At 47.8% G+C, this 71706-nt stretch overlaps 2 protein-coding genes and 1 long non-coding RNA gene across 7 annotated transcripts; 2 read left to right on the top strand and 1 right to left on the bottom strand.

The window, feature by feature from the left end:
- Positions 1-17651: 17651 nt before the first annotated feature.
- Positions 17652-24022, bottom strand: LOC147963428 (uncharacterized). 5 transcript variants are annotated; one of them, XM_087528347.1, is made up of 5 exons: positions 24006-24022; positions 23128-23236; positions 22480-22573; positions 22142-22323; positions 17652-20942 (listed from the first exon to the last, which is right to left on the bottom strand). In XM_087528347.1, exon 5 carries the CDS (start codon positions 20926-20928, stop codon positions 17842-17844), a length of 3087 nt encoding a protein of 1028 aa, XP_087384473.1. In that variant the 5' UTR covers positions 20929-20942; positions 22142-22323; positions 22480-22573; positions 23128-23236; positions 24006-24022; the 3' UTR covers positions 17652-17841. The 5 variants fall into 5 exon arrangements, with proteins under 5 accessions (XP_087384473.1, XP_087384471.1, XP_087384472.1 ...); XM_087528345.1 differs by lacking the exon at positions 24006-24022 and adding an exon at positions 23422-23567 and having other exon boundaries at positions 22480-22586; XM_087528346.1 differs by lacking the exon at positions 24006-24022 and adding an exon at positions 23422-23567 and having other exon boundaries at positions 22484-22586.
- A 5675-nt stretch (positions 24023-29697) lies between these two features.
- Positions 29698-30457, top strand: LOC147963427 (uncharacterized). The gene is made up of 2 exons (XM_087529567.1): positions 29698-29815; positions 29958-30457. Exons 1-2 carry the CDS (start codon positions 29698-29700, stop codon positions 30455-30457), a joined length of 618 nt encoding a protein of 205 aa, XP_087385693.1.
- A 28110-nt stretch (positions 30458-58567) lies between these two features.
- On the top strand, positions 58568-59119 carry LOC147963426 (uncharacterized). Its single transcript, XR_015608520.1, has 3 exons — positions 58568-58699; positions 58809-58866; positions 58953-59119. It is a non-coding gene; the product is annotated as an uncharacterized LOC147963426 (long non-coding RNA).
- Positions 59120-71706: the final 12587 nt, after the last annotated feature.

Here is a 71706-nt window from a genome sequence, read left to right as displayed (position 1 = left end):
GTGGGCCTTAGTGGAAAAGAGAAGGGGCTGCCCTAGATGGGCTGCGCGCCTCCCCCTTCCCCTAGTCCTATTAGGACTAGGAGAGGTGGCCGGCCCCCTCCTCCTCTTTTCCCCCTCCGCGAATCCTATTCCGACTAGGATTGGGGGGGGGGGGAATCCTACTCCCAGAGGGAGTAGGACTCTCCTGCGCCCTCCTCCTTGGCCGGCCAGCCTCCCCCCTCTACTCCTTTATATACGGAGGCAGGAGGCACCTCTAGACACACAAGTTGATCCACGTGATCTATTCCTTAGCCGTGTGCGGTGCCCCCTGCCACCATATTCCTCGATAATACTGTAGCGGAGTTTAGGCGAAGCCCTGCTGCTGTAGTACATCAAGATCGTCACCACGCCGTCGTGCTGACGGAACTCTTCCCCGACACTTTGCTGGATCAGAGTCCGGGGATCGTCATCGAGCTGAACGTGTGCTCGAACTCGGAGGTGTCGTAGTTTCGGTGCTTGATCGGTTGGATCATGAAGACGTACGACTACTTCCTCTACGTCGTGTCATCGCTTCCGCAGTCGGTCTGCGTTGGGTACGTAGACAACACTCTCCCCCTCGTTGCTATGCATCACATGATCTTGCGTGTGCGTAGGAAATTTTTTGAAATTACTACGAAACCCAACAGTGGCATCCGAGCCTAGGTTATTTATGTTGATGTTATATGCACGAGTAGAACACAAGTGAGTTGTGGACGATACAAGTCATACTGCCTACCAGCATGTCATACTTTGGTTCGGCGGTATTGTTGGACGAGACGACCCGGACCAACCTTACGCGTACGCTTACGCGAGACCGGTTCCCTCGACGTGCTTTGCACATAGATGGCTTGCGGGCGACTGTCTCTCCAACTTTAGTTGAACCAAGTATGGCTACGCCCGGTCCTTGCGAAGGTTAAAACGGAGTCTATTTGACAAACTATCGTTGTGGTTTTGATGCGTAGGTGAGATTGGTTCTTACTTAAGCCCGTAGCAGCCACGTAAAACATGCAACAACAAAGTAGAGGACGTCTAACTTGTTTTTGCAGGGCATGTTGTGATGTGATATGGTCAAGGCATGATGCTGAATTCTATTGTATGAGATGATCATGTTTTGTAACCGAGTTATCGGCAACTGGCAGGAGCCATATGGTTGTCGCTTTATTGTATGCAATGCAATCGCGATGTAATGCTTTACTTTATTACTAAACGGTAGTGATAGTCGTGGAAGCATAAGATTGGCGAGACGACAACGATGCTACGATGGAGATCAAGGTGTCGCGCCGGTGACGATGGTGATCATGACGGTGCTTCGGAGATGGAGATCACAAGCACAAGATGATGATGGCCATATCATATCACTTATATTGATTGCATGTGATGTTTATCTTTTTATGCATCTTATCTTGCTTTGATTGACGGTAGCATTATAAGATGATCTCTCACTAAATTATCAAGAAGTGTTCTCCCTGAGTATGCACCGTTGCCAAAGTTCGTCGTGCCCAGACACCACGTGATGATCGGGTGTGATAAGCTCTACGTCCATCTACAATGGGTGCAAGCCAGTTTTGCACACGCAGAATACTCAGGTTAAACTTGACGAGCCTAGCATATGCAGATATGGCCTCGGAACACGGAGACCGAAAGGTCGAGCGTGAATCATATAGTAGATATGATCAACATAAACGATGTTCACCATTGAAAACTACTCCATCTCACGTGATGATCGGTTATGGTTTAGTTGATTTGGATCACGTAATCACTTAGAAGATTAGAGGGATGTCTATCTAAGTGGGAGTTCTTAAGTAATATGATTAATTGAACTTAAATTTATCATGAACTTAGTACCTGATAGTATCTTGCTTGTTTATGTTGATTGTAGATAGATGGCTCGTGCTGTTGTTCCGTTGAATTTTAATGCGTTCCTTGAGAAAGCAAAGTTGAAAGATGATGGTAGCAATTACACGGACTGGGTCCGTAACTTGAGGATTATCCTCATTGCTGCACAGAAGAATTACGTCCTGGAAGCACCGCTGGGTGCCAGGCCTGCTGCTGGAGCAACACCAGATGTTATGAACGTCTGGCAGAGCAAAGCTGATGACTACTCGATAGTTCAGTGTGCCATGCTTTACGGCTTAGAATCGGGACTTCAACGACGTTTTGAACGTCATGGAGCATATGAGATGTTCCAGGAGTTGAAGTTAATATTTCAAGCAAATGCCCGAATTGAGAGATATGAAGTCTCCAATAAGTTCTATAGCTGCAAGATGGAGGAGAACAGTTATGTTAGTGAGCATATACTCAAAATGTCTGGGTATAATAATCACTTGATTCAATTGGGAGTTAATCTTCTGGATGATTGCGTCATTGACAGAATTCTCCAATCACTGCCACCGAGCTACAAGAGCTTCGTGATGAACTATAATATGCAAGGGATGAACAAGACTATTCCCGAGCTCTTCGCAATGCTGAAAGCTGCGGAGGTAGAAATCAAGAAGGAGCATCAAGTGTTGATGGTTAACAAGACCACTAGTTTCAAGAAAAAGGGCAAAGGGAAGAAGAAGGGGAACTTCAAAAAGAACGGCAAGCAAGTTGCTACTCAAGAGAAGAAACCCAAGTCTGGACCTAAGCCTGAAACTGAGTGCTTCTACTACAAGCAGACTGGTCACTGGAAGCGGAACTGCCCCAAGTATTTGGTGGATAAGAAGGATGGCAAGGTGAACAAAGGTATATGTGATATACATGTTATTGATGTGTACCTTACTAGAGCTCGCAGTAGCACCTGGGTATTTGATACTGGTTTTGTTGCTAATATTTGCAACTCGAAACAGGGACTACGGAATAAGCGGGCACTGGCAAAGGACGAGGTGACGATGCGCGTGGGAAACGGTTCCAAAGTCGATTTGATCGCGGTCGGCACGCTACCTCTACATCTACCTTCGGGATTAATATTAGACCTAAATAATTGTTATTTGGTGCCAGCGTTGAGCATGAACATTATATCTGGATCTTGTTTAATGCGAGACGGTTATTCATTTAAATCAGAGAATAATGGTTGTTCTATTTATATGAGTAATATCTTTTATGGTCATGCACCCTTGAAGAGTGGTCTATTCTTATTGAATCTCGATAGTAGTAATACACATATTCATAATGTTGAAGCCAAAAGATGCAGAGTTGATAATGAAAGTGCAACTTATTTGTGGCACTATCGTTTAGGTCATATCGGTATAAAGCGCATGAAGAAACTCCATACTGATGGACTTTTGGAACCACTTGATTATGAATCACTTGGTACTTGCGAACCGTGCCTCATGGGCAAGATGACTAAAACACCGTTCTCCGATACTATGGAGAGAGCAACAGATTTTTTGGAAATCATACATACCGATGTATGTGGTCCGATGAATATTGAGGCTCATGGCGGATATCGTTATTTTCTCACCTTCACAGATGATTTAAGCAGATATGGGTATATCTACTTAACGAAACATAAATCTGAAACATTTGAAAAGTTCAAAGAATTTCAGAGTGAAGTTGAAAATCATCGTAACAAGAAAATAAAGTTTCTACGATCTGATCGTGGAGGAGAATGTTTGAGTTACGAGTTTGGTGTACATTTGAAAAACTGTGGAATAGTTTCGCAACTCACGCCACCCGGAACACCACAGCGTAATGGTGTGTCCGAACGTCGTAATCGTACTTTACTAGATATGGTGCGATCTATGATGTCTCTTACTGATTTACCGCTATCATTTTGGGGTTATGCTTTAGAGACGGCCGCATTCACGTTAAATAGGGCACCATCAAAATCCGTTGAGACGACGCCTTATGAACTGTGGTTTGGCAAGAAACCAAAGTTGTCGTTTCTTAAAGTTTGGGGCTGCGATGCTTATGTGAAAAAGCTTCAACCTGATAAGCTCGAACCCAAATCGGAGAAATGTGTCTTCATAGGATACCCAAAGGAGACTGTTGGGTACACCTTCTATCACAGATCCGAAGGCAAGACATTCGTTGCTAAGAATGGATCCTTTCTAGAGAAGGAGTTTCTCTCGAAAGAAGTGAGTGGGAGGAAAGTAGAACTTGATGAGGTAATTGTACCTGCTCCCTTACTGGAAAGTAGTACATCACAGAAAACTGTTTCAGTGACACCTACACCAGTTAGTGAGGAAGCCAATGATAATGATCATGAAACTTCAGATCAAGATACTACTGAACCTCGTAGATCAACTAGAGTAAGATCCGCACCAGAGTGGTACGGTAATCCTGTTCTGCAAGTCATGCTACTAGATCATGATGAACCTACGAACTATGAAGAAGCGATGGTGAGCCCAGATTCCGCAAAGTGGCTTGAAGCCATGAAATCTGAGATGGGATCCATGTATGAGAACAAAGTATGGACTTTGGTTGACTTGCCCGATGATCGGCAAGCAATTGAAAATAAATGGATCTTTAAGAAGAAGACTGACGCTGATGGTAATGTTACTGTCTACAAAGCTCGACTTGTCGCAAAAGGTTTTCGGCAAGTTCAAGGGATTGACTACGATGAGACCTTCTCACCCGTAGCGATGCTTAAGTCCGTCCGAATCATGTTAGCGATTGCCGCATTTTATGATTATGAAATTTGGCATATGGATGTCAAAACTGCATTCCTGAATGGATTTCTGGAAGAAGAGTTGTATATGATGCAACCGGAAGGTTTTGTCGATCCAAAGGGAGCTAACAAAGTGTGCAAGCTCCAGCGATCCATTTATGGACTGGTGCAAGCCTCTCGGAGTTGGAATAAACGTTTTGATAGTGTGATCAAAGCATTTGGTTTTATACAGACTTTCGGAGAAGCCTGTATTTACAAGAAAGTGAGTGGGAGCTCTGTAGCATTTCTGATATTATATGTGGATGACATATTGCTGATTGGAAATGATATAGAATTTCTGGATAGCATAAAGGGATACTTGAATAAAAGTTTTTCAATGAAAGACCTCGGTGAAGCTGCTTACATATTAGGCATTAAGATCTATAGAGATAGATCAAGACGCTTAATTGGACTTTCACAAAGCACATACCTTGACAAAATTTTGAAGAAGTTCAAAATGGATCAAGCAAAGAAAGGGTTCTTGCCTGTGTTACAAGGTGTGAAGTTGAGTAAGACTCAATGCCCGACCACTGCAGAAGGTAGAGAGAATATGAAAGATGTTCCCTATGCATCAGCCATAGGATCTATCATGTATGCAATGCTGTGTACCAGACCTGATGTGTGCCTTGCTATAAGTTTAGCAGGGAGGTACCAAAGTAATCCAGGAGTGGATCACTGGACAACGGTTAAGAACATCCTGAAATACCTGAAAAGGACTAAGGATATGTTTCTCGTATATGGAGGTGACAAGGAGCTCACCGTAAAAGGTTATGTTGATGCAAGCTTTGACACTGATCCGCACGATTCTAAATTGCAAACCGGATACGTGTTTACATTAAACGGTGGAGCTGTCAGTTGGTGCAGTTCTAAACAAAGCGTCGTAGCGGGATCTACATGTGAAGCGGAGTACATAGCTGCTTCGGAAGCAGCGAACGAAGGAGTCTGGATGAAGGAGTTCATATCCGATCTAGGTGTTATACCTAATGCATCGGGTCCAATGAAAATCTTTTGTGACAATACTGGTGCAATTGCCTTGGCAAAGGAATTCAGATTTCACAAAAGGACCAAACACATCAAGAGACGCTTCAACTCCATCCGGGATCTAGTCCAGGTGGGAGACATAGAGATTTGCAAGATACATACGGATCTGAATGTTGCAGACCCGTTGACTAAGCCTCTTCCACGAGCAAAACATGATCAGCACCAAGGCTCCATGGGTGTTAGATTCATTACAGTGTAATCTAGATTATTGACTCTAGTGCAAGTGGGAGACTGAAGGAAATATGCCCTAGAGGCAATAATAAAGTTATTATTTATTTCCTTATAATCATGATAAATGTTTATTATTCATGCTAGAATTGTATTAACCGGAAACATAATACATGTGTGAATACATAGACAAACAAAGTGTCACTAGTATGCCTCTACTTGACTAGCTCGTTAATCAAAGATGGTTATGTTTCTGACCATGAACAATGAGTTGTTATTTGATTAACGAGGTCACATCATTAGTTGAATGATCTGATTGACATGACCCATTCCATTAGCTTAGCACCCGATCGTTTAGTATGTTGCTATTGCTTTCTTCATGACTTATACATGTTCCTATGACTATGAGATTATGCAACTCCCGTTTACCGGAGGAACACTTTGGGTGCTACCAAACATCAGAATGTAACTGGGTGATTATAAAGGAGCATTACAGGTGTCTCCAAAGGTAGATGTTGGGTTGGCGTATTTTGAGATTAGGATTTGTCACTCCGATTGTCGGAGAGGTATCTCTGGGCCCTCTCGGTAATGCACATCACATAAGCCTTGCAAGCATTACAACTAATGAGTTAGTTGCGAGATGATGTATTACGGAACGAGTAAAGAGACTTGCCGGTAACGAGATTGAACTAGGTATTGGATACCGACGATCGAATCTCGGGCAAGTAACATACCGATGACAAAGGGAACAACGTATGTTGTTATGCGGTCTGACTGATAAAGATCTTCATAGAATATGTAGGAGCCAATATGGGCATCCAGGTCCCGCTATTGGTTATTGACCGGAGACGTGTCTCGGTCATGTCTACATTGTTCTCGAACCCGTAGGGTTCGCACGCTTAAGGTTACGATGACAGTTATATTATGAGTTTATGCATTTTGATGTACCGAATGTTGTTCGGAGTCCCGGATGTGATCATGGACATGACGAGGAGTCTCGAAATGGTCGAGACATAAAGATTGATATATTGGAAGCCTATGTTTGGACATCGGAAGTGTTCCGGGTGAAATCGGGATTTTACCGGAATACCGGGAGGGTTACCGGAACCCCTCGGGAGCTATATGGGCCATAGTGGGCCTTAGTGGAAAAGAGAAGGGGCTGCCCTAGATGGGCTGCGCGCCTCGCCCTTCCCCCAGTCCTATTAGGACTAGGAGAGGTGGCCGGCCCCCTCCTCCTCTTTTCCCCCCTCCGCGAATCCTATTCCGACTAGGATTGGGGGGGAATCCTACTCCCAGAGGGAGTAGGACTCTCCTGCGCCCTCCTCCTTGGCCGGCCAGCCTCCCCCCTCTACTCCTTTATATACGGAGGCAGGGGGCACCTCTAGACACACAAGTTGATCCACGTGATCTATTCCTTAGCCGTGTGCGGTGCCCCCTGCCACCATATTCCTCGATAATACTGTAGCGGAGTTTAGGCGAAGCCCTGCTGCTGTAGTACATCAAGATCGTCACCACGCCGTCGTGCTGACGGAACTCTTCCCCGACACTTTGCTGGATCGGAGTCCGGGGATCGTCATCGAACTGAACGTGTGCTCGAACTCGGAGGTGCCGTAGTTTCGGTGCTTGATCGGTTGGATCGTGAAGACGTACGACTACTTCCTCTACGTCGTGTCATCGCTTCCGCAGTCGGTTTGCGTTGGGTACGTAGACAACACTCTCCCCCTCGTTGCTATGCATCACATGATCTTGCGTGTGCGTAGGAAATTTTTTGAAATTACTACGAAACCCAACAAGTATATGGCACCTTTGGTGCCGAATCTCCTCCGTGGTGCTCACGTGAAGGCTTCCTGGGCCTGGCCCAACAAAGGTTGGTCGCTCAGGACACTATTCACTCACGATCCTGTCGCTTGGGACGCAATACTCCAATTTTAGCTCAACCGTTTGCTTTGCCCTTTTCTTTAAAAATGAATCTGAAAAATTCAGAAAAGTATAAATAATTTGTAAAAAATCGTGGATTTGAAAGAAGTTCATGGATTTTGCAAAAAAAATCACATATTTGAAAAAGTTCATCCATTTTTTAAAAATCATTGACTATGAAAAAAGTTCATCGATTTTCAAAAACAAAATCATCAATTTCAAGAAAAGTTACATTTGAAAAAAGATCATCAAATTTGAAAACATTTCACCAAATTTTGAAAATTTCATCAAATTTAAAATAAATCAAATCCAAAAAAGTCCGTCGAATTTTATAAAGTTCACAATTTTTAAAAAAGTTCATCGAATTTGAAAAAATGGTTCACAAATTTTGTAAAAAATTAGTCAAATTTAAAAAAACGTTCATCAAGCTATAAAAAAGTTCACAATTTTGAAAATAGTTCATTGGATTTGAAAAGTTTCATTGAATTTGATAAAATAATCAGCAATTTTGGAAAAATTCATCAAATTTGGAAAAAAGTTCAAAGACTTTTCGAGAAATATTTGTAAATATTTATCAAATTTGAAAGAAGTTTCTATTTACAAATAGTAACATATAAAAAAAGCAAAAGATGACAGAAAAGAAAATAAAAGAAAAAAATAAAATACCCACTACCCAAAAAGGAAGAAAGAAGTAAATGCGCATAGCCGATGACGTGTCCTAGTGGTTATAGCGGTTCGAACTGAACAGAAAAGTTAGGTTCCACTGATAGCGCTCGTAATCTTTTTGATCTTTAGCAGGAAAGAGACAAAAAGTTTAAATGGGCCGGCCCATCATGCATGGGGTGTGCACTGGTTGGCAAATTAGCCTATAACCGGCGCTGAGGGCGCCAAATAGGAAATAAGTTGGGAAGGCTAGGTCCGGTCCAGAAAGGTATTAATGATAGAGCAACTAGGCAGCGTACCAGCGCACAACACCAACCAACCAAACAAACAAACAAAGAGTTGCCTGACAGTTTTAAGGAGAGATACATGGCACCCAGGCCAGCACACGGCGCGCAGGCCGGAAAAGACTGAAAGCGACTTAGCCAGCAACTAGCCGATGCACCGCAAAACATCTAAGCAACATGCTCTTGTCTGGATAGAGAAGACGGAGAGGACCGAACTTTAGAAATCAGGAGATCAAGAGCATCCCGGTCCTCCATCTTAGTCAATGATATGCACTGCAGCAAGAACACACACGATTTAAATAAACAGTCAGCAGGCTTAGCAGGAAAAACATGCTCGATGGTAAACTTATTCCTAATCATCCACAAAGGCCAACAAATCGCTCCAAGTCCAACCCAGAAAACTCTTTTAGTAACTCCAACCAGATGATTAGCAAGGGCCCGGAGCTCAGAAAAGGACGAGGGGTCCCAGGGAACCTGGAGCCACGATCTAACACAACTCCAGACCAGCTTGGCCAAAACACACTGAAAAAAAATATGATTTGTGTTCTCGAGAGCACCACAGAGGGCACAGAACTTCGATCCTGGGCCATTCCTTTTACGGATTTGGTCCGCCGCTGGCAGACGTCCTTCTTCTTCATTCAGAAAATTGATTGACGCCGAATTTGAATCAACTGACTGATGTGCAGCTAAACTGTTTGAATTCTCGATTCATATATGTGTATCTTCATCCTTATGTAGTACAGTAGTACTACTTCCATGAATAGCTGTGCTTATTGGCCTTCTTAAAACTAGTAAGCTTGCACGTGCAACGTACGTTAAATGTTGACCACAAATATATAAATTTGATTAATACACAATGTTGTTATGTCACTCGAGTAGTTTTTCCATAAATGAGACATCCCCAGGTTTGATAGGTTGCAAAAGAAAAAGAAATCTAGTTATGATTGAAAAGCAACCTTGCATTGTGTTCAGTACGTGGAGATGCAACTCTACAATTGGTCTAAATTCATTGTGTAAGCAATGGATAACTAAAACCTGGGGAAAAAGATAAAGAGATAGTTAAGTCTACAGATACTATATAATATGAGGTTGCTAACCAAATGCTTATATAAACCTGCAAATGGCCTTGGTAAGGTATTGTGAAATTTCCTGTAGTCAATTACGTGTTACAGATAAACATAGCTCACACTTGAATGACTACTAAAATATAAAAAAAATATCTCACATAAAAAATTAATGGTATTGAACCAATATTCTAAAGTAAAATCTTAACACGAAACAATCCACTTTTGACAATCAAATGAGCTAGCTCTATTCTGAAGGTATAGCATTACAATTTACGACATAGTCTCCGGTCACTAACCTGCAGGGCAGGTTTGTACACAGGTGTGTTAAAAATTAACCTCTCTAAAAAGAAAAGACAGAGTAAAAGAACAAAAAGCTTGGCTCAACTCAATTTCTGACAGGAAGCCGATAATCTCCATCTATTATGTTTTCTTGAGTTCCACATCTCCACCAGTACCTGACAATCGGATTCAAAGGAAACATCAGGCCATTCTTCCTTGTTTTAATAGCAATTTAGTAATATAACAGATGCAACAGAGATATCAGACAAAAAACAAACTCAAACTCTAAATAGATTATGCATGTTTGGTCTTTAAATGGGGAATGTTTCCCTGATTCTAAGGGAGATGTAGTTGGATGATGATTCTCCATATATGACAGGCTAAAACCATGGCGAAGTAATGAAATCAGTAGAACAATGTCCATACTGAGAAGCTATTGAATGTTTTTATTCCAGCTTGACATCTACATTGATCTAGAATGCAGACTTTCCCTCACACATTGATAAGATCGACCAGACTAAACCAGCCTTGAAAGGTTCCATCCCAACAGTTAACCTAGATGGGACACTATATATAGAAAAGGCATAGGGATCAGGCAAACAGAAGTTCTACAGATTGGTTTTCTGTCATAGGTCACACCAAGTAACCTGAATGATAAGCCTTGCTTTCACTACAAGTCCTACAGATTGCTTTGCTTTAAAAGGTCTCAAGTATGATTGTTTACATAAACTCAACAAACATAACTATTCGGTCTGATGCACTAGTAGAAAAAGGGCCTTCAGTCCCGGTTCATAAGGGCCTTTAGTCCCGGTTCTGGAACCGGGACTAAAATGTCGGTACTAATGCCTCTCCCTTTAGTCCCGGTTCAATCCAGAACCGGGACTAAAGGGCGCGGCCACGTGAAGCTCCACCTTTAGTCCCGGTTGGTAACACCAACCGGGACTAAAGGAAATTTTATGATTTTTTTTAAAAAAAATTGAATTTTTTTTTAAAAAATTTGATTTTCAAATTTCTGAATTATTTTAACCTCTAGTCTGTAATCACCACCCCTCATCACTTCTCAATTTATCCTCTAAGTCACCCATCCTCCCACTCCCCCAGTCTGAGCACGCTTAACTTCCGGGTTCTATTCTCCCTCGCTCCAAGTCTGCACTTGTTGTTTTCCTGACAATACTAAGATGTCAATCCTATTAACCTTCAGGAATTTTGCTTGAGCATGAAGTGACACATTTCATAGTTTTATTTTGAAACTATTGTTTTAAAAAACAATAATTATTTAGTAACACTAATATTTCTTGATAATTAGTTTGACCATTGTTTGACCATAGTTTGACCACAGTTTGACCAGATTTGACCAAAATTGAAATAACTGAAATAATTATTTAGTAACACTAATATTCTAGAATAATTAGTTTGACCATTGTTTGACCACAGTTTGCCCATTGTTTGAATTTTTTTCGATTTTTTTCACTCTAGATCTTAAAAGCCCCGTAACTTTTTTCTATTAGGTTTTTGAGAATTTTGAAAATGTTTAACGGGGTACCCCCGGTTAAATTCGGATGTAACTTTTCGAGTAGATGATTTTTCATATAAAAAACTTTTTCATCCGAGTTAGTATGCAAAAGTTATGCCCATTTTTACAAATTTCAGAGAGATTTTGCAAATAAAGTCAAAATTCACATTTGCAAATTTTCCCAACAACTAGACCACATATCACATGGGAAACTTATTTTCTTTTATTTTTTTGACATTTCCATCATTTTCTTTTATTTTTTTTAAACTGAAAAGGCGATCCATGGGGGGGGATAGAGTTTGAAAATGGGACCTTTAGTACCGGTTCGTGGCACGAACCGGGACTAAAGGTCTCATCCCCATTAGTCCCGGTTCGTGCCTCAAACCGGGACTAAAGGTCTAAACCTTTAGTCCCGGTTTGAGGCACGAACCAGGACCAATGGTTGTGGGCCAGGAGCGAGGCCCATTGGTCCCGGTTCATCCCACCAACCGGACCAATGGCCCACGTGGCCCGACCGGCCCCCTGGGCTCACGAACCGGGACCAATGCCCCCATTGGTCCCGGTTCTGGACTGAACCGGGACTAATGGGGTTACCCGGCCTGGACCAAAGCCCCCTTTTCTACTAGTGATGGTTAAGAAAGAAAATAGAAGATAAGTTGTTGGAGCTTAGTTGATTGTCCTCATAATCCTACTGTAAATTGACTTGTGCATCAACCTAAATACTTATGCATGTCTATCTAGCTGTGTACAATTAAGCATGCGAAAAAACAACACATTTTAGGCATCAGCGCCAACTGATCCCTCAAATATGATATTAATTCTACAAATGGAAATGATAAGGTTTGTTTTTCTCAAGCGGAGGGTATAAGATGCAAGAATAAACAAATAATGTTAGTCTCTGTTCGTCATCCGAGAAGTAGGTAATATAGCTATACTAAATCCAACTGAAAAGGCCAACAATAATAAATAGGTAAGCTGCTCACTGCTCACGGCTTCATGCATATATTCCGCATGGCTGCCATGGTCTAATTGCACTTGAATCAAACAAAGCAACTTCACATGAGTCACCAATGACATCATTGAACACATCATACATAAGTCAAAAGGATGCAACATACATGGACAGAACAATATGCATAGAAAAATGGCAGGTGCATATCCCATACTTAACCACTACCAAAATACCAAATAACGTTGATCCGATCTAATCAAACCCTACTCCTTCCAGCAACAAGCTACATTTGAACTGAATTGCACAAGCAACTAACCTTCTAACCTTCTTGGAAACCTGGATCACCTCCCTGAACCTTGGGTGTACATTAGGGCTTCTCTCCATGGGCCTGTTCAAAATCATGTGAACACAGTTAGAGCATCTACTTTAGTTCAGCTAAATGTTGGAAATATGCCCTAGAGGCAATAATAAATTGATTATTATTATATTTCCTTGTTCATGATAATCGTTTATTATCCATGCTAGAATTGTATTGATAGGAAACTCAGATACATGTGTGGATACATAGACAACACCATGTCCCTAGTAAGCCTCTAGTTGACTAGCTCGTTGATCAATAGATGGTTACGGTTTCCTGACCATGGACATTGGATGTCGTTGATAACGGGATCACATCATTAGGAGAATGATGTGATGGACAAGACCCAATCCTAAGCATAGCACTAGATCGTGTAGTTCGTATGCTAAAGCTTTTCCAATGTCAAGTATCATTTCCTTAGACCATGAGATTGTGCAACTCCCGGATACCGTAGGAGTGCTTTGGGTGTGCCAAACATCACAACGTAACTGGGTGGCTATAAAGGTACACTACAGGTATCTCCGAAAGTGTCTGTTGGGTTGGCACGAATCGAGACTGGGATTTGTCACTCCGTGTAAACGGAGAGGTATCTCTGGGCCCACTCGGTAGAACATCATCATAATGTGCACAATGTGATCAAGGAGTTGATCACGGGATGATGTGTTACGGAACGAGTAAAGAGACTTGCCGGTAACGAGATTGAACAAGGTATCGGGATACCGACGATCGAATCTCGGGCAAGTACAATACCGCTAGACAAAGGGAATTGTATACGGGATTGATTAAGTCCTTGACATCGTGGTTCATCCGATGAGATCATCGTGGAACATGTGGGAGCCGACATGGGTATCCAGATCCCGCTGTTGGTTATTGACCGGAGAATGTCTCGGTCATGTCTGCATGTCTCCCGAACCCGTAGGGTCTACACACTTAAGGTTCGATGACGCTAGGGTTATAAAGGAAGTTTGTATGTGGTTACCGAATGTTATTCGGAGTCCCGGATGAGATCCCGGATGTCACGAGGAGTTCCGGAATGGTCCGGAGGTAAAGATTTATATATGGGAAGTCCTGTTTTGGTCACCAGAAAAGTTTCGGGGTTTATCGGTAACGTACCGGGACCACCGGGAGGGTCCCGGGGGTCCACCAAGTGGGGCCACCAACCCCGGAGGCTTGTGTGGGCTAAGTGTGGGAGGGGACCAGCCCCAGGTGGGCTGGTGCGCCCCCCCACGAGGGCCCAAGGCGCCTAAGAGGTGGAAAGGGGGCAAACCCTAAAGGGGTATGGGCCTTAGGGCCCATCCTGGTGCGCCTCCCTCTCCCCTCCCCTCTTGGCCGCCTCCCCTTTCCCATCTAGGGCTGCCGCCCCCCCTAGGGGTGGGAACCCTAGAGGGGGCGCACCCTCCTTCCTCTCCCCTATATATAGTGAGGCCTAGGGCGGCCCATAACACGCGATCTGATCTCTGCCTGTTGGTGCAGCCCTCCCTCTCCTTCTCCTCATATCTCGCGGTGCTTGGCGAAGCCCTGCAGGATTGCCACGCTCCTCCATCACCACCACGCCGTTGTGCTGCTGCTGGATGGAGTCTTCCTCAACCTCTCCCTCTCTCCTTGCTGGATCAAGGCATGGGAGACGTCACCGGGCTGTACGTGTGTTGAACGCGGAGGTGTCGTCCGTTCGGCACTAGGATCATCGGTGATTTGGATCACGACGAGTACGACTCCATCAACCCCGTTCTCTTGAACGCTTCCGCATAGCGATCTACAAGGGTATGTAGATGCACTCTCCTTCCCCTCGTTGCTGGATTACTCCATAGATTGATCTTGGTGATGCGTAGAAAATTTTGAATTTCTGCTATGTTCCCCAACACTAAATATGGTACAACCAAGTATATATATCCTATATAGAATTCTGAACTTCTAACTGCCTTGTCATTGTTTTTATTCCAATGTACTGAGCTTGATCTGGTTTGAGGGCTTCTAGATCATGTTTAGAAATGTTATCTTGTAAACATTTTTAAGCAAGAACCAGGGAACTTAGTGTAGTTACAAAGACACCATGTCTGACCAAGCACCAATGCCAGCTCTAAATGCAGTCACCATTTTTCAGTAGGAACTTAGTTCATGTACAATCCAAAAACATGCATTTAAGTTCCCTTCCATCCTGCAATCCAAACAACATGCACGTAAGTTCCCTTCCATATGCAATCTAAGAACATGTACTTAAGCAGGCTAGTCTAAAAATCTGCACTTAAGCAGCTCTAATCCATCTCTGCTCCAGCTCTTTCCTTAATCCACCACCTGCTCCAGCTCCTTGCTCAATTTGCCTCGAATCCCTTGTACCGCATATCCTGAAACAAATCATCATCAACAAACTTTAGTATCTTGGATGGAGAATTATGGAGGTATACTCTACCGCAAAGTACCGACCTGAAGTTGAGTAGTGGCCTTAGAGACATAGATCTAAAACTGGTAGGCTCAATAGTTGGTGAGAAACACTTATATAATTAGAGAAAAGGTATGCAAACTTTTTAAGTTAGCAAGTGCTATCAGCTAGCACCATGGTGTTCGTCGAACATGCTACAATATAGTACAAAATAAATAATTTTGATGAATACAAAGTAATAATGAGTGAGCAGAAGTATTAAGCTTAATCAATAAAAATCCTAAAGCCCTCCAGCCGAGCCTAGACTTGTCAATGTAAATGTATCATATTCTGCCTACACATTGTGCATACCAATCTCTTCGTCGTCTCGACCTACACCGCTAACTTATTAAAATTCTATCCATCAAAATTTATCTCATGACAATATCTAGCACTTGGTCTTACCTGGCTATGTTTACCGGTCTGGCCGTCACATGGCCCTCCTCCAGAGAAGCACGCGTCAGCGCCGTTCAGGCCGTCCATGGTGCAAGACCAGAAATAAGGAGGTGCGAGACCAGAAATTCATCCGGCAACAACTACCATTCTTCACAGTTGGAATAAGTTAACAACCGCCACATCGAATCTGTGCTAAAATAGATGACCCACCTTCAGTTGCCTGGCTAACTATGGACACGTGAAATGAGTAAGAGAAGATTGATAATTGCATAACCATGAAATTACACAAAGAATAATTCAGGAGAGGGAAGCTACTGAACCCCGTTACATAGGAACAAATTCAGCTTGTCATTTGATTCTTGGCATGGAATGGGATGCCAAATTTAAAAATAATTTATACAACCAAAATTGGACAGATTTATGAAAATCAAATTAACTTTCAGTGTATTCGTATTCTGGAAATCGTCATGTAAAACTATGACTACTCATGAGAACATATATATAGAGAGAGAGACAAATCAAACAACATGACAGGTGATAGACTGGGTGTCATGACTAATTTACAATTATTGGTAGAGGAACAAATCATAATTTCTTTGCTAAATGGGAAAAAACAACTATTTCATCAGTGATGTATGACAGTGACTTACTATTACCAGTTAACTAATGTCATCATGCAGACATAGAAATACGAATTAAAAAAACTTGTCTCATGGATGCCTCCTTATGCCTATGCTCCTCCGACAGGTGCTTGGATCCAACAGCATGTACTCTTCCTGTAAGGAATCAGTACAGATACACATGTGTGTGAGAGAAAGTAGACCCAAAAGGAAGAACACAGAGGGGTGTTGTCCTACGTACCTCTTCCACAATCTACAGTGTGCGTCTTCGCTGTGCTCTCTCTCTCTCTCAACCGCTTATGTAGATCCAGACCGAGCATGGGGCAGATTTCGCACAGTGCGACGGAAAAGAAGAAAATCGGGCAGAGAGGGGCGGCGTGCTCTAGTGTGGGCCGTGCGTGTGTCAGGTGCCGCTGCAAGGCAAGGCGTTGCGGGCGGGCGAGACGGAGGCACTGAGGAGTAGGAGGACGACGGGGTGGGCGTTCTTGGGGAAGGCAGTGTCGCGCGGGGAGGAGCCGAGGAGCGACATTGTCGCGTGGGTAGGAGGGGCAGGCGGCGGGGAGCGGCGATGCTTTCAGCTAGTTGGTGTCGCGAGGACGGCTGCGGCCGCCGGGAAGCACCCCCATCCAACCCCGTGCACCAGGCGGCCGTCGGAGCCCGCTCGCCGGCGAGCACCTCCTCAGCCGCCGCCAGGACTCTCCTTCTCTTCCCCTCTCCTGTCTCGAAGATGCGCTGCCGCCCGAGTTGGCTTGACCCGCATACATCGGCTAGCATCCCAGGCGACCTGTCGCACGACGAACCTGCCACCGCTCGCCAGCCCAACCGCCCGCCCGCATCTCTAGCGAACGGCATATGGCGCGGGTGGCGTATGGCGGGAGGGTGGCTAGCGAATGACGGGAGGATGGGGGGAGGCCAAGCTGAGAGGAGGATGATGCGGGTGGCGAACGGCAGGAGGCGGCGGGAGGATGGGCAGCCCGCCTGTTGCTGTGGGGAACGGCTGGTGTGCGGGCATGGATGAGGAGGAGCGGACGGAAGTCCTTTTTTTCTTTTGGCGGGACGAGCGGGCGGAAGTCGTGCGGGCGTGGTGCGCAACGGTTTCTTTTTGCGAACAGCGGGGTGGGTTAGCGATTGATGGAGTAGTTGATTAACCCGTGGCTTGCAGCGTTAAATATCGAAGGATTACGAGCCATTAGATCTTGTAGATGGATGGATCTGATTGTTTGGATCTGCCCCTTTTTTTTTATATAGTAAATGGTATGGTGGGTAATTAAAGCGTAAAACACGTTTAGTATGCTGGAGGGATGTAGATCATCAGATTGCAGGTTTCGATGGATAGGATGATCTGGTTCTCGGCCCTCTCTTTCTTTTATAGTGGCAGTAGATTAATTTACATGGTTTATCTATTTGTCTAATTAATCCTTACATCAAATGGTTGCTTACAAAGTTACAATCTCAAAATTAATTAATTAATCAAGGGAAAAAAAGTCTACATACAAGGGTGGAAAAAAAGAATCATCCATCAGACGGAGTCCGGCGTGGTGCTGAAAACCGGCTTGTCCTTGTCAACGACGGGCGCGGCCACGGCGACGGCGGCGACATTGCCGGCGGCAGCGGAGCTCCCGCTCTTGCGCCGGGGCTTGGCCTCCCCGAGCATGGTGAGCACGTCGCGCATGGACGGCCTGTCCCTGGGCAGCTTGGCGGTGCAGAGCACGGCGATGCGGAGCACGAGCAGCATCTCCTCCCGGACGTGCGCGCAGCCGCCGCCGACGAGCGGGTCCAGGTGCTCCTCCACCGTGTTGCTCCGAATCTTCTCCCTGACCCAGCCGACGATGTCCTGCCCCTCCCCGAACGCCGCCGTCTCCACGGGCCTCCTCCCGGTGATGAGCTCCATGAGCACCACCCCGTAGCTGTAGATGTCGCTCTTCTGGTCCACCTTGAGCGTGTACCCGTACTCGGGCGCGATGTAGCCGTAGGAGCCGGCGACGACGGAGACGGACTCGCCGGAGCGGCCGAGCGCGCGGGCGAGCCCGAAGTCGGCGACGCGGGCCTGCATGTCGGCGTCGAGCAGGATGTTGTTGGACTTGATGTCGCGGTGGAGGACGGGAGGGTGGCAGTCGTGGTGGAGGTACGCGAGCCCCTGCGCCACGCCGGCGGCCACGTCGTACCGGGACACCCAGTCCGTCAGCATCGTCCTCGACTCCGGCGCCCCGCCGTGCAGCGCCTCCCACAGGCTGCCGTTGGGCATGAACTCGTACAGCATCATGGCGTCCGCGTCGTTGTGCATGTACCCGAGCAGCCGGACGATGTTCCGGTGCCGGAGCCGGCCGAGGAGGCCCACTTCCTTGAGCACGTCGTCGGTGAGGTTGCGGACCGCGTCGCCGTCCGTCGCCGCTGGGCGCCAGAGCTTCTTGACCGCGATCACGGTGCGGGCGCGCGGGAGCTCGGCCTTGTACACGACCCCGGTGGCGCCCATGCCCACCACGTTCGCCTCCTTGACGCACGCGAGCACGTCGGCGCAGGTGAACCCCAGCCGCTGGAACGCCGTCAGCCGCCACGGCCACGCCCCGGACTCGTACTCCCCGGCGCCGCCAACGACGTACCACCGGCGGTAGGCGTGCCAGCCGCCGAACAGGGCCGTGAACGCGGCGATCACGACGACCATCCCCACGAGCCACCCCACCGCGACGTGCTTGAGGCGCGCGCCGCTGCCCCCGCGCGCGCGGGACAGACCGGCAACGTGGCTCCCGGAGCACGGCGGGAGCACGCCACCGCACAGCCCGGCGTTTCCGGCCAGCTCGTCGGGGTTGATCGTGCGCAGGACGCCGTTCCCCGGCACGGGACCAGTGAGGTTGTTGTACGCCAGGTTGAGCGTCTCGAGCGCCGGGGAGCCCCCGAAGTTATCCGGTATGCCGCCGGTCAAGAAGTTGCTCGACAGATCAAGAATAGCGAGCGCCGGCATCTTCGCCAGCGCCGGCGGTATCTCGCCGGTGAGCCCGTTGTGCCGGAGGTTCAGGTTGACCAGCCTTGCGCACGAGGCGAGGCTCGACGGGATCTTGCCGAGGAGCCGGTTTCCCGACAAGTCCAGGGCGCCCAGCGCGAGGCAGTCCTGGAACTGGTCGGGGAGCTCGCCGGAGATCATGTTGCCCGCCGCCATGAAGCTCTGCAAGCCCGGGATGGCGAAGAGGCTCGACGGAAGGGATCCCTGGAGGCGGTTGCGCGACACGTCGATGAACGACAGCGACGCCGAGGACGCCAGGGCGCCGGGGATCTCGCCGGAGAGCTCGTTGCCCGCGAGCTCGAGCCGCTGAAGCAGCGGCAGCTTCCCGAACCCGGCTGGAATCGTGCCGTTGAGACGGTTGCCCTGCGCGCGCAGGCGCACCAGTGACGCACACGACGCGAGGCCGGCGGGGATCTCGCCGGAGAAGCCGTTGCTGAACATGATCAGCTTGGCCAGCGCCTTGCCGTCGCAGATCCCGGCGGGTATCTCACCGGTCAAGGCGTTCGACGAGACGTCCACCCACTGCAGCGGCGAGCTCCGGCCGAGCGACGCCGGGAGGGTGCCCGTCAAGGAGTTGTTCCACAGCTCGAGCACCTCGAGTTTCTTCATCTCGCCGATGGCCGCGGGCACGGCGCCGTCGAGGTGGTTGCACATGAGGTTAAGCAGCTGTAGGTTGCTCAGCCGCGCCACCTCGGCGGGGATCGGGCCGGTGAGCAGGTTGTCGGAGAGGTCGAGGAAGACGAGCGACGAGGCGTTGCCGAGCTCCGGCGGTATCCTGCCCTCGAGACTGTTCTTGTAAAGGAAAAGCGAGGTGAGCGCCGGGAGCCTCCCGATCTCCGGCGGGATCGGGCCGTCGAGGTTGCCGATGGCGAGGTCGAGGTCCTGGAGGTTTGCCAGGTTGCCGAGCTCCGGCGGGATGGGCCCCTCGAGCTCATTGTACCCGATGATGAGGCTCTCGAGGGACTCGAGCTCGCCGAGCTCCGGCGGGATCTTGCCGCCTATGTTGTTGCCGGAGAGGCCGAGGAACCTGAGCTTGGTGAGGCTCCGGTACGCCGCGGGGATGCCGCCGCTGAAGAAGTCCCCGCGCATGTCGATGCTCTCCAGCGCCGTGGCGTTCGCGAGGTCCGCCGGGAGGGCGCCGACGAAGTTGTTGCCGGAGCCGTTGACGGCGACGAGGCCCGCGCACGAGCCGAGGCCCGCGGGGAAGGCGCCCTCGAAGGAGTTCTGGCTGACGTCGAACACCTGGAGGCTCGACAGCGGCGCGAGCGACCTGGGCAGCGCGGCGGCGAAGGCGTTGGAGGAGAGGTTGAGCACCGCCAGCGCCGGCAGCCGGAGCAGGTCCGCGGAGACCTTGCCGCTCAGGTTCCTCCCGGCGAGGTCGAGCCCGTCGACGAGGCCGGCCGCGTTGCACCGGACGCCAGTCCACTTGCAATGCAGCGAGCCGGCGGCCTTCCAGTCAGCAAGCACACCCAATGGATCCACGAAGCCCGCCTTGAGCGCCAGCAGCGCCCCCCGCTCGCCGCCGCCGCCGGCCGCGCCGACATTGCCGCCGCTGGACAAGACGACAGCCAGTGCGGCCACCACCAGAACCGCCACTCTCGCCGCCATTGCCACTGCAGAATCTACCACAGGAAAAACAACTTCCCCTTAAATAATTCACTCCTGCTAGCTCAGCTCAGCTCAGCTCTCTACTGCTTCTAGTGCTCTGCCATTGTCAGTGCAGTGTCTCCTCTGCCCTGCTCTGCTCTCCTCCTCTTAGTTTATTCCACCTGCTTGCATCCGCAGGAGGAGGAAGAAGAAGGCGACGACGAGGAGGAGCAGAGTCTGCAGCTAGCCAAGATATCACCAGAAACTTTATACGAAGGCGAGGTGAGGAGAATATTGCATGGTTTGTTGCTCTAAGCAGGAGGAGGATCACAGCATATTATATAACACACCACTAAACTAAACCCCTTGGCATTTTTCAACATGGGCAATTTGCACAACACCTCACCCAGTGAGCAGATGTGAGGTGTCCGGAGGAGGAAGAGGGTGGGACATGAGAACATGGAACATGGAACATGGAGGGAATGTGTTGCTCCTCAAAGCCATGGCCTTTCTCTCCAGGCCCTGCTTTTGGCCATCTAATCTGATCTGCCTCTGCTTGATTAACTATTGTTTTTCACTTTGTGCCAGCACCATTAGATTAGTTGGTAAAGTACATCTTTCATCCTAGTACATTCCCTGCCTGTGTGTGCAGGCATTTGCAGGCAGCTGACAGTGGATTGGCTTTCAGGCCCTCACTAATTAACTACATTGCTAATCAGAGACCCTGCTGCTGTTTACTGGGAGGTGGCAGTACTACTGTGCTAGTGTACTAGTACTGGTTTATTCTTTGGAACCTTCTGCTTATGAATCTCCCTCCAGTAAAGATTTACAACTAGTAGTAGTACATTCCTGTGTAGGTGCACAAGTCCAGCAGCACTAAAACTGAACTGATTGGTCTATACATGTGTAGGAGGAGCAGAAGGATTACCAGCACTACTAACCTTATGCTGTGTAGGTGCTTACATAAGCTAATTATTAGGATCTTACCTGAGAAGATCTGCCTCCAGCACTGAGCAGAAGTAGTGCCAGTAGCAGTACCTGTACTACTAATCATATACTATGACTTTTTGACAGTGAGTAAAACAGGGCACCTGCTTTGCAGGGGAAAAAGGATTAATTAAGTTGATCTCTCCCAAGGAGAGACAAGAGAGAGCATGTTCTTTTCTGGTGTCCTGATGCAGGCAAGCACCCTACACATGTGCACAGGGATTAAACAAAAAGTGCAGTTAGTTACCTCTCTGCAGAGCAGCAGGTGCATGTGTTGGGCTGCCTAAGTTGACATTGTTAGAATAGAACCTCTGCTAATCATTCCTTTGACAGTGGAAGTACAGTGGTGCCTCCTGCTGCTGTTACTGCTGCGTGCTGACACAGCAGGGGGATCCCTGCCACATGCCCCCAGTAGAATGTTCACCACTGCTGCATTAGATTAATCAGGGGCAGCAGAGGTGCTGTTAGTACTGGTTGTGTAATTAAATGGGGGTTAGCATTTGGCAAGCAGGGTTGTTGGGTTGATACAGTCATAAGGCTGCAGGAATATTCAGACAAAAAGAACTGCAGGTGATTAGTACGTACGTACTGATTAGTAAATTTGGGCTGCCGGATTTTGCCTTGTGCAGTCTTCCGTGTTTGCTCAGGTAGCAACAACACTAGCTTCGGTATCTAGGTTCTACAGGTAGGAACTGACATCATGAACCAATTAAGATAAATATTCCCCTAAAAAAAATTAAGATAAATACGAGTAATTTATGGCGCAGAAACCACACTGAAACTAAGTTTGAGGGGCATATATTGAAAATACTACATTTTCTAGAAGGAATAGTGGGAAGATCACAAGAAAGTGAATGGCTAATTCCTGAACTCTTTTGTTACGTCGATTTTGCATCTTCTTGTTTTCAAAATCAGGGGTGTTCGACTCTATGAACAAAACAAAGCAAAACAAAAACTGTGCGCTATTAGTCATTTCGAACTTCAAAGAAATAAACCCAAGGAAGAGGGTACAACCAGAGCTGATTTTTTTTCCAGTTGACATATAAATTAGACCAACTATCACTGAACAATAACCTGGAAAATTTAACCAAATATGCAGAAAAAAGGCTGTTCAGAAAGTGAGAAAAACAATAATAATCAAGAGAGAACAAATGGTACATACTAGTTTTTGGAACCTGTCCTAATGAAAAGTGCAGTAGTTACATAATTGCACTGCACTGGACTCTCCATTACCTGCACATAACTTCCACATTTGTATATATATTGACTTTGCAGTTTCCACCATGGATCATCCGAACCAAAGCATCTGATTTTGCGCCATGCATGCTGAAAATGAGCATAACTGAAAGTTGCACCAACGGATCGATCAAATGATGTTCAATCATATAGATGCATAGATGCTTGTAGTTCAATTTGATGCATCTGGCACAAATTCAGAACTTAAAATCTCCGAATGTGCCAGCACACACCAAATTGGACAACAAACACGTCTCGATACGATCGAAACCAAGTGATGAATGAATGAACCTCAACAAACACGTCTCGATACGATCGAAACCAAGTGATGAATGAATGAACCTCTGCACTTGGAAGCTTCGCAGGAACTCAAAGAGACGTTGGCGTGCGGTGCTACTTAAGCAACTGTTGGCACCAACCAACCAACCAACCGAACTTAATCATTCGGCCATAACAGAGTTCGGTGTAGGAGAAGAAATGAAATTTTAAACAAGCTCAAAGCTAACATATGCTAGCCTGTGACATTCTCTAGCTTTTCTCTGCTTCCAGATATGCAGATGCAATCATCTCGTACCAGCTACGTACAGCTCGCTCTGGAATCAAACCGTTAATTACCGTTACTTTACTCTTTCTTAGTCACAAACCTGCATGTAGAATCGTCTCGATTTGCTTACATGATGAGAGTAGCAGATAATTAAGCTGAACAAATTATTCAGGCAAGCTTAGCTTCCAGCTAGCTGTACCACAAGTGCTAATGCAACAACAACTGCAGTCATAAAGTTTCTATAGTGCCCTGTTATGGAAAGCTACACTACAAACCAAATGAAAAAGAATCAGCAGCATACACTTGAACTTGGTTTGATTTGCTTAATTACCTGACAGCATGCCGATAAACAAACTCTTAACACCGAGACGTCACCGCCTTAATTTAACCCAACTTGAGGAGACCTCTGCATTAGCACTACAATGTAAGCTACCATGCCAGCATGACCTATGTCCCTGGATCTAAAGAAAAGGGTGTGAAACCATGTACAAGTAGAAGAAGCATCTCTATCTCATCTTGTTTTACATCTCTCTCTCCCAATCATGGCCAGATCGAAAGCATCAAACTTTAGCGGGAATCAGTAAACAAACGGCGATGAATTATTGACGCGTTACGTTGGCTCTAGAGGTGCGAATGGGTCGCTTAATCTTCTGAGAATCTTTGCCATGTTAGGTTTGTTGCTTCTCCATGTAGCAGGAAGAGAGGATGTATGCAGCATAACATCTCATCTTTGGTGTCTGTCTACTTTATTAGGTTGAAGTTGGGGCATATGATGGTGACTAAACAAAACATATATAGGTATCATATAGGAGTGTTGGTTGAAAATGCAGTTTATAGTGCAGATTTCAGCAGAAGTCTAAAGTTCGCATGTCAGGTAATGAAAATCTGATGGGTTTAGCATTTCTTACTCAAATCTTGAAATTTATAGTAATAGTTCTCAAAGCATCTTTGAGAATCATTTTGGGTTAAATGCATCAAATCGGTTAGTTAGAGACTTTCTCCCGAATGATTAACCTATATCCGCAGCGTACTATTCCGTAAGTTGTACCGTAACAGAGGAGGAAGAATCATTTAACATGCAGAGAAACTAATCATGGAGAAACATGCAGATTAATCATGGCCCAGGGAACATGTTTAGTAGGCTTAACAGCCTAGCGAGCTACCTGGCTAATTGGCTATAGGTAGCCACATGCGCTCACATGCAGGTGAAACCCTCTATGGCTGGCCATGTGAAACCCTCTCACTAAGCAGCTTCCAAAGTACTATATCTATATTGTTAATCACTTTTTTTTATGTATCCCGCCACCCACCACTCCAGCACACCTGTTAACACACGGTAAAGATGGCATCCGCTTCCATGTGGGACCGACCGCGCGGTCGGGCCCGGGGTCAGTGACGGTTAGGCGCGTGCCGTGAGGTCGGCATATGCCCCTCTCGCCATTATTGGGTGAGATGAAGGATTAATCATGCAAGCAAACGATCCTTTGCTAATATACATTCTCCCCGCCTCTCTCCGGCCGGTGAATCCAATCTGATCTGAACATGTAATCTTGATTATCCTGTCGACTTTTCTGGCGATGCGTTTGGTGAGAGGCATGTGGGTGAGGGAGTGCCGTTTAGCTAGCAAGCTAGGGTTCGTGCCTTTTAGGAGGTGAGATCGAGTTGGATGGAACCCAATCAATCATGGATGAGTGAGTGGGTTTTTGGGGTGGCGGTTAACGTAACATGCGAACACGCAACTGGGTCTGGAACGTACGGTGGATCGGACAGGCGTGTGGTGGTGTGATCTGTCCAAGTGGCCAAGCCAAACAGCCGTTTGTAATGAAATTCAAATTCAAATCTTGGCTTGAATCTCTGTCAAAATGTGTCCTTTTTGTCCATCCATGCTAGGGTTTTGGTTTATATTAGCTTATTCACATAAACTGAACAAGAAAAGAGCCTGGTTTTTTCTTATATAAACTAAAGTTGTCATATCCAGCCAATTAATTTTCCGAACTAAAGCATGCCAAAAGATTAATATACCCATTTGGTTAAAAATAAGTTCAAATATATGAATGATGAATCATATATCTATAGATCGACACTGTTTCTGTGGCACCCTTGTCGTGGTTCTAACTCTGACAGTGATGTAGGGGGGGGGGGTGTATGGAGAGGCTAGATCTTAGCTATTGGGAAGTTGTAAGCACACGAGGATTACGAGTTCAGACCCTTCTCGGAGGAAGTAACAGCCCTACGTCTCGGTGCCCGGAGGCGGTCGATTGGATTATGCGTGTGTGAATAACAGGGGTGCGAACCCTTCATACTGAGGAGGGGGGTGGCTTATATAGAGTTCGCCGGCCCTCTCCTGCCCTCAGTAATGCAGGGTTTAAGGTACATTTAAGGGTGGGCGTTACTGGTAACGCCCCTAATAAAGTGCTATAATGACCATAAAGACTACTTAATAGCCGACCGTTTGCCTGCGGAGTGACTTTAGGTCTTCTGGCAGTCGAGTGGTTGGCTTCATGGTCGAGTGATAGCTTCTTGGTCGAGTGTCTTGAACCCGTCGAGTGGGACACCTTCAAGTCGATTGAAAGGTGACTTCTTCTAGGGATGTCCTTGGGTAGGGCTCTTTGGACAGGTCCGTGCTCCTACCCCAGGTACATAGCTTCATCATTAGCCCCCGAATGGATCGAGGTCAGAGTGGGGAGAGTTGGAGATCTTTCCGACTGGTTCTTTGGGCTACATGAGTGCCTCGTTTTGGGTCAATCGTCACGGATGACGTCGTCAACCTCTTTCAGTCGCCTCGATCCATTCCAGGTCTTTCGTCGAGTGAATTTCTTTGCTTGTGACATGCCGAGTGTCGGTGCGAGCGGGGTCTTCTGTTTTGACAAGTTGTTCTGCAGCCCGTGGATGTCGCGGGATTTGGATTTCGGGAAGCGCACGGGATGGGAACGGCCGCAGTAATCGGAAGCGATAAAGCGGAAGCTCCTCGATCCCCGCGTCGCCTTTTTCGCCACGTACTGCACGCGCGTCTGCTGCGGGATTTGACTGGATAGCCTGGGCCTACTAGTCAGCCACTCGGGAGCGGCCCCTTATAAGTCGCCGGCTCGGGGTTTCCAAACAGTGCGCTTTCTTCTCCTTTCTTCTTCCTCTCTCCCTTCGCGAGTTCTTCCGCCACCTCCGCTCTCACCCTAGCGCCGCAGGCCTGTGCGAGATTTGCCGGCGACGATGGTGAAGGACAAGACATCCGCTCTGGAGCGCGCGAAGAAGGCGGTGGCGCAGGGGAAAGGGAAGAGGTCTGCTCAGGGCGGATCCTCCTCAAGGTCTGCTCTGCCCCGGGGCTGGATCCAGGGCGATTGGATGCCATCGGTGATCCGGCAAGAGGATCTCGACGACATGGTCGAGGGGGGGGGTCATTCCCCACGAAGCTGCGCGTCTCCCGGGGAGAGAGATCGAACCTCAACCCTGCGACGGTGAGTGCGTGCTCTTAGCCACCCACATCGACTGAGGGTTTTCTCTGCCGCCCCATCCTTTTTTCCGGAGCTTCCTGAACTTCTTCGGAGCGCAGCTCCACCACTTCACTCCCAACTCTATCGTATACCTTGCTGCTTTCATTTCCATGTGTGAGGCTTTCTTGGGTTGCCGCCCCCATTGGGGACTTTTCAAGCACATCTTTACCTGCTGTTCTCAATCGGTCAAGAAGGCCAAGTCGAGTGACGAAAGGACGCAGGTGATCTAGTTGTGCGGGGGCTTGGCGATCCAGACGAGGGGAAAGAGCTGTTTTCCATCTATTACTTTCCCGGAGTCGGTCCGTGGTTGGCAGGCGACTTGGTTCTACTGTCAGGACCAGGCTACCCCAGGACAGTCGACTGGCCTTCCCCCTTTCTCTCTCGACCGAGCTGAAAAACCTGCTTCTCTAAAAGTGACGCCGGAAGAAAGGTCCCAAGTCAAAGTGCTGGCTGGTCGAGTGGTTGAGCTTGTCCGCGAGGGCGTGACTGGTATGGACCTGCTGGAGGTCTTCCTTCAGAGGCGCATCCAGCCGCTCCAGGCCCGTGACCACCCGATGTGGCTGTACTCGGGTCTCGACGACACCACTCGGATCCACCCGGAGGAGGTCACCGACGAGATGCTGGAGGGGTGGCTGTCGAGCATCACGGGAAACAAAGACAACCCCCGAGAAGCCAGGAGGGTCATTCCACTCGACAACTCGTATGACGTGGACCAGGTATGTCGTTATGCTCCCGACTGAGATCTTGTTTTCTGCATTGGTCTTCTTTGAGTAGGTCGATTGACTTTCGTCTTGTCTGTTGTTTTCCAGGCGACTACCGAGATGTACTCGACGCCCAACGGGGCTCAGGACCAACTGAGGAAGGGGAGGCGAGCGGAGGTGAGAGCGGAGACGACCAAGGCGAGTGGGAGTCCAACGGTGAAGGAGAGGGAGACAACAACGTCGACTCCAGCGAAGAGGAGGAGGAGGAGGTCGAACCCCCTCGCCCGGAGAGGCGATCCAAGCTCATACACGACCCAGCGCGGGAACGTGGCAAGGCGACTGCTTCTGTTGGGCAGTGGTCGAAACGCCCTCGGACCTCTTCTCCTACGCCGACTGGGAAGGCTCCCAAGCACCCACGCGCGGCGCTGTCCAAGCCGCCCAAGGCCCTGCCCAAGATGAAGATGGCTGTCCCTACTATTTCCGGGTAATAATAAAACTTGCTTTCCTTTGTCAACCGTGGACAGGTCCTTGGTCGATTCATTGAGCCAACTGACTGACTTTCAAGGTTTGCAGCGCTGCTACTTCTGAGATCTCCGCCAAGGACGACGACCAAGAGATGGAGGATGCTGTTACCTCCAACCCTGGTATGATTACCGACGTTCCGCTTTGAGTCGACTGAACATTTATTGCAACTCTGGTTGATTGAATGTTCTCCTTGTAGCTCCTCCTCATGTTATTGACCTCCCGGATGATGACAACGAACCGCTGAGAGTGAGGAGGAACAAGAGGGCGTCGGCTGACAAGGCCCCCCAATCTGCTCCGGCGTCTGAGGTCGTAGCTCGGGATGGTGGTGACACCACTCGGGCTTCTGTGACTTTCACCATTCCTCTGACGAGTGTGCGGCCTTCGACGTCGACTGCGGATCCGCCTTCGCTTTTTGCCGCGTACCCCGTCCCTGAGGACCAAGCGGCTGCCGCAAAAGAGGCTGTACGCTAGGTGGGCATCATGATGGAGCAAGTGAAGGTGGCTCAGGAGGCCAGCCAAGCAGCCTATGACGCGAGCTCGGCTCTTCAGAGCAACGTCCAGGTCAGTCGACTCAACACTTGGTCTGTTATGATATGCTGTTTGAAGAATCTCTTTTCTGAAGATCTTTGTATCTGTACACCCACTGGGTTTGTCTGTCGATTCTTGGACGAGTGGGGGCACGCTAAGTGCACCCACTGGGTGTAGTCCCCGAGACTACGGTGGACTGCTGGCAGTCGACTGTAGTCTTTACATTGTGTTGCTGTAGCTGTATTTCTTCACTCAATCTGGTCAGGCCATGTCGAATGGCACTGTATCCGGTCGACTGCGAGCAGTCGACTTCTCTCTTCTCTTTTTTTTACAGTGGGGGCACGCTGAGTGCACCCTCTGGGTGTAGTCCCCGAGACTACTGTCGAATGTTTTTGATTCGGCTGTGGTCTTAGAAACGTAATCATTGTCTCTTAGTTACTCGGAAGCAACTTATCTTGGACGTCTGTCGACTGATTTTTCTTTTTACAGAAATCCTGCGAACTTGTAGCTCGCTATACTGAGCTGGAGAATCAGCAGATCCAGCTCAACCTTGACTTGAAGCTTGCTCAGGAGAATTTGAAGAAGGCGCAGGAAGAAGCAAAAGCTATGGCTGGTGAGGTTCTCCATTCTTGATGAGTGGCTTTCTTTCTTGCCCATTCTTGATGTTGATTTCACTCGACACACCGCAGATAAACTGGAGGAAGCTCTAAAGAAGAAGGATCAGGATCTTGCAGAAGCATAGAAGGAGGTCTTGGACAAAACGAGGCTTGCTGAAGAGAAGATGGCTTCGGTTGGAGCTCTTGAGCAGGAGAACTCCAGACTGAAAGCTGCTCTCGAGGTAGCCAATCAGGAGGTCAGCCGACTGAAGAACGACAACGTGGCTCTGCATGACAAGGCGGGTGAGCTGGCGGGGAAGAGGAACGATCTGGAGGCTTATCTCGGTGGACTCGCCAAGAAACTGTTCCTTGTGCTCAAAGGTAATTACTCTGCCCCGGCTATCTTGCACTTACCAAGTCTGTGTAGGGCCACTGTCTTATTCTTGAATCGTGTTTGCAGAATTCTGTCAGAACTTTGAAGAGGAAACCAGTCGAGTGGAGCCAGGCTTGGACCCTGCTAACTCCCTTGTGAAGGACGAGGCTGCAATGAACGTGCTCCGTCTGGAGTCTCGTATTGCCAGCGTAGTCGACTATCTTGCTCGTCTGAAGGTTGCGATGTCGCGGATCGACACATCACTCTGGCCTGGGGCGACGCTTCAGAACGACCTCGAGTCCCTGATGGCTCGACTCAATGAAGTCCCAGGTCGAGTGGCGGAATGGAAGAAATCTTCCGCTAGATGTGGCGCTGATGTCGCTCTGTCCCTTGTCCGCGTCCATTGCAAGGAGGCGCGAGAAGAAAAGCTGGCCGCCATCCAAGTTGCCAATACCAGGAAGCACAGCTTTCAAGACTTCATGGAGACTTTCATTGCCGCTACCACCCGTATTGCCGACGGGATCGACTTGGACGAGTTCGTCGCCCCTTCCAGTCCTCCTCCTGAGGAATGAAAAGCTTTTATGCTTCACCTTAAATTTGCCTCGGAATGCCGAGTGGATCTGTAACCGTTAAACTCTGCCTTAAATTTGCCTCGGAATGCCGAGTGGATTTGTAAACCGTTAAACTCTGCCGAGCCGAGGGCTCGAGTACTTTGTCTGAGGTCTGGGACCTTTTAGGCTTTATCTGAACTTGATTTCTTCGTTGAATATCTTCATGGTTTGATTCGTCGAGTGGAACTTGATCTTCACTCGGAATAACCTTGTGTTTGCGGCGCAACTCCGAAGGAGAAGGTAGCAGTCGACTTGCGCCTCATCGTCCTTGCGGATTGGGTTGTGCCTGTACTTAGGCGAGCACTGGGCCGCAGCTAAGTCCCCGAGTGGGAGGTTTGCTCTCACTCGATAGGATTTTTAAACACTTAGGCGAGCGCTGGGCTGCAGCTAAGCCCCTGAGTGGGAGGTTTGCTCTCCACTCGGTAGGATATTTTAAACACTTAGGCGAGCGCTGGGCTGCAGCTAAGCCCCCGAGTGAGAGGTTTGCTCTCTACTCGGTAGGATTTTTTCAAACTTAGGCGAGTGTCTGACTGCAGCTAAGTCTCTTAGTGGGAGAACTTAGGCGAGTACTGGACTGTAGCTAAGCCCCCGAGTGGGAGGATTGCTCTCCACTTGGTAGGATTTTTTCAAACTTAGGCGAGTGTCTGACTGCAGCTAAGTCTCTTAGTGGGAGATCTTAGGCGAGTACTGGACTGTAGCTAAGCCTCCGAGTGGGAGGATTGCTCTCCACTCAGTAGGATTTTTTCAAACTTAGGCGAGTGCCTGACTGCAGCTAAGTCTCTAAGAGGGAGAACTTAGGCGAGTACTGGACTACAGCTAAGCCCCCGAGTGGGAGGATTTCTCTCCACTCGGTAGGATTTTTTCAAACTTAGGCGAGTGCCTGACTGCAGCTAAGTCTCTAAGAGGGAGAACTTAGGCGAGTACTGGACTGCAGCTAAGCCCCCGAGTGGGAGGATTGCTCTCCACTCGGTAGGATTTTTTCAAACTTAGGCGAGTGTCTGACTGCAGCTAAGTCTCTTAGTGGGAGATCTTAGGCGAGTACTGGACTGCAGCTAAGCCTCCGAGTGGGAGGATTGCTCTCCACTTGGTAGGATTTTTTCAAACTTAGGCGAGTGCCTGACTACAGCTAAGTCTCTAAGAGGGAGAACTTAGGCGAGTACTGGACTGCAGCTAAGCCCCCGAGTGGGAGGATTGCTCTCCACTCGGTAGGATTTTTTCAAACTTAGGTGAGTGCCTGACTGTAGCTAAGTCTCTAAGAGGGAGAACTTAGGCGAGTACTGGACTGCAGCTAAGCCCCCGAGTGGGAGTGTGGCTCTCCACTCGGTAGGATTTTTTCAAACTTAGGCGAGTGCCTGACTGCAGCTAAGTCTCTAAGAGGGAGAACTTAGGCGAGTACTGGACTGCAGCTAAGCCCCCGAGTGGGAAGGTTGTTCTCACTCGGTAGGATTTTTGAACACTTAGGCAAGCACTGGGCCGCAGCTAAGCCCCCGAGTGGGAGTCTGGCTCTCCACTCGGTAAGATTTTTCAAACTTAGGCGAAGCGGATTCGCAGCTAAGTCACCCACTGGGGGATTTCGTATGAAAACAAAAGTGACAGCAATTATTGGAACACTCTTGTCTTTGATAAAAATGAACTGCAATTTTTTTTTCTTATTACATCTCGTCCAAGGGAGAACTCAAGTGTAAAAGGGGCGGAGTAGTTCCGCATTCCAAGCTCGTGGCTCGTCGATCTGGCGATCAACATTGTAGATGTGATACGCTCCATTGTGGAGGACTCTGGTGACAATGAAGGGGCCTTCCCAAGTAGGAGCAAGCTTGTGTGGTTTCTGTTGATCCACTCGGAGGACCAAATCTCCTTCTTGGAAGGCTTGACTCTTCACATTCTGGGCGTGGAATCGACGCAAGTCTTGCTGATAAATGGTCGATCTGATCATGGCCATCTCCCTCTCTTCTTCTAGGAGGTCGACTGCGTCTTGCCGGGCTTGTTCTGCTTCATCTTCGGTGTAAAGTTCGACTCGGGGTGCGTTGTGAAGAAGATCACTCGGCAGAACTGCTTCGGCTCCGTAAACCAGAAAGAATGGGGTTCTTCCAGTCGACCGGTTTGGGGTGGTCCTCAATCCCCACAGAACTGACGGAAGCTCGTCGACCCAAGCACCTGCCGCGTGTTTGAGATCACGCATCAGTCGAGGCTTTAGTCCTTTGAGAATCAGACCATTTGCTCTCTCAGCTTGCCCATTCGACTAGGGATGGGTGACCGATGCGTAGTCGACTCAAGTGCCTTGAGAGGCGCAAAAAGCTCTGAACTTGTCTGAATCAAAGTTTGACCCATTGTTAGTGATGATGCTATGCGGGACTCCATATCTGAATGTCAGCCCTCTGACGAAACTGATAGCAGTGCAAGCATCAAGATTCTTGATGGGCTTAGCTTCAATCCATTTGGTAAACTTGTCGACTGCCACAAGCACATGAGTGAAACCACTCCTGCCTGTTCTCAGTGGTCCAACCATGTCCAGTCCCCAGACAGCAAAGGGCCAGACGAGTGGAATGGTCTTCAGGGCTGATGCAGGCTTGTGTGACATGTTGGAGTAGAACTGGCACCCTCCACACTTGTCGACTATCTCTTTTGCCATCTCATTTGCTCTTGGCCAGTAAAATCCCGCTCGGTATGCTTTAGGCACAATGGTCCGAGAGGACGCATACAGGTTCCCGAGTGGATATCATCAAGGATTATCTGACCCTCTTCTGGTGTTATGCACTTCTGACCGATTCTAGTCGCGCTCTCTCTATACAACTGTCCCTTTATGACTGTGAAGGCCTTGGATCGGCGGGCGATCTATTGAGCCTCCTCCTCGTCCTCCGGGAGTTCTTTCCTTAGGATATACGCGATGTACGGTATCGTCCAGTCGGGAGTGATTGTCAAGACTTCCATGATTAGGTCGACCACAGCAGGAACTTCGACTTCAGTCGGATCTGTGGCGCTTTTCGGCTGCGGGGCTTCTTCTGTAAAAGGATCCTCTTGGACTGACGGCGAGTGAATGTGTTCCAGGAACACGTTGCTGGGAATGGCTTCTCTCTTGGAGCCTATCTTTGCCAAATCGTCAGTTGCCTGATTTTTCAGTCGGGGGATGTGATGAAGCTCTAACCCCTCGAATTTCTTTTCTAGCTTTCTCACTGCATTGCAATAACCAGTCATTGCCGGACTTCTGACGTCCCACTCCTTCATCACTTGATTAACCACCAAATCTGAGTCGCCATAGACCATGAGGCGACGGACGCCGAGTGAAATGGCCATGCGCAACCCATACAAAAGTGCTTCATATTCTGCTTCGTTATTGGAGGAATCGAAGTGAATTTGGAGAACATATCTGAGCTTATCTCATCGGGGGGAGACTAGGACTACCCCAGCACCGGAACCATTCAGCATCTTAGACCCATCGAAGAACATGGTCCAATGCTCCGAGTGAACTTGAGTCGGAAGTTGCTGTTCAATCCACTCGGCGATGAAATCTGCGATTGCTTGGGACTTGATAGCCTTCTTTGCTTCAAACTTGATATCTAAGGGAAGGAGTTCAATCGCCCACTTGGCCACTCGACCAGTTGCATCTCTGTTGTGCAGAATCTCTGACAGTGGGCCGTCGCTGACGACTGTAATGGAGTGGTCAGAGAAGTAATGTGCAACCTTCTTCGTGGTCATATAAATCCCATATACAAGCTTCTGGTAGTGGGGGTATCTTTGTTTTGAAGGGGTCAAAACTTCAGACACATAATAGACTGGGCGCTGAACTCTGAAGGTCTTTCCTTCTTCTTCCCGCTCGACCGTAAGTACTGTACTGACAACTTGTCCTGTGGCTGCAATGTAAAGCAGCAAAGGCTCTTTGCTGATTGGGGCAGCGAGCACCGACTGGGTGGAGAGCGGAGCTTTGAGCTCTGCAAATGCTGCGTCAGCTTCTGGAGTCCACTCGAACTTGTCAGACTTCTTCATCAGTCGGTAAAGAGGCAACGCCTTTTCACCGAGACGAGAAATGAATCGACTTAAAGCGGCCAAGCAGCCTGTAAGCTTTTCGACATCGTGCACACGTACAGGACGCTTCATCCGGAGTATGGTGCCAACTCTTTCAGGATTGGCATCGATCCCCCGTTCGGAAACGAGAAAACCGAGTAACTTTCCACCTGGAACTCCGAATGTGCACTTTGATGGATTGAGCTTGATATCATACCTCCTGAGGTTGGCAAAGGTTTCAGCAAGGTTGGTCCGCAGGTCGGAACCTTTTCGTGATTTGAGTGAGTAAACACTTCTGAATTATCCTCATGAATGTGGCTCCGGCGTTCTTGAGGCCGAACGGCATGGTGACATAACAGAAGCATCTGAACGGAGTGATGAAAGCTGTTTTGATCTCGTCGGGTCCATACAGACGGATCTGATGGTACCCGGAATAGGCATCTAGAAAAGACAGCCTCTCGCACCCCGCGGTCGAGTCGACTATTTGGTCGATGCGAGGGAGAGGAAAATGATCTTTCGGGCAGGCCCGATTGATATGTTTGAAATCAATGCACATGCGAAGTGACTTGTCCTTCTTGGGGACCATGACGACATTGGCAAGCCACTCGGAGTGGTAAATCTCTCGGATGAACTCGGCCGCTAAGAGCCGAGCCACCTCCTCGCCAATGGCTTGCTTCTTCTGGACGGCGGACCGTCGAAGATGTTCCTTCACGGGCTTGAATTTTGGGTCGACTCGTAGACGGTGCTCGGCCAGCCCTCTGGGAACTCCAGGCATGTCAGAGGGTTTCCATGCGAAGATGTCCCAGTTCTCACGGAGGAGCTGGACGAGCGCTTCTTCCTATTTGGAGTCGAGCATCGTTGAGATGTGAGTCGGGGCAGCATCGGGGTCGGTCGGGTGAATGTGGGCTGGCTTTGTTTCACCGGACGACTGAAAAGCTGATTCTGAAGCAGGCTTCTTGGCTCGTAGCAATTCACTCGGATCGGCGGTCTTTTGGTACTCTTGCAGCTCGACCACTGCCATCTGAGCATCAGCGATCTTTGAGCCTTTCTGAAAATACTCTTCTGCTTTCTTTCAGTTGCCCGTAACAGTGATCACACCTTTGGGGCCAGGCATCTTCAGTTTGAGGTACACATAACACGGTCGAGCCATGAAGCGTGCATAAGCTGGCCTGTCCAAAATGGCATGATAAGAACTTTGGAAGTTCACAACCTCAAATGTCAACTTTTCCTTGCGGTAATTCTTTGAATCACCGAAAACCACATCAAGAGCAATCTGGCCGAGTGATTCGGCTTTCTTCCCGGGAATGACTCCGTGGAAGCTCATGTTGCTGGAACTGAGTCTGGACATCGGAATGCCCATCCCTTTCAACGTTTCTGCATACAGTATGTTCAGGCCACTGCCACCATCCATCAGGACTTTGGTCAGTCGGGTGCCTTCGACAACTGGGTCGACCACCAAAGCCTGCCTCCCAGGGGTGGCAATGTGCGTTGGGTGATCAGACTGGTCGAATGTGATGGCAGTCTAAGACCACTTCAGATAGCTGGGTGTTGCCGAGGCAACCATATTCACCTCACGGTTAATGACTTTCAGTCGACTTTTGCTTTCGACATCGGCAAAAATCATCAGGGTGGAATTGACTTGGGGGTACCCATCGTCACTATCATCCTTGTCCTCAACCCTGTCTAGCTCTTTTTCCTTATCTTTGGGCTGCTTGCCCTGAAACTGCTGGATCAGGAGCCGGCACTGTCGAGTGGTATGCTTTGGGTAAATAAAATTACCCTCTTCGTCTTTCTTGGTGTGGATGTGACATGGCAGATCCAAAACAGCATTCCCATCTTGATCCTTGACTTTCTTGGGCTTCCAGGTGCCCTTGGATTTTCCCTTGAAGTTTCCATGGACTACGGCCAGGGCCTCCCCAGGAGCGGCTGGCTCGGCCTTCCGCTTCTGTTTCCGACTGGAGTTTCCTCCGGTTTCTTGGGCGACTGCCTTGAGCTTGCCGCTTCGGAGTCGGTCTTCGTCTTCACCATTAGCGTACTTGGTGGCAATCTCCATCATCCGATTCAGAGACATCTCTCCAGTTCGACCGAACTTCAGATTCAACTCTCTGTATTTAACGCCTTCCTTGAAGGCACAAACTGCTTGATGGTCTGGCACATTCTCAACCGTGTGATGCAGTGTGATCCACCTCTGGATGTAATCCCTCAGTGTTTCGTTCGGCTTCTGTACGCAGGACCGCAACTCTGTAAGGCCTGCAGGTCGCTTGCAGGTTCCTTCAAAGGTTGTGACAAACACTCGGGAGAGGTCCTCCCAAGTGTAGATGCTGCTGGGTGCCAACTGATTCAGCCACGCTCTGGCTGAGCCCTCTAACATGAGAGGCAAATGCTTCATGGCCACCTCATCATTGCCACCGCCAATCTGTACAGCCACTCGGTAATCTTCGAGCCAAGTGTCAGACTTAGATTCACCGGTGAACTTGCTGACCCCAGTCGCCAGCCTGAAGTTGGGAGGAATCACTGCGGCTCTGATGGCTCGACTGAAACACTCTGGCCCTGAAGCACGTACTCTGCTGCTGGCAGGCGCATCTCTGTTGTGGCCTTCTCGATGAGATCTGTTCCTGTCAACCAAACCTTGAACGAGGATGGATCTCGCATCAAAGCCTGGGTCTCTGGGGTTGACTGGAATCCTCTGCCCAACACTATGAGGGCGTCTGTCATCTTGCCGTCGAGGCGCATATGACCCACTCCTCGGGGGAGGGGTTGGCACTCGGCGTCGATCATCACGATCGAATCGGTGATCATACTGCTCATTCCTCCTGTACTGATCATGCCGGTCACCACGTCCCTCACGCCTCGGGGGCGATCTCGGGCTGTGAGCCGACTCGACTATATCTGTTGTGACGGATCGACTGTGGATCCTGTTCCGCAACTGAGAGACGGCGGAATTCTGGTTTCCCGCCGCCCGGAGCAACGCTCTGATCTGCAACAAGCCCCTGCCAGCCTCCGACTGGGAGGGCTGAATTGATTCTGCTATACGGGCCGCAGCGGCCAAATTCTGAACTGGGGTTCGGTATACCTGCGGCGGCGGGAAGAGCTGACGCCGACTGGACTCGGGAGCTTGCTGACGTCGACTGGACTCGGGTGCTCGCTGGCGCGCTTGCTCGTCGAGTATTCGCTGGAGATTCTCCAGTCGAGTGCGCTCGGCCAGGTTAGCCAAGTGCGCGTCCTCCAAGGCCCGGGCCTCGGGGGTTTCTCCGACAATAGGAGTGTGGAGCGCGTCCATGTTCCGGCGGCGAAGCTCCTCTTGCTGCAATGATGTGAGAGGTTCGGGGAGATACTCATCGTGGGGATGCGATGGGTCGCCCCCACCCGCACCTCCATCAGCGCGAGGGAAACCGGGAGGACTGTGCATTCCATCGACCGCCAGAACCTCAGCCGCTGGGTCGCTGCTGTCGCACTCGGATGCGGTCTCCGCGGAGCCAGTCGACAGGTCGAACAGGCCGTAGAGGGATTCATCGGGCTCGATTGCCACGACTTGTGGGGCCGCTGACTGGCGGGCCACGGCATGCCTCACCCACCGCTGAAGTCTCGACCGACCGGAGCGCTTGCGCCGGTGGGAGACAGGGCGGGGAGACGACACAGGGGCCGACCGATACTGGGTCGACGGCTGCCGCAGGAGGACGCCACGAATGCATGCGCGGAAGTGCGTCGCACCGTGGACGGGGAGCGCGTCGATGTCGAGTGGTGCCTCCTGAAGCCAGGCGGAGTCGTCGGCGATGAACGTGAGCGCGCCGAGACGGATCTCGCGGACCTCCACCAAAACTCCGCACGAAACCATGATCAAAGGGATCGGAAAAATCGCAACTTCTCCAATTAGGCGCTAAGATTCCTGCCCCACGGTGGGCGCCAACTGTCGTGGTTCTAACTCTGACAGTGATGTAGGGGTGTGTGTATGGAGAGGCTAGATCTTAGCTATTGGGAAGTTGTAAGCACACGAGGATTACGAGTTCAGGCCCTTCTCGGAGGAAGTAACAGCCCTACATCTCGGTGCCCGGAGGCGGTCGATTGGATTATGCGTGTGTGAATAACAGGGGTGCGAACCCTTCATACTGAGGAGGGGGGTGGCTTATATAGAGTTCGCCGGCCCTCTCCTGCCCTCAGTAATGCAGGGTTTAAGGTACATTTAAGGGTGGGCGTTACTGGTAACGCCCCTAATAAAGTGCTATAATGACCATAAAGACTACTTAATAGCCGACCGTTTGCCTGCGGAGTGACTTTAGGTCTTCTGGCAGTCGAGTGGTTGGCTTCATGGTCGAGTGATAGCTTCTTGGTTGAGTGTCTTGAACCCGTCGAGTGGGACACCTTCAAGTCGATTGAAAGGTGACTTCTTCTAGGGATGTCCTTGGGTAGGGCTCTTTGGACAGGTCCGTGCTCCTACCCCAGGTACATAGCTTCATCAACCCTATCATACGTTGATTTTTATATGTTTTTTCTTTGTGAAAATACCAAAAGCTGTATATCAAGTATCATAGACCCTTACAAAAAATACAAAACATCCAAGTTCTTCGGGATGCCGAAGTCTTATTTCCTCTTACATCGTCCGGTGGCGCGCCATGAAAAAAGCTCATTTCCGCCTTTGTGTCTCCGTCTCAACGGACCAAACTTGTTAAAACTCATAGAAGCAGTAGCCAGAAAGTCATTGTTATGGACCAAAAGGCACTGACAGCCATGATTTGCATAGCAAATTGCCGCCCTAGAGAAAAAACGACGTAGTGGGCCTGCAGAACGCCCCAGGTCCGGTCAAATGGAATTTAGGAACACAAACCTCACACGCTCCTTCACGAGGCCGATGCTTTTTTTTCATGAGGCCGATGCTAGCCAACCTTTGTCGGTCGAAACTAGAGCCGGAGGACTAAGACATACTCCCACATTGTCCGCTTCATAGGAGAACACCACCGAGACAAATCACCGAACTACAAATTCAGATCTGGGGACACATCATCCTCAACAGGCGACATGACAATACGATGAAGCAACACTAAAACAAGGACCAGGCAAGGAGACCTTGACTTATTATACTACGTACATTTTGGTTCCCAAAAGAGTGTACCACTGGATTTGCAACTGAAAGATGTTTTCAAAAGTATAGTTTTTGCGGAACACAACTTGTATTTCTTTTGTTAAATATATGTGGCCAACTTCAAACCAAAAATACGAACATTCTTGTAAACCATAACGAAAAGGATACAACAATTTCTAGACAACATACTGACTTTATCGTCTCTTTCATAATCCACTAGTGAAAAAACGAGCATTAGCAACGGACCAGGGAGCGGCTATTTGTCCTATATGAAGCACCGGCGGTGGTTAGTGAAGGAAATATGCCCTAGAGGCAATAATAAAGTTGTTATTTATATTTCCTTATATCATGATAAATGTTTATTATTCATGCTAGAATTGTATTAAACGGAAACTTAGTACATGTGTGAATACATAGACAATACAGAGTGTCCCTAGTATGCCTCTACTTGACTAGCTCGTTAATCAAAGATGGTTATGTTTCCTGCCCATAGGCATGTGTTGTCATTTGATGAAACGGGATCACATCATTAGAGAATGATGTGATGGACAAGACCCATCCGTTAGCTTAGCATTATGATCATTTAGTTTTATTGCTATTGCTTTCTTCATGACTTATACATGTTCCTCTGACTATGAGATTATGCAACTCCCGAATACCGGAAGAACACCTTGTGTGCTATCAAACGTCACAACGTAACTGAGTGATTATAAAGATTCTCTACAGTGTCTCCGAAGATTTTTGTTGAGTTGGCATAGATCAAGATTAGGATTTGTCATTCCGTGTATCGGAGAGGTATCTCTGGGCCCTCTCGGTAATACACATCACTATAAGCCTTACAAGCAATGTGACTAAAGAGTTAGTTGCGGGATGATGCATTACGGAACGTGTAAAGAGACTTGCCGGTAATGAGATTGAACTAGGTATGATGATACCGACGATCGAATCTCGGGCAAGTAACATACAGATGACAAAGGGAACAACATATGTTGTTATGCGGTTTGACCGATAAAGATCCTCGTAGAATATGTAGGAGCCAATATGAGCATCCATGTTCCGCTATTGGTTATTGACCAGAGATGTGTCTCGATCATGTCTACATAGTTCTCGAACCCGTAGGGTCCGCACGCTTAATGTTCGATGACGATTTGTATTATGAGTAATGTGATTTGATGACCGAAGATTGTTCGGAGTCCCGGATGAGATCACGGACACGACGAGGAGTCTCGAAATGGTCGAGAGGTAAAGATTGATATATTGGAAGGTTATATTCGGACACCAGAATGGTTCCGGAGTGATTCGAGTATTTTTCGGAGTACCGGAACCCCCCGGGAAGTATTGGGCCTTAGTGGGCTTTAGTGGAAAGGAGACGAGGGGTGCAAGGGGTGGCCGCCCCCCCCCTCCCATGGAAAGTCCGAATTGGACAAGGGAGGGGGCGGCAACCCCCTCTTTCCTTGTCCCTCTCCTCCTCCTTCCCTCTCCCCCCCTCTTGGAAAGGAAGGGGACTCCAACTAGGATTGGGAATCCTAGTTGGACTCCCCCTATGGCGCGCATGATACGTCTTCGTCGTATCTATATTTTTTTATTGTTCCATGCCAATATTCTACAACTTCCATATACTTTTTGGCAACTTTTTATACTATTTTTGGGACTAACATATTGATCCAGTGCCCAGTGCCAGTTCCTGTCTGTTGCATGTTTTTGGTTTCGCAGAATATCCTTATCAAACGGAGTCCAAACGGGATAAAAATGGACGAAGATTTTTTTGGAATATTTATGATTTTTGGGAAGTGGAATCATCGCGAGACGGTGTCCGACGGGGGAACGAGGTAGGGGGGCGCCCCAGGGTGTCAGGCGCGCCCCTGACCCTCGTGGCCACCCCGTAAGGCGGTTGATGCTCTTCTTTTGCCGCAAGAAAGCTAATTTTATGAGAAAGATCTGAGCGAAAGATTCACCCCAATCGGAGTTACGGATCTCCGGATATTTAAGAAATGGTGAAGGGCCAGAGAACAGAACGCAGAACCAGAGAGAGACAGAGAGATAGATCCAATCTCGGAGGGGCTCTCGCCCCTCCCACGCCATGGGAGCCAAGGACCAAAGGGGAAACCCTTCTCCCATCTAGGGAGAAGGTCAAGGAAGAAGAAGAAGAAGGGGGCCCCTCTCCCCCTTGCTTCCGGTGGCGCCGGAGTGCCACCGGGGGCCATCGTCATCACCGCAATCTTCACCAACAAATTCACTGCCATCATCACCAACTCTTTCCCCCTCTAAGAAGCGGTGTAACCTCTATCTTACCTGCTGTAATCTCTACTTAAACATGGTGCTCAATGCTATATATTATTTCCCAATGATGTATGGCTATCCTATGATGTTTGAGTAGATCTGTTTTGTCCTAATGGCTATTTGATGATCGTGATTGGTTTGAGTTGTATGTTTTATTATTGGTGCTGTCCTATGGTGCTCTCCGTATTGCGCAAGCGTGAGGGATCCCCGCCGTAGGGTTTGCAATATGCTTATGATTTGCTTATGGTGGGTGGCGTGAGTGACAGAAGCACAGACCCGAGTAAGTAGGTTGTTTGCGTATGGGATAAAGGGGACTTGATACGTTAATGCTATGGTTGGGTTTTACCTTAATGAATCTTTAGTAGTTGCGGATGCTTGCTAGAGTTCCAATCATAAGTGCATATGATCCAAGTAGAGAAAGTATGTTAGCGTATGCCTCTCCCTCAAATAAAATTGCAATAATGATTACCGGTCTAGTTATCGATTGCCTAGGGACAAATAACTTTCTCGTGACAGCAAGCTCTTTACTAAAACTAATTTAGTTGTGTCTTTATCTAAACAGCCCCTAGTTTTATTTTCGTGCTCTTTACTTTCTTGCAAGCTTATCCAAAAACACCTACAGAGTACTTCTAGTTTCATACTTGTTCTAGGTAAAGCGAACGTCAAGCGTGCGTAGAGTTGTATCAGTGGTCGATAGAACTTTAGGGAATATTTGTTCTACCTTTAGCTCCTCGTTGGGTTCGACACTCTTACTTATCGAAAACTGTTGCGATCCCCTATACTTGTGGGTTATCAAGGCCTTTTTCTGGCGCCGTTGCCGGGGAGCAATAGCGTGGGGTGAATATTCTCGTGTGTGCTTGTTTGCTTTATCACTAAGTAATATTTATTTGTTGTTCTTAGTTGTTCTTCATCTTTAGTTATGGATATGGAACACGAAATACCAAAAAAATTAGGTGTACTTGCTACTCATGGAGATGGGGAACCTCCTAAAACCCTCGATGCTAGTTATGTGAAAGATATTATGTACTACTTTAATAATCCTGAGAAAACCCCATTTAATTATGTAATGGGAGCAACGTTGGATCAACGTGAATACTTTAGGGATTATCGCTTGACACAAAAAGGGAAACTATTATGGGATCAAATTCATATATTGAAGTGGTATGCTTGGCAACTATGCGTGGAATATGATTATACTTGTTGCTCTAGGATGAATTCTCCACATCTTCCCTTTTCATGCAAATTTCATGACAATAAAACCTTAGCTTCTTATGCTAATGGTATATATGATTACTATGATGTGGAACAAATAGAAGAATTTGTTGCTTTTATGGGTGCTTATGAAATTGAAGCTATGTATAAAGAGTTTGAGGATTTTGATGATGTTGTTTATAGATCTGAAAGTTTAGCTATCCTCAAATATTTCTATGAGAATTATAAATACAATTATGAAATTAATGCACTTATTGAGAAAGTCTCCGCTGTCCAAGAAGAGACTAATATTTTGCAGGAATCTATGGAAGAAGAAGTTGATGAAACTGTGAGCTCATTGGATGAAAAAGATGAGGAGGAGAGCGAAGAACAAAAGGAGGAAGAGCGGATTAGCTACCCGTGCCCACCTTCTAATGAGAGTAACTCTTCAACCCATACATTGTTTAATTTCCCTTCGTGCTTACCAAAGGATGAATGCTATGATGATTGCTATGATCCCGTTGATTCTTTTGAAATATCCCTTTTTGATGATGCTTGCGATGCTTGTGGCCAAGATGCCAATATGAATGATGCTTATGGAGATGAACTTGCTATAGTTCCTTATGTTATGAATGGAATTGTTTCTATTGCACCCACGCATGATAGTCCTATTATCTTTTTAAATTCTCCCGACTACACTATATCGGAGAAGTTTGCACTTATTAAGGATTATATTAATGGGTTGCCTTTTACCGTTGCACATGATGATTTTGATAGATATAATATGCATGTGCTTGCTGCTCCTACTTGCAATTATTATGAGAGAGGAACTATATCTCCACCTCTCTATGTTTCCAACACGATAAAATTGCAAGAAACTGTTTATACTATGCATTGGCCTTTACTAGGTGTGCATGAATTGTTCTTTTATAATATGCCGATGCATAGGAAGAGAGTTAGACTTCGTCATTGTTTGATATATGTTGCTTTGTGCTCACTACTAAATTACAAATCATTGTTAATTAAAATTGGCTTTGATATACCTTGGGATCCGGGTGGCTTCACTACTTGAGCACTATATGCCTAGCTTAATGGCTTTAAAGAAAGCGCTGCCAGGGAGACAACCCGGAAGTTTTAGAGAGTCATTTATTTCTGTTGAGTGCTTTCATATAGTTTAAAAACAACAAAAATAAAGAGGGGAACCCAAAAAATTTTCAAAAAGGAAAGTGAAAGTGAGAAAGACAAGCATTGTTGAAGTGGGAGAGCTCCTTGAACTTTGTTCATGCTCACCGCAACTTTGTGAATCTTGATTACAGAAACTTTTCAACAAAAATAATTATCCCCTTGTACAATTCCATTGTATTATAAAAATAATGTGCCAAGGTTTGCCTTTAGGATGTTTACAATGCTTGTTGGTTTGTGCGGTGCAGGACAGAAACTTTGGCTGTAGTGCGTGAATTTTAATTTTTTACTGGAACGTCAAATGGTTCTGATTCTTTTTGCAATGCCTTTCTGTACAAATTTTTTATTTTTCATAATGTTGGCAGAATTTTTCAAGTACCAGAAGTATGGTGAATTTTCAGATTGCTACAGACTGTTCTGTTTTAGACAGATTCTGTTTTTGATGCATAGTTTGCTTGTTTTGATGAAACTATCAATTTATATCAGTGGATTAAGCCATGAAAATGTTGTACTACAGTAGACACAATGCAAAAATATACATGAATTGGTTTGCAACAGTACTTATAGTAGTGATTTGCTTTATTATACTAACGGATCTTACCGAGTTTTCTGTTGAAGTTTTGTGTGGATGAAGTGTTCGATGATCGAGAAGGTCTCGATGTGAGAAGAAGGAAGAGAGGCAAGAGCTCAAGCTTGGGGATGCCTGAGGCACCCCAAGTAAATATTCAAGGAGACTCAAGCATCTAAGCTTGGGGATGTTGGGGAGCCATCCCCTCTTTCTTCAACAAGTATCGGTATGTTTTCGGATTCATTTCGTTCATGCGATATGTGCAAGTCTTGGAGCGTCTTTTGCATTTAGTTTTCATTTTTCTTTTATGCACCATGATGGTATGAGATAGTCCTTGGTTGATTTATAGAATGCTATTTGCACTTCACTTATATCTTTTGAGTATGGCTTTATAGAATGCTTCATGTGCTTCACTTATATCATTTGAAGTTTGGATTGCCTGTTTCTCTTCACTTAGACAACCGTCTTTTGTAGAATGCTCTTTTGCTTCACTTATACTTGTTAGAGCATGGTCACATCTTTTGTAGAAAGAATTAAACTCTCTTGCTTCACTTATATCTATTTAGAGAGATGATAGGAACTGGTCATTCACATGGTTAATTAGTCATAAAATCCTACATAAAACTTGTAGATCGCTGAATATGATATGTTTGATTCCTTGCAATAGTTTTGTGATATAAAGATGGTGATATTAGAGTCGTCCTAGTTGAGTAATTGTGAAATTGAGAAATACTTGTGTTAAGGTTTGCAAGTCCCGTAGCATGCACGTATGGTGAACCGTTATGTAACGAAGTAGGAGCATGAGGTGTTTATTGATTGTCTTCCTTATGAGTGGCGGTCGGGGATGATAGATGGTCTTTTCCTACCAATCTATCCCCCTAGGAGCATACGCGTAGTACTTTGTTTCGATGACTAATAGATTTTTGCAATAAGTATGTGAGTTCTTTATGACTAATGTTGAGTCCATGGATTATACGCACTCTCACCCTTCCATCATTGCTAGCCTCTTCGGTATCGTGCATTGCCCTTTCTCACCTCGAGAGTTGGTGCAAACTTCGCCGGTGCATCCAAACCCCGTGATACGATACGCTCTGTCACACATAAACCTCCTTATATCTTCCTCAAAACAGCCACCATACCTACCTATCATGGCATTTCCATAGCCATTCCGAGATATATTGCCATGCAACTTCCATCATCATCATACACATGACTTGAGCATTTATTGTCATATTGCTTTGCATGATCGTAAGATAGCTAGCATGATGTTTTCATGGCTTGTCTGTTTTTTGGTGTCATTGCTACGCTAGATCATTGCACATCCCGGTACACCGCCGGAGGCATTCATATAGAGTCATATCTTTGTTCTAGTATCGAGTTGTAAGTAAATAGAAGTGTGATGATCATTATTATTAGAGCATTGCCCCAAAAAAAAGAGAGGCCAAAGAAGCCTAAATAAAAAATGGGGCCAAAGAAGCCCGCAAAAAAAAAGAAAAAAAAAGAAAAGAAAAAGGGGCAATGTTACTATCCTTTTACCACACTTGTGCTTCAAAGTAGCACCATGTTCTTCATATAGAGAGTCTCTTGAGTTATCACTTTCATATACTAGTGGGAATTTTCATTATAGAACTTGGCTTGTATATTCCAACGATGGGCTTCCTCAAATGCCCTAGGTCTTCATGAGCAAGCAAGTTGGATGCACACCCACTTAGTTTCAGTTTGAGCTTTCATATACTTATAGCTCTAGTGCATCCGTTGCATGGCAATCCCTACTCCTCACATTGATATCTATTGATGGGCATCTTCATAGCCCGTTGATACGCCTAGTTGATGTGAGACTATCTTCTCCTTTTTGTCTTCTCCACATAACCCCCATCATCATATTCTATTCCACCTATAGTGCTATGTCCATGGCTCACGCTCATGTATTGCGTGAAAGTTGAAAAGGTTTGAGAACGTCAAAAGTATGAAACAATTCCTTGGCTTGTCATCGGGGTTGTGCATGATGTGAATGCTTTGTGTGGTGAAGATGGAGCATAGCCAGACTATATGATTTTGTAGGGATGAGCTTTCTTTGGCTATGTTATTTCAATAAGACATAATTGCTTGGTTGGTATGCTTGAAGTATTATTGTTTTTATGTCAAAGGATAGATTATTGCTTTGAATCACTCGTGTCTTAATATTCATGCCATGATTAGACATATGATCAAGATTATGCTAGGTAGCATTCCACATCAAAAATTATCTTTTTTTATCATTTACCTACTCGAGGACGAGTAGGAATTAAGCTTGGGGATGCTGACACGTCTTCGTCGTATCTATAATTTTTGATTGTTCCATGCCAATATTCTACAACTTCCATATACTTTTTGGCAACTTGTTATACTATTTTTGGGACTAACATATTGATCCAGTGCCCAGTGCCAGTTCCTGTCTGTTGCATGTTTTTGGTTTCGCAGAATATCCATATCAAACGGAGTCCAAACGGGATAAAAACGGACGGAGATTTTTTTGGAATATTATGATTTTTGGGAAGTGGAATCATCGCGAGACGGTGTCCGAGGGGGGCACGAGGTAGGGGGCGTGCCCCAGGGTGTCAGGCGCGCCCCTGACCCTCGTGGCCACCTCGTAAGGCGGTTGACGCTCTTCTTTTGCCGCAAGAAAGCTAATTTTATGAGAAAGATCTGAGCGAAAGATGCACCCCAATCAGAGTTACGGATCTCCGGATATTTAAGAAACGGTGAAGGGCCAGAGAACAGAACGCAGAACCAGAGAGAGATAGAGAGATAGATCCAATCTCGGAGGGGCTCTCGCCCCTCCCACGCCATGGGAGCCAAGGACCAGAGGGGAAACCCTTCTCCCATCTAGGGAGAAGGTCAAGGATGAAGAAGAAGAAGAAGAAGGGGGGCTGTCGGTGCCAAAACCGGCGGATCTCGGGTAGGGGTTCCCGAACTGTGCGTCTAGGCGGATGGTAACAGGAGACAAGGGACACGATGTTTTTACCCAGGTTCGGGCCCTCTCGATGGAGGTAAAACCCTACTTCTGCTTGATTAATATTGATGATATGGGTAGTACAAGAGTAGATCTAGCACGAGATCAGAGAGGCTAAACCCTAGAAGCTAGCCTTTGGTATGATTGTTGTTCTTGTTGTGTCCTACGGACTAAACCCTCCGGTTTATATAGACACCGGAGAGGGCTAGGGTTACACAGAATCGGTTACAATGGGAGGAGATCTACATATCCATATTGCCAAGCTTGCCTTCCACGCCAAGGAAAGTCCCATCCGAACACGGGATGAAGTCTTCAATCTTGTATCTTCATAGTCCAAGAGTCCGGCCAAAGGTTATAGTCCGGCTACCCGGACACCCCCTAATCCAGGACTCCCTCAGTAGCCCCTGAACCAGGCTTCAATGACGACGAGTCCGGCGCGCAGATTGTCTTCGGCATTGCAAGGCGGGTTCCTCCTCCGAATACTTCATAGAAGATCTTGAACACGAGGATCATGTCCGGCTCTACAAAACAAGTTCCACATACCACCGTAGAGAGAATAATATTTACACGAATCTAATCTGCTGACGTATTCTGTAGCATGACATCACACCACAGCCAAGCCTTTATTCGAATTGTTTTTACTGCCCCACCTCGGCACGTTTTGCGGGGCGGTTTCCTTGGCACGTCTTGTCGAAGCAGAGATCGTGTCCCATTATCCCGGGATTCTCATCAATACAGGCGTGGGTAACCCAACCGTGCCATTGATTATGGCGCTTGGGGGATAAGCGAGTTTTACCAGGCTGGTGGGGACGCATAGTTTTGGCCGCCCATATAAGGGGATAAGGATCCACCTTTTCATCCACGCCTTCTTCCTCCTTTGCTCATCCATTTTCGCACACTCGAGCTCCAGCGCCCAAGTCCGCATTCCCCACCTCAACCTTCTCCAACCATGTCTGGAGCGGGAGGCAAGTGGATGGTCTCCTCCATCACGGAGGGAGACGTCAAAAAGCTGAGGAGAGCCGGATACCTGCCCGACGACATCGCGCACCGGCTCCCGGATGAGGGGCAGCTCGTTCCCACCCCCAGGCCCCATGAGAGGGTAGCGTTTCTCACCCATTTCCTCCGCGGACTGGGCTTCCCTCTCCACCCATTCGTCCGGGGGCTCATGTTCTACTATGGCCTGGACTTCCACGATCTGGCCCCGAACTTCATCCTCAACATCTTGGCGTTTATCGTCGTGTGCGAGGCCTTCCTCCGCATCAAGCCCCACTTCGGTTTATGGCTGAAGACTTTTAATGTCAAACCGAAGGTGGTGAGCGGCCAGCAGGCGGAGTGCGGAGGTGCCATGGTGGGCAAGATGCCCAATGTCCTATGGCTCGAGGGCTCCTTCATGGAGACCATAAAGGGGTACCAATCGGGGTGGTTCTACATCACCGAGCCGCGTGACCCTGAATGGGTCGCAGCCCCTGAGTTCCGATCCGGAATCCCTACGCGGCTCACCTCCTGGAAAGAGAAGGGCCTGCCGTGGGGTAGTTCGGGAGAGCTGACCGGACTCCAAACATGCGTCCAAAACCTGGTGAGCAAGAAGCTCAAACTCGTCAATGTAGTCCAGGTCATGCTCATCCGCCGGATCCTCCCGTGCCAACAACGGGCTTTCAGCTTGTGGGAGTTCGACCCGGCCCAACACCGAACTCTGAACAGGCTCTTCGACACAACGTACGAAGATGCCTGGAAGGTGCTATTCAAGGGCGCCGAGGCTCCCGCTTCCGCCACCGAGGATCGCGGATTCAGCGCACAGTGTCAGGCCAGTGCGGTAAGCTATTTTACCTCTTACAGGATATTTGTCTTTCATACTTTGACTCTATGCGGGATCTAAGCCCCCATGCCTTTGATAGGACTGGTAGAGGACGGCCGGACAAATTAACTATCCGGCTCCTTTGCCCAAAGACCCAGCAGACGCCCGCTTGGCGGAGCTGCTGGTTCCGGCACCTTACGTGGTGAAGGCCACGGGAACCCGGAAGAGTTCCCGGCGCCCGGTGGAGTCAGACTCATCGTCCGATGACTCCGAGGCACACTCCTCCCCTAAAGAAGAGGAGGAGGAAAGAGAGGTTTCTTCCCCAGCAGGGGGAGAAAAGAAAAGGAAGGCCGCCCCAACTGGGGAGGCCGGAGGGTCCAAGAAGGGGAGGACCCTTCCTCCGGACTACTCCACCAACGCCGACGACGGCGAAGAGGAGTGGCCGCTCAGGGCCAAGCCCCTGGCGAAGTCGTAAGTATTCGGACACCAGAGTGACTCGTGGCATTCCTTTATTGCACAGCTTCCCCTGACGCCGAATATAATTATGCAGTCCGCCCCGGGCTTGAGTCGACATATCGTCGAGTGGTTCCCTAGATTCGTCGGATGTGAATAGTTTTTCACTTCCGACCGCTACCTCCCCTCGCCCTACGGACGATGCCGAGGTGTTGTCCCAAAAGGCTCCAAGCCAAGGGGAGGTGGTCCTGGAGGCGCCGCAAGGCGACCTCCCGGACTGCAGGCACAAAGGGAGCAAAGATCCCAAGGGCTCCGAGTCCGGCCTTGGGCCGGACACCGCGTCGGAACCTTCAGCGGTCCCGGACTCCGGCAGGCGGCCCCCCACAAAGAAGGTCAAGCCTACTGCGCCGGTGGCCTCCGCCCAACTGGAGGAACCAGATAACTTGTTGGAGGTGCTTAACGGCGCCTCCATCGACGAGGAGCACCGCACTATTATGAGTGCGGTGATCCAGAAGGTTCAGTCCGCCAAGAGCGGGCTGACTGAAGCCTGTGCCAGCCTGCTAACAGGCTTTGAGGTATGTAAAAAATATGTGAAAATATTACCGCATAGACAGTAGCCCCTGATGCTCTGTTTGGCGTTCGGAAAGAAAAGCCGAATAGAGGATCTAATAATATTCGCAGGAGTCTAACATAATTATGTCGATATGCGTATGCAGGCTTCGCTGCTGGCCTCTGCCGCACTGACTGCGGAGGTGGACACGCTGAAGCGGAACCTGGAGCGGTTCGAGCAAGAGCTCGGCCTTGCCAAGAAGCAGCTCGAGGAGAGCCAAGGTACGTAATGCCTTGTGTAATTATATAAAAGATGCAGTTGCAAAAAATGACAGGATCGCTGTTGGTGTCCTAGGGGCCACGACTGAGGTGGCGACCCTGAGGCAAGCGCTTTCCGAGGCCGAAAAGAAGGCATCCACGAAGCGCACTGAGCGGGAGAAACATGAGGCGCGAGTTGGCGAGGTACAGCAAGAGCTCCAGGCTCTCGTGAAGAAACACGAGAGTTTAGAGCTTGACTCAAAGCCGCGAGAGTCCGAGCTCACGGCGGCCCTCGAAAGTGCCATGTCTGCCAAGGCCGAATCCCAGAAAGCCCTCCAGGAAGTTGAGGCGATGAAGAAGATAGCGGCGGGTAAGGCATTCTTTATGCAAAGCAAGCACGTGAAAGTGAATTACTTGTTACTTACCCGAGTCCGGAGCTCTCCAGGAGCATTCGCAGATTTGCCCCGTAGCATGTCAGACGCCGCCACCTTCTATCGGGCCGAAGAGGAGAGCTCGACAGAGAAGGTGTTCTAGTCTCAGTATGCTGAGGCCGGACACCCTGTGCCCTTGAGCGACCAGCTGAAGTAGCTGGTCGAGCTCCATAAGGTGGCTGAGTAGGCCATGAAGGGTCTCATAGTCCGGTTGTGGCCTGAGGAGGCCTTGCCTGGGAGCTACTTCGGGCTGGTGAGGCGGCTGGTGGATGCCTGTCCACGGCTTGAAGTCATCAAGCGCTCCATCTGCATCGAGGGTGCCCGTAGGGCGCTTGCCCGTGCTAAAGTGCACTGGGGCAAGATGGATGCTGAGAAGCTTGTGAAGGACGGGCCACCGCAGGGCAAGGAGCATCGCCACCCCGAGATGTATTACGAGGGCGTCCTGAAGGGTGCCCGCCTTATGGCGGACGAATGTTCCAAGGATGTAATATTTGAGTAAACTTGTTTGTTTTATCATGTGCGCTGAAAACTTGTTCATATGCGCTATGCAACATTTGTTTTAATTTAAAATATTACCTTCTATGCGGCCGTTTATTAAATCTGAGAGATGGCTAGTCGTCGGCTTCTGCCCCCATGCCACTAGTCCTGGGGTGTTTGGGATAACCCTGAGCACTCTTGTTCCCATTCTTGGGTCCTTCGAGGGAGGTGCTCAGCACAACGAACAAGGCAATCAGACTATAGTGCGTTATCACTCTCACTTAGCCAGAGAATTCTATAATTTTAAATTTCGGCGAAGCCCCTAGTGTTCGGAAGACCGAGTTCGGGGCGCTATACACGCCTAGGCCGGACATAGCCGACTCCTCGCTCTAAGCGGCATAAGTCTTTAGGGACTCGAAACCTCTCGAATCAGCGACCAACTCGCCTTATCATGACAGTCAGTTTTAGCTTTCTCTACTGAGGTGCTTAACCCAGCTCAACCGGGGCCCAATCGCAGTAGTTCTCCCACCGCTACCTTAGCCGATATAGCGGAACGTAAGGTACCAAAACATGGGAGCCGGGCAAACCCAACTATTGACCAAAGACATGATTCGGAGCTGATGCATATAATGCTATACGTTCGGAGGGCCGCACTTGTGAAAGTGTTCGGACTTCTCACGCCGTATTATGGGGTACTTGAGCCCCTGGCGTATTGACCGTACCAAAGTGTACGGGTGCCAAATGTCATAACTGAACATGTATATGAAAAAAGGAATAAATAGAGAATGCAATAATAAGCTGAAGCTAAGCATTGTTTATTCGAAAAAGGCTGCGGTAAAAGCAGAACGATACAAATAGTGCGATAAGCAAGAGATGGGACTATTTGACATGTCCCCCTCTAGGGGCGAGCTGCGGGACGGTATGTAAGACAAGTATTTTGCTCGTTATAGAGACCACCTGGTAATTCGACGTAGCTTTCTGCCTCCTTGGTTGTTGCATCGTGTGTTCGGCGATTGTACTGCTGGACAGGTCTTCCGGAGAGTGGAGTCCTATAAGTAAGAAAAAATGACGAAATCGGGAGCCCCTAGTGCGGTTGAGCCGCATTTTGGGCGTGCCGTGATCGTGCCCCTCCCCCTATGCCCATGGTATTTTCAGAGCGTAATTATGTATGCGTAGTACTGATTTCGCAGTTTCGCAAGGGCTGGGGTTGGGTCCGCATTGCTACGCTTGCTCGGAACGTGCCAGGCGGTCTTGTTGTAGGTTACTCCGGGCGCACTTGACGGTGTCCAAACATTTAATAGCCGGACTGGAGAATTGCCTTGAGAGGCTGCTTTGTACTTCCGCTGCGAGGGCCGCCGTATGCTCCTCCGTTCGAAGGGAGCATTCGGTGTTTCCATTGACCGTAATGACTCCTCGAGGTCCTGGCATCTTGAGCTTGAGGTATGCGTAGTGCGGCACCGCATTGAACTTTGCAAATGCGGTTCGTCTGAGCAGTGCGTGATAGCCACTGTGGAACGAGACTATGTCCAAGATTAACTCCTCGCTTCGGAAATTATCCGGGGATCCGAAGACCACTTCAAGTGTAACTGAGCCTGTGCAGTTGGCCTCTACTCCTGGTATGATGCCCTTGAAGGTCGTTATTGTGGGTTTAATCCTTGAGGGGTCTATGCCCATTTTCCGCATTGTATCCTGATAAAGCAGGTTCAGGCTGCTGCCGCCGTCCATAAGGACTCAAGTGAGGTGAAATCCGTCAATGATTGGGTCTAGAACCAATGCGGCGAATCCGCCATGGCGGATGCTAGTGGGGTGGTCCCTTCGATCAAAAGTTATCGGGCAGGAGGACCATGGGTTGAACTTTGGGGCGACTGGCTCCAACGCGTATACGTCCCTTAGCGCACGCTTTCGCTCCCTCTTGGGGATGTGGGTTGCGTATATCATGTTCACCGTCCGCACTTGTGGGGGGAAGCCCTTCTGTCCACTATTGTTCAGCGGCCGGGGCTCCTCCTCGTCGTCACTATGTAGCCCCTTGTCTCTGTTCTCGGCATTTAACTTGCCGGCCTGCTTGAACACCCAACAATCCCTGTTGGTGTGATTGGCTGGTTTTTCGGGGGTGCTATGTATCTGGCACGAGCGATCGAGTATACGGTCCAAACTGGACGGGCCCAGAGTGTTTCTTTTGAATGGCTTTTTCCGCTGACCGGGTTTAGAGCCTCTGAATCCGGCATTAACTGCCATATCTTCAACATTGTCGCTGTTAATGCGGCGCTTGTGCTTGTTGCGACGCGACCTGCCATTGCTGTCCTTGATATCCGAATTACCAGGACTCTTGGTCATGTTATTGCTACGAGCCAGCCAGCTGTCTTCTCCCGCGCAAAAGCGGGTCATGAGTGTCGTGAGGGCTGCCATAGATTTCGGCTTTTCCTGTCCAAGGTGCCGGGCAAGCCACTCGTCACGGATGTTATGCTTGAAGGCTGCTAGGGCCTCTGCGTCCGGACAGTCGACGATTTGATTTTTCTTGGTTAAGAACCGTGTCCAGAATTGTCTGGCAGATTCTTCTGGCTGCTGAATTATGTGGCTCAGGTCATCGGCGTCTGGTGGCCCTGGAAATTGTCGAGGAATGCGGCTTCCAGGTCCTCCCAACAACCAATTGATTCTGCTGGCAAGCTGTTAAGCCAATGCCGAGCTGGTCCTTTAAGCTTGAGTGGGAGGTATTTGATGGCATGTAGATCATCGCCACGGGCCATGTGGATATGAAGGAGATAATCCTCAATCCATACCGCCGGATCTGTTGTGCCATCGTATGATTCAATGTTTACGGGTTTGAAACCCTCTGGGATTTGATGATCCATTACTTCATCTGTGAAGCATAGTGGGTGTGCGGCACCTTTGTACTGGGCTATATCACGATGTAGCTCAAATGAGCTTTGTCTGTTGTGTTCGGCCCGGCCGGATTTACTGTATCCGGCGTGACGGTTATCGTCTCGTGTCGTGGGGCGCCCGTGCGGTCCGTAGATCGATCTTGTTTGCCTTGCCTTGTCCTCCAACATATCTCACAGGTCTGGCACATTTCCCCGTGCCTTGGTATTTTTTGAGCAACGCCGGGGTGCGGCTTGAGTGGAGGGCCGAGAGGCCTCTCTGTCACGGCCACGAGGTGGCCGGTCAGCCGCATCATGCGTTGGTGATGTAGGTTTAGGTGCTTCCTCCTCTAATCGGGGTAGCAACCTGCGCTTTGGGTAGCTCTTGGAGGGGCGTTCGAGTTCGTATTCCTCGGCCGCAAGGACTTCAGTCCATCTGTCGGCTAGCAAGTCTTGATCAGCTCTAAGTTGTTGCTGCTTTTTCTTAAGGCTACTCGTCGTGGCCATAAGCCTGCGCTTAAAGCGCTCTTGTTCGACGGGATCCTCAGGCACGACAAATTCGTCGTCGTCGAGGCTTGCCTCGTCTTCGGAGGGAGGCATGTAATTATCATCCTCTTCCTCCTTGTCTGCCGCCCTCTCAGGGGGGCTGGATTCTCCATCCTCCTGCGCTGAATCTTGCTGGAGGGAGTTGTCTTCGGCGCTGTCCGGGGTGTTATTATCGGCCCGGTATCGCCGTTTTTGCTTTGGCGGGACTTAGAGCGGCACCGCTGACGCCGGCGCTTAGGTTGCTTCTTTGAGGGGTCATCCCCCGCTGTTCCGTCGCCATTGCCTTCTTTGGGTGTATCCACCATGTATATGTCATATGACGAGGTGGCTTTCCAGTGCCCTATAGGCGCTGGTTCTTGTTCGTCTCCTACATTGTTGTCCATACCGTCGATGTCTTCGGAGTCGAAGTCTAGCATGTCGGTTAAATCATCGACAGTGGCTACGAAGTGGGTGGTGGGTGGGCATCGAATTTCTTCATCGTCCGCATCCCAATCTTGCCGGTCATAATCCGGCCAGGACTCTCCTGACAAAGAGAGAGACCTTAGTGAATTCAGAATGTCGCCGAAGGGCGAGTGCTGAAAGATATCGGCGGCGGTGAATTCCATGATCGGCGCCCAATCGGATTCGATTGGCAGGGGCGCGGAGGGCTCGGAGTCCGGAGAAGAGTCCGGCGCCTTAGAGTCACGGGCATCGCAGAGGATAAGATTGGTGTTCGGCTCGATCACCGTAGAGACTGCGGCCCCTGAGGCGGGGTCTAGCCACCTGTCCTCGATCGGCGCGGTTGGCTCCGAGCTAAGGGTCGGAGCAGATGCAGGTGCGGCCTCTAGGGCACTGCTCGGCGGCAGAGCTAAATCGTGCCCATCGTGACAGTGTGGCGCGCCCGGCTATGGCTCGAATCCGTCGAAGATCAAGTCTCCGCGGATGTCAGCCGTATAGTTCAAACTTCCAAATCTGACCTGATGGCTAGGGGCGTAGCTTTCAATCTGCTCCAGATGGCCAAGCGAATTAGCCCGCAGTGCAAAGCCGCCGAATACGAAGATCTGTCCGGGGATAAAAGTCTCACCCTGGACCGCATCGTTGTTGATGATCGGAGGAGCCATCGGGCCTACAGAGGAACTCTCAATGAAAGCACCAATGTCGGTGTCAAAACCGGCGGATCTCGGGTAGGGGGTCCCGAACTGTGCGTCTAGGCGGATGGTAACAGGAGACAAGGGACACGATGTTTTTACCCAGGTTCGGGCCCTCTCGATGGAGGTAAAACCCTACTCCTGCTTGATTAATATTGATGATATGGGTAGTACAAGAGTAGATCTAGCACGAGATCCGAGAGGCTAAACCCTAGAAGCTAGCCTATGGTATGATTGTTGTTCTTGTTGTGTCCTACGGACTAAACCCTCCGGTTTATATAGACACCGGAGAGGGCTAGGGTTACACAGAGTCGGTTACAATGGGAGGAGATCTACATATCCGTATTGCCAAGCTTGCCTTCCACGCCAAGGAAAGTCCCACCCGGACACGGGACGAAGTCTTCAATCTTGTATCTTCATAGTCCACGAGTCCGGCCAAAGGTTATAGTCCGGCTACCCGGACACCCCCTAATCCAGGACTCCCTCAGGGGCCCTCTCCCCCTTGCTTCCGGTGGCGCCGGAGTGCCACCGGGGGCCATCATCATCATCGCAATCTTCACCAACAACTTCACCGCCATCATCACCAACTCTTTCCCACTCTAAGCAGCGGTGTAACCTCTCTCTTACCCACTGTAATCTCTACTTAAACATGGTGCTCAATGCTATATATTATTTCCCAATGATGTATGGCTATCATATGATGTTTGAGTAGATCTGTTTTGTCCTAATGGCTATTTGATGATCGTGATTGGTTTGAGTTGTATGTTTTATTATTGGTGCTGTCCTATGGTGCTCTCCGTGTCGCGCAAGCGTGAGGGATCCCCGCTGTAGGGTTTGCAATATGCTTATGATTTGCTTATGGTGTGTGGCGTGAGTGATAGAAGCACAGACCCGAGTAAGTAGGTTGTTGTCGTATGGGATAAAGGGGACTTGATACGTTAATGCTATGGTTGGGTTTTACCTTAATGAATCTTTAGTAGTTGCGGATGGTTGCTAGAGTTCCAATCATAAGTGCATATGATCCAAGTAGAGAAAGTATGTTAGCTTATGCCTCTCCCTCAAATAAAATTGCAATAATGATTACCGGTCTAGTTATCGATTGCCTAGGGACAAATAACTTTCTCGTGACAACAAGCTCTTTACTAAAACTAATTTAGTTGTGTCTTTATCTAAACAGCCCCTAGTTTTATTTTCGCGCTCTCTACTTTCTTGCAAGCTTATCCAAAAACACCTACAGAGTACTTCTAGTTTCATGCTTGTTCTAGGTAAAGTGAACGTCAAGCGTGCGTAGAGTTGTATCGGTGGTCGATAGAACTTTAGGGAATATTTGTTCTACCTTTAGCTCCTCGTTGGGTTCGACACTCTTACTTATCGAAAACTGTTGCGATCCCCTATACTTGTGGGTTATCAAGAGCGCCCTCCTTGGCCACCGGCCTCCTCCTCCCCTCCTTTATATACGGGGGCAGGGGCACCCGAAAGCACAACAGACAATCTCTTAGCTGTGTGTGGTGCCCCCTCCACAATTTAAAACCTCGGTCATATCGTCATAGTGCTTAGGCGAAGCCCTGCGCCGGTAACTTCATCATCACCGTCGCCATGCCGTCGTGCCGACGAAACTCTCCCTCGTCCTCAACTAGATCAAGAGCTCGAGGGACCTCATTGTGCTGAACGTGTGCGGAACACGGAGGTGCCGTACGTTCGGTACTTGGATCGGTTGGATCATGAAGACGTTCGACTACATCAACTGTGTTACTAAACGCTTTCTCTCACTAGTAGAAAAAGGGTCAAACGTGAAGCACATTAGTGCCAGTTTGTATTTGAGCCGGCACTAATGTATACATTAGTGCCGGTTCCAACGGCTAGCCGGGCCGCTTTCATTAGTACCGGTTCGTGGCGAACCTTTAGCACCGGTTCGTGCCACGAACTGGTACTAATGAGAGTGGTGGCAGGATGTTGTCAGACTGGGGCCCCTCTAGCCCCTTTAGTACCGGTTCTTGGCACGAACCGGTACTAATGGTCGTCCTACATAGACCCTTCGTCCACCCGAGCTCGCTCTGTTCTTCCCCTTTCCCCTCTCCTCTCTGTTCTTCCCCTCTTCCTCTCAAGCTCATCACACATTTTGCCCAAAATTTGTCAAGATTTGAGGGCCCCCATCCATTCAAATCATCACAAAGGTTAGCAACTTTGTTCTTTCATCTCTCATTGCTAGATTAGCTCGTGCAATGCTTTATATAGTGATTGATTTTTGAGTTTAGTAATTTGGGAGGATATATATATGTGCTAGTATTTGATTTATATGCAATTTGAGGTCAAAAATAACACTTAGTTTGCATATGTAGGTGTGGTTTACTTAGTGCCTTCTAAATCTCCGTCGTAACCACCGTCGATCGCCCGCACCGTCCCGTCGCCGGCACCACCTTGTGGTGAGCCTCTTGTTCATGAAATTTTATATAAAAATTGATGTTTGTGTGATTTGGATATATAGTTACTCGTATAATTATCTTACCCGTACATTGTTTGTTATACATATAGTGCCATGGTTTTGATATCCGTCCCCGTCGGCCCTCGTCCTCGTTATGATTCGGATGTGGTATATATATTCTCTTTTAAAACTAGTTGCATTTCGTGTTTATGACAAATTATGCCCATCAAGTTGACATAGAATTTTTTTTCTAGGAGGTATGTGAACCAGAAATTCCAACCGACCCTATTGTCGAGAGGTTAAATTTAGTTGAAAGAGAAAACGAGTACTTGAAAGAAAAATTGAAAAGAATTGAGGGGGAGAAGATGGAATTGGAGTTGCATGTTGCCGATGTCGTCGATGATCACAAGATCAAGATGGAGAAAATGTGCTTGAAGATGAGAAAGATTAGAAAATATGCCATCGATAGTGAGGCGTGGTATCATTATGCTGTTGGATCCATTGTTACCTTAGTTGCGATCTTGATCGCATTTGTTGTTGCATTTAAATTCTTTAGCTAGAGAGTTATTTGTTTGTTGCATTTAAGTGTTGTATGAACTTTATGTATGAACTTGTATTAATTTGGTCTATTCGGTGTTGTGTAATGAAGATGAGCCGGCAATGGATGTACGATGACCGATGCTCTCCCCAGTTCGTTGAGGGCGTGCATACTTTTCTGCTTGCGGCTGAGGCAAACAAGCGGGCGGATGGTTTTATGCCTTGTCCATGTGCTGGCTGTAAGAATGGTCACAATTACTCTACGTCAAGAACCATTCACGTCCACCTGTTTATGTCCGGTTTCATGCCCCACTATAATGTTTGGACCAAGCATAGAGAAAGAGGGGTTATGATGGAAGACAATGAAGAAGAAGAGGACGACGACAGCTATCCTGGCCATGGGTTCCCTGAATACGATGATACAACAATGGGGGAAGAAGTTGAGCCGGTAATGCGGGAAGAAGCTGAGCCGGCAATGCGGGAAGAAGCTGAAGAAGAGGCATCAGATGAGCCCGTTGATGATCTAGGTCGGGCCATTGCCGATGCAAAGAAAAACTGCGCAAGTGATTTAGAGAAGAAGAAGTTGCAGCGCATGTTAGAGGATCACAAAAAAATGTTGTACCCGAATTGCGTAGGTGACAAGAAAAAGCTGGGCACCACACTGGAATTGCTGCAATGGAAGGCAAAGAATGGTGTATCTGACAAGGGATTTGGAAAGTTGCTGGTAATGATAAAGGATATGCTTCCAAAGGACAACGAATTGCCCGAGAGTACGTATGAAGCAAAAAAGGCTGTCTGCCCTCTAGGGTTAGAGGTGCAGAAGATACATGCATGCCTAATGATTGCATCCTCTACCGCGGTGAGTACGAGGATTTGAACGCTTGCCCGGTATGTGGTGCATTGCGCTATAAGATCAGCCGCGACCCTGGTGATGTCGAGGGCGAGCGCCCCAGGAAGAAGATTCCTGCCAAGGTGATGTGGTATGCTCCTATAATACCACGGTTGAAACGTTTGTTCCAAAACAAAGAGCATGCCAAGGCGATGCGATGGCACATAGAAGACTGTAAGAAAGACGGAAAGTTGAGAGTACCCGCTGACGGGTCGCAGTGGAGAAAAATCGAAAGAAAGTACGGGAAGGAGTTTGCAGATGACGCAAGGAGCGTATGGTTTGGTCTAAGCGCAGATGGCATTAATCCTTTTGGGGAGCAGAGCAGCAACCATAGCACCTGGCCTGTGACTTTATGTTTGTATAACCTTCCTCCTTGGTTGTGCATGAAGCGGAAGTTCATTATGATGCCAGTGCTCATCCAAGGCCCTAAGCAACCCGGCAACGAAATTGATGTGTACCTAAGGCCATTAGTTGAAGAACTCTTACAACTATGGAATGGAACAGGTGTACGTGCATCGGATGAGCACATGGGGGAAGAATTTGACCTAAAGGCGTTGCTGTTCGTGACCATCAATGATTGGCCTGCTCTCAGCAACCTTTCAGGACAGACAAACAAGGGATACCGCGCATGCACGCACTGTTTGGACGATACCGACAGTATATATTTGGCTAATTGTAAGAAGAATGTGTACCTGGGACATCGTCGATTTCTTCCAAGCAGGCATCCCGTAAGAAAGAAAGGCAAGCATTTCAAAGGTGAGGCGGATCACCGGACGAAGCCTCGCCACCGTACTGGTGCTGATGTACATGATATGGTCAAGGATTTGAAGGTGGTCTTTGGAAAGGGTCCTGGTGGACAACCTGTTCTGAATGACGCTGACGGACGCGCACCCATGTGGAAGAAGAAATCTATATTTTGGGACCTGCCCTATTGGAAAGACCTAGAGGTCCGCTCCGCAATCGACGTGATGCACGTGACGAAGAATCTTTGTGTGACCCTTCTTGGCTTCTTGGGCGTGTATGGGAAGACAAAAGATACACCTGAGGCACGGGAGGACCAGCAACGTATGCACGGAAAAGACGGCATACATCAGGGTCATGCAAGCTACGCTCTTACCAAAGAAGAGAAGGAAATCTTCTTTGAATATAAAGGGAATAATAAACATGGCAGAGAAAAAGTTCCAGAACCTAAAGTCTCATGACTGCCACGTGATTATGATGCAACTGCTTTCGGTTGCATTGAGGGGGCTTCTACCGGAAAACGTTCGATTAGCCATTGTGAAGCTATGTGCATTTCTCAATGCAATCTCTCAGAAGGTAATCGATCCAGAAATCATACCAAGGTTAGAGAATGATTTGGTGCAATGTCTTGTCAGTTTCGAGTTGGTGTTCCCACCATCCTTCTTCAACATCATGACGCACGTCCTAGTTCACCTATGCGAAGAGATTAACGTTTTGGGTCCTGTATTTCTACACAATATGTTCCCCTTTGAGAGGTTCATGGGAGTCTTAAAGAAATATGTTCATAATCGTGCTAGGCCAGAAGGAAGCATCTCCAAGGGCCATGAAAATGAGGAGGTCATTGAGTTTTGTATTGACTTTATTCCTGACCTTAAGCCGATTGGTGTTCCTGAATCGCGGCATAAGGGCAGACTGGATGAAAAAGGCACGCTAGGAGGGGAACAAATAATATGTATGGACGGACATTCTCTCACTGAAGCACACTACACAGTTCTACAGAATTCCGCCTTGGTGGCTCCGTATATGGATGAACACAAGAATTTGCTACGCTCCAAACACCCGGAGCGGTCTAATGACTGGATTACACGTGAACAAATCAGGAATTTCGCCAGTTGGTTGCAGACACGTACCATGCATGACACCTCTATTGAAGATGACCTGTACTTGCTGTCCCAGTTACCATCTTCGAATATAATGACTTTCAAAGGGTACAAGATAAATGGTAATACATTTTACACGATCGCCCAAGATAAGAAGAGCACCAACCAAAACAGTGGTGTCCGCTTTGATGCAGAAACCAAGACGGGAAAGGAAACATATTATGGTTATATACAGGACATATGGGAACTTGACTATCGACGTGGTTTGAAGGTCCCTTTGTTTCGATGCAAATGGGTCAATATGACATGAGGCGGGGTAACGGAAGACCCGCAGTATGGAATGACAATAGTGGATCTCAACAATCTTGCGTATGCAGACGAACCATTCATCCTAGCCAATGATGTGGCACAGGTTTTCTATGTGAAGGACATGTCTACCAAGCCAAGAAAAAGAAAAGATAAGGAAGCGAATGCATAGTACGATGAGCCAAAGCGGCACATAGTTCTTTCTGGGAAGAGAAACATCGTGGGAGTGGATGAAAAGACAGACAAGTCAGAAGATTATGAAAAGTTTGATGAAATTGCTCCATTCACAGTGAATATTGACCCGAGCATCCCGTTAAATGATGAAGATTTTCCATGGTTACGGCGCAAAGGGACACACGCGAAGAAATAGTTTCACACCCAAAGATCTGGGATGTGATCGGCTTCACTATCATCACTTTCTTCTGTGTTTCACACCCATAAGGGAATCTCTGTAATAGTTAGGGTAGTTATGTGTTTTGGCATTTGAAACGCGGAGAAATTTTATGTGCAAACAAATTCTTTCATGCCTTTACTGATTTTTAAAGTTAAGTTATTCACAAACTAGTGATTCACACTAATTTCAAATAATTCAAAATTTAAACTATTCAAATTTGAAAACTACGGGCACTAACAGAAAGTTTGTAATTTTTTGTACCTAAAGCAAAAATATTCACAAATAAACTCTAAATACACAAAAAAACTCAAAATAAATAAAGCAAAAAAATAAAAATAAAAGCCCGCCTACTAGGCCAGAGCAGCCTGCATACGACTAGAAACCCAACCTGTTGTTGGGCCAGGACGCAGGCCCGCAAAGGCCCTGTAGGCCCACAGGGCAGCATAGATGATATAGGGCCAGTAGGCCTGCTTTGGAGAGGAGCTCGAGAGAGCTACCGCACGGGGGGTTATAAACAAGTGTGGACGCCCCTCGGCTAGCAAGGTGGGACTAAACTTGCCGCACTGCACCTGCGCCAGCGCACCCCCTTTAGTACCGGTTGGTGCCACCAACCGGTACTAAAGGGGGTGCCTTCCCGCCGCTTGGCCTGGCCAAAACAGGCCTTTAGTACCGGTTGGTGGCTCCAACCGGTACTAAAGGCCCCTCCTATATAAACAACACTTACGAAAATTTCAGTTTCTCATCTGCTTCTTCTCCTCTGCACCGTCGCCCGCCGCCCCCGTACGTCTCCACATCCCTCGTCGCCGCCCCCGTCGCCGCCCCGCCCTCGTCCCCGTCCCCATCGTCCCCGTCGTCACCGCCGCCCCATCCCGCGTCGTCCCCGTCCCCGTCGTCGCCGCCCCGTACGTCCCCGTCGTCGTCGCCGCCCCGGCCCGTACGTCCCCGTCCCCGTCGTCGCCGCCCCATCCCTGTCCCCGTCATTACCGCGCCCGTCGCCGTCCCCGTCGCCGCCCCCCGTCGCCTCTCGCCTCGTCGGTGAGCGCACACACACACATACATTTTTTGTTTTTTAGTTATACAAATAGTTAGAAATTTTTCTGTTTTTTAGAAATTGTTAGAAATTTTTCTGTTTTTTAGAAATAGTTAGAAATGTTAGAAATGTTAGAATAGTTAGAAATGTTAGAATTGTTAGAATAGTTAGAATTGTTAGAATTGTTAGAATTGTTAGAAATTGTTAGAATAGTTAGAATTGTTAGAATAGTTAGAAATGTTAGAATTGTTAGAATAATTAGAATTGTTAGAAATTTTTCTGTTTTTTAGTTATAGAAATAGTTATAAAAAAGTTAGAATTGTCAGAAATTTTTCTGTTTTTAGTTATAGAAATAGTTATAAAAAAGTTAGAAATTTTTCTTTTTTTTAGTTCTAGAAATATTAGAAATGTTATACAAATGTTAGTTATATATATAGAAATGTTATAATTTTTTTTTCTGTTTTTTAGTTATAGAAATATTAGAAATGTTATAGAAATGTTAGTTATATATAGCATTGTTAGAAATGTTATAGAAATGTTAGAAATTTTAGTTATCAAAATCCAATCATTAAAAAAATGTTACTTTTTCGGGCATATAGCTAATATTTGTTCTCGACGATGCCCGGCCCGCATCCTCGCCGTCGACACGTCCGCGACGACGTCCGGCTGACCCATGTCCGGGACTGGGCTCCGCTGGGCTGGCACTGGGAGGTGCTGCCTGGAGGGGCGCGCCGCTTGGTGAGGAACCCGGCCCCGGGTCCCGTCGTCGACCCTGATCTCGTTTGGTGGCGTTCGCGTGGGCCAGTTTCGGTGCGGAGGGAGCCGGCCCCGCCGGAGGTGGTACGTCGCCGTGTCAGGGAGGAGGACGAGCACGTCCATCGCTACATGGTTGCGTTAGAGGGCGGCAGGTTCTCCAATACCTGGCAGTTTCTTCAGGGATCTCACTTCAGCTATGATCCTGTGAGGGTTCCTTCTCTTTGGGTGTCCACCGCCCGCGCCACAGGAACCGCGAGTGTCCTAGATACTTCTGTAGTATTCGATCTTTATTAGCTACCTAGCCAGTGATGTATTCGATATTATATCTATTATTCGAGACGATGTATTCGAGATTATATCTATTATTCGAGACGATGTAATTTGAATACTAAATTGTTTTATATTTCTTTTAGATTAGTTAAATAAAAGCTATGGCGGACAATACCGACAGAGAGGGAGAACAGAGCATGTTCGATATCATACGCGGGCTAGATGATGATCAGAATGAAGAAGATTATGACGGCTCCGAATTTCTAAAGAACACTGGAGAGGGTGATATGATATTCGATCGCGACGACCGAATGGATGAAGTCATGAACTGCGATTATGACACTGACGAAGAACATGTTGATCCTGAAACAACAAAGACCGGCGAGGTATATATATTTATATAAGCAGGCATCTGGTGATCATCACATATTTTAAATGAGTTGAAGATATATTAACGAATCGATCTTTCTTCTTTCAGCCATCCGGATCGAGCAAATCTTCAGGCAACAGGACGAAACGAGGCCCGAACAAAAAGTTGAAGGAGGGCGTAAAGTATAATATCGAGGCAATCAAACCTAATGGCGAACCATTAGCGCCTAAGAAGATTGCGGACAAGTTCGTTCGTCAGTGCGGAGTTCTTGTGAAGGACCAACTCCCGATCTCCCTTCAAGAATGGAGAGAGCCAGCAAAGCCACGTCCAGATCTTACTTTTGTCGACGACAGACAAAAAAGTTTGCTTTGGGATACTCTCATGGAACATTTCACCCTACTAGATCATTTCACAGAAGCAGATGTGCAGAAAGTCAAGGACGCTCCTCTTAGGAAGATGGCGGTTGCATTCAAGAACCACAAGAATCGTGAATGGGACAAGTACGTCAAGGGAGGAAGGAAGACTCCAGTATTCGAGGGAACACTAGAGAATCAAAGTGCTCATTGGGACGATTTCGTGAAATTCAAGGATTCAGAATTAGCTAAGGAACGGTCGAGAATAAACAAGAAGAATGCCGAAAAAAGGATAAGTTCCATAAGCTGGGGCCAGGTGGCTACGCGGTGGCAATGCCTAAGTGGGATAAGTCTGAGAAAGAGATGGAGGATGCAGATGTCACTCCGGTTACTAAGAGCTGGCCCCCCAGGTGCAGGACTTGGTTCTATGCGCATGGGGGGAGTTGGACCGAAGACAGGCAAAGTTTCGACGAGGGCATGTCTGAACGGAGCCGACGATAATTTACTTGTTGCAATAGAAGAGGCTCGAACGGGGGTGTTCCAGCCCAACAGAGAGAACGACGAGCTTACACGTGCCCTGGGAAATCCTGAACACCCGGGAAGAACACGAGGCAAAGGTGCTATTCCATGGTATGAGGGGTTTTCGGACTGGAACGCCGACTACAGAACCCGTGCGAGAAGGAAGATTGCGGAGGAGAAGCAGAGGAAGATGGAGGAGGAGAAGAGGAAGATGGACTATGAACGCCTTCAAGGACTAGAATCAGCGCACGCGGTCTTGGTAGTCAAATTCCAGCGGCAGCAGGAGCAGATCGACTCACTTAGCCAGCAAAGGGGGTCTCAGCAGCTGCAGCAGCTAGCGGATGATCCAACATTGGATACCACCGCCCCATCCATGCCGAGAAGCAGCGTGGGTTCCGCCCCGTTTGACGCAATGCTGGATAGATACCCCATGGATGACATCGCGGAGAACACTAACTGCGAGCTACACTACAAAATTAAGAACATATCCTTGAAGGTGGCGGACGGCGTTGCTTATACAAATTCCCCCGATGCAACCTTCCATTGCAACCCGATTCCAGTAGGCTATGCTCGTGTCGTGGTTGATGAGGTGGTGGACCAATATTCGGGGCTAGAGCTTGACATTCCTGGAGGTGACGAGGAGCACACACTCGGAGATGCCAAACATCGTCTCATCCTATGGAGAAAGGATTGCATCATCTTTCGAAGGCCACCGACACCGTGTCACCCGACTCCTCGTCGAAGTCCGCCACCGAGTCAGCAGACTCCCGCTCCTCCAAGTCCACCAACGCGTGAGGCCACTCCTCCTCCTCCAAGTCCGGCAAAGTGTCAGGCCACTCTTCCTCCAAGTCCAACACAGCGTTAGACGTCCACTCCTCCTCCAAGTCCGGCACAACCTCAGGCCACTCCTCCTCCAAGTTCGGCACAGCTTCAGGCCACTCCTCCTCGTCCAACTCAGCCCCATCAGCCGTCTCCGCCGCCTAAGCAATCGCAGAAGAGACACCCCGCAGCTATGGTGCATAGCGGTATGAGTTGAGGTCATAGTACAGGAAGTACAGGCGGAGGCAAGCGATATAAATATGGTCCAAACCACACTACTCCTCTTCCTGAGAGGGCTTACGACAGGACCGAGGAGCAAACCAATGCCATAGTGCGGGCAGAAGTCGACGCCCATTTTGGACCGAAACCGCCACCGCCGCCAAGGGAGAAAGTGCCTATGGAAGTAGTTGACCACTTCATTCGTATGGCTCAAGCACCAGCTCCTAAGCCTGTTGACACAGACTATGAGCGCCACATCAGGAAGTTACATCGACAACGTCTACAGAAGGAGGCGAGCTCGAGCAAACAACAAGCAGCTGTCAAAAAATGCGGGAAAACCGTTGCCCAGCTGGGAAAACAGGCGGCGCAATCGACCCCCTGAAAGCACAAGTGCTCCCTAGGTGGTTTTGGTAATTAATGACAACATATCTCTTGTTAGACTAACGTTTCTATCTAGTATGTTTCAGATAAGTTCAACAATGGAATGGCATGGACTAAAGGTTGTGGGAACTCCTTCAAGATGCTAAGGACAAAAGGATTGGCTAAAGCTTCAAGCTCAAGACTCTTCATTTTACATTTTAGTGATCCAAGATCACATTGAGTCCATAGGAAAAGCCAATACTATCAAGGAGGGATGAGGTGTTGCTTAATGAGCCTCTTGCTCAAGTGCTTAATGATACGCTCCAAAATCCTCAGCTACTTTCCCACTTCCACATATGACCTAAACCCAAAGCCAAACTCGGACCTACCGATTATTTCTATCCGGCGCCACCGAGTTTCACTTGTCATTTGCCTCTGCCAAACCCTAGCAATTCGGTCCTACCGATAAGGATCTCGGTCTCACCGATATGGGAATGCAAACTCTCTGTTTCCCTTTCGTAACTTTTCGGTCTCACCGAAAGAGCGAATCGGTCCCACCGAGATTGCAATGTACACTCTATGTTTCCTTCTTGTAACTTTTCGGTCTCACCGAAAGAGCGAGTCGGTCCCACCGAGTTTACCAGACCAACTCTCTGGTTAGCTTATTGCCAAACTCGGTCTCACCGAGTTTGTGTAATCGGTCTCACCGAGATTACGTTATGCCCAAACCCTAACCGAATCGGTCCTACCGAGTTGCATGTCAGTCCAATCGAAATCTCTAACGGTCACTAGGTTTACCTTTTCGGTCCGACCGAGTTTGATGATTCGGTCCCACCGAGATTGGTAGATTGTGTGTAACGGTTGGATTTTGTGTGGAGGCTATATATACCCCCTCCACCTCCTCTTCATTCGCAGAGAGAGCCATCAGACTAAGCCTACACTTCCAGCATCCTATTTCTAAGAGAGAACTACCTACTCATGTGTTGAGGCCAAGATATTCCATTCCTACCATATGAATCTTGACCTCTAGCCTTCCCCAAGTTGCTTTCCACTCAAACCTTCTTTCCACCAGATCCAAATCCTATGAGAGAGAGTTGAGTGTTGGGGAGACTATCATTTGAAGCACAAGAGCAAGGAGTTCATCATCAACACACCATTTGTTACTTCTTGGAGAGTGGTGTCTCCTAGATTGGCTAGGTGTCACTTGGGAGCCTCCGACAAGATTGTGGAGTTGAACCAAGGAGTTTGTAAGGGCAAGGAGATTGCCTACTTCGTGAAGATCTACCGCTAGTGAGGCAAGTCCTTCGTGGGTGATGGCCATGGTGGGATAGACAAGGTTGCTTCTTCGTGGACCCTTCGTGGGTGGAGCCCTCCGTGGACTCGGGCAACCGTTACCCTTCGTGGGTTAAAGTCTCCATCAACGTGGATGTAGGATAGCACCACCTATCCGAACCACAGGAAAAACATCCGTGTCTCCAATTGCGTTGGAATTCTCCAAACCCTTCCCTTTACATTCTTGCAAGTTGCATGCTTTACTTTCCGCTGCTCATATACTCGTTGCATACTTGCTTGATATGTATTATGAATGTTGAAATTATGCCTAAACTCCACTTAAACCGAAAAAGCTTAAAAATTGCAACTTTAGCATTAAGTGTCTAATCACCCCCCCTCTAGACACGTCTACTTCAAGGTCCTACACCCCCCCGCTTGTTGTGCCGCCAACAACACGTGACAGTACGCGCACCCAATATTATTGTGGGCAAACAGTTTACGTTCCCGAGGTGGGCGATGTGGTAATAACACCCAGGAGCATATAATGCAGGCTGAAACTCTCAACATCACTGTTGGACAACTCCTCGAGATCGAGGACATGCCTGTGCTTACAAAGGAGGAAATAAAACGGAAATATGCCCGGGGCCAACCTTTGGTCAAGCCAGAAGAGGTCAAGAAGCTCCCAACGAGAATGTATGAATTGCATCAATGGTACATGGACATTACCAAGAGATCCGATCGAGAGTCCCTCATGGTGCAAGTCAAGAAGGATCATTACTACCATCAGAAACCTGTGACCGTTGAGTATTCTGAACTGTTTTAGTTATACAATTGAGACGCACTCGACAAATCTATTGTCAGTTGCTATTGTCTGTAAGTGATTTCTTTCTGTAATTTAAGTCTCAAGCTAGCTGTAGTGATCCTTTTGATCAATCATTACCTGTAATTATCCTCACTATATTCTTTTCTGTGGTATTATGCAGGATGAAGATGTATGAAATGAGAAAAGGTGGACGCTATGGCATTGGGTTCATTGACCCAAATACCGTTAATGAATACACATGGAAAATAAACAAGCATCATGAAAAGCAGGTAGAGGACAGCATGCTAGAGTTCTTGAAGCGCCTCAAATACAATGAAGATATACTACTTCCTTACAACTTCCAGTGAGTCACACTTTCTTGTACTACAAATTCTCTGTTTTTGCCTATTAGCTAGCTACATGTTTTTACTTACATATGCCCGCTTAATTAAGTCATGCAAACGTGTGTGCATGCAGATTTCACTAGATCTTGTGTATCATTAAAGTTGACGCCGGAACAGTTGAAATACTGGACTCACTACTCAAAGCAAATAGTGACTATAACATCTTGTTTGGGATAGTCAACAGGTAATTTCAATCATTATTAACTATATATCTCGGCCTATTTAGTTCGTCATTTCATGATATGAACTATTTAATAACCCCTTTATTCATTTTCTTTGTCGGCGGGCAGGGCTTGGGCAAGGTTCATCAGCGTCACGGAAGGCGAATGGAAATGACAGCTGAAATGGTTTCGACCCAAGGTAAGTAATTAAGTAGTACTAGCTAGCTAGCTGCCATCTCTTTAATTATCAAGGTCCTACAAGCGGTATCATAGCTTTGGTCTCCATTGCCTTGGTTTAATCACCATTGGAGGAAGATGGATGTGTCTACTTTAGGGAGTCTTAGACATAGAGTGCCTATTCTTGATGGAGAGTATTTTCATGAGTGGAAAAATGAGATGCTTGTAATTTTCAATCAATATCATTTGAACAAGTATATTGCTAGCCCTTGTGCTCCTCATATTGATCCTTTACATCCTACCCTAGATGAAGATATTGACATAATTCGCAATCTTAGAACCATTGAGCTCATCATTAGAGGATTGCCCAAAAATTTGATTGCTAATTTGCCTACTCTTAATTGTGCCTATACTATATGGAAATTTCTTGAGAAACGATTTCCCGATCATTCCTTGAAAAATCTAGATGAAATTCTCCATAAATCTATTACATTGAGTAAGATGAACTCTAGTGATCCTAAGTTTGGTGATTGTCTATTTGAGCTTACCAATCTCAAGCATGCTAAAGGAGATGCTGGAATCATTAGTGATATTATATTTGAAGCTATAAGAATTCATAGAAGTGATCACTTTGATGACCATTTATCTAATGAATTACCCTCTCTAGGAAATGATGAGTCACAAGATCATGATGAACATGGATACTATGATGATGATAGTGACTTCGATCTTGATGATGAAATGAGACATTTTGGTCTTACGGCAAATCTTCGGGGATATGCGTCAGGAGGAAAGGAATGGGTTCTTGATAGTGGATGTACTGATCATATGACCGGAGACGAAGAGATGTTCCGTGAGCTTGCTAAAAATGATGGCACTCGAAAATATGTCACCTTTGGTGATAATTCAAAGGGTAAAGTGGTTGGCCTTGGTAAGGTGGCCATCTCACATGATAGTTCCATTCAAAATGTCATGCTCGTTGAATCTCTCGGCTACAACTTACTTTCAGTATCTAGACTTGCTGATTTTGGTTTGAATGTTCTATTTACTGAGGTAGATTGCCAAGTGTTTCGTCGAGACAATCATAAAATGGTCTTTACCGGTATGCGTAGAGGTGATCTTTACATTGTCGATTTCTCTAAAAAGGCACAACCTAAAACTTGCTTTATTGCTAAATCCTCAAAAGGTTGGTTGTGGCATAGACGACTAGGTCACGTTGGCATGAGAAACCTTGACAAGCTTATTAAAGGAAATCATATCCTTGGAGTTAACGATGTCATATTTGATAAGGATAGACTTTGCAGTGCTTGTCAAGCAGGTAAACAGGTTGGAGGAAGGCATCTCGTGAAGAACATCATGACCACAAGGAGGCCACTCGAGCTACTTCATATGGATCTTTTTGGACCCAACGCCTACAAGAGTCTCGGTGGAAATTCTTTTGGTCTAGTTATAGTTGATGATTTTTCAAGATTTACGTGGGTGTTCTTTCTTAATGACAAGTCGCAGGTCCAGAAGATCTTCAAGAACTT

This window comes from Triticum urartu, chromosome 6A, assembly GCF_056163025.1.
Source record: "Triticum urartu cultivar PI428250 chromosome 6A, HENAU_Tu73, whole genome shotgun sequence".
Taxonomy (NCBI): Eukaryota; Viridiplantae; Streptophyta; class Magnoliopsida; order Poales; family Poaceae; genus Triticum; species Triticum urartu.
Note: the sequence above shows the minus strand (reverse complement) of the source record. Positions and strands in the feature narration are given on the sequence as shown.

What these genes read in the sequence shown, in the direction of transcription:
- LOC147963428 (XM_087528347.1), bottom strand. Translation starts at nt 20,928, where the DNA reads ATGGCGGCGAGAGTGGCGGTTCTGGTGGTGGCCGCACTGGCTGTCGTC.
- LOC147963427 (XM_087529567.1), top strand. Translation starts at nt 29,698, where the DNA reads ATGGCTTCGGTTGGAGCTCTTGAGCAGGAGAACTCCAGACTGAAAGCT. An exon ending in GGCTCTGCATGACAAGGCGG is followed by an intron (nt 29,816 to 29,957) that starts GTGAGCTGGCGG and finishes TGTCTTATTCTT; the next exon opens with GAATCGTGTTTGCAGAATTC.